The following is a 72,089-nucleotide window of genomic DNA, read 5'->3' as shown; positions in this document are numbered from 1 at the left end:
GTGAGGTCAATTTATTTCATTAGGGCACACCAACTAATTTCAAATGGAAAGTACTTTTTTTGTGGTCTATGCTGTTGTATAAAAGGACATGATATGAAGCAGTTACACCATTTCCAGTGTATCATACATGACTGAGGACAGCATGTTTCCTGAACTTAAGACCCTTTCTAGACAAATAAAATGCAATCCAGGAACTTTATTGGGATAAACATTTTGTTTCTTGCTTGATCCAGTGTTGGAAAGAAAGATCAGGACAAAGGGACCATTCCCGTGTACTTAATGCACATTAGAGTTTAACAGGCAAAGAGTTAACTCCATGCTCACAAAGCAAACAGACATGCACCTCATGCTACCTACATGCCCAGTAAACATTTACACACTCAGTGCTATAACTGTATACTCATGTCCTCGAGGGAAACATTTTATCTTTGCCCAGCTCCCTTTGACTAGAAAGGCAGTCCCACCGAGCATGCGCAATCAGCATACTGACAAATGGCTCTAGGTTTCCGGAGAGGCAGGTGGAGTTAAATGCATGCAGTAAAATGCATGTAGGGTTTATATATTAATGATCTATTGTATGTAGTTTTGGCAGTATAACCCTCGGGAATGCAGAGTTAATGACAGCGAATCACTCACAACTTGGCTTATTTCAATCCTTTTGCCCCACATTCATTCATCCATTATTTTTGGAAGCCTCACATTTGTACCTAAATTTTCAGCAGCTCCTCTCAAGTGCGGGGGGGGGGGAAACGGCATGGCTACCTACTGATGTGGAAAGAATTGTTACAGATTCGGCACTTTGGAAGAGACAGCACTTTGCCGCCCCAAGCCCCTTTTTTTTTAGCGGAGGAGAGAGAGGGGCACCGAGTGGTTTTTGCTTACCAAGTTGTCAGTACCCGCTCGGCGCCCCTCTCTCTCCTCTGAGCGCCCTCTAGCTCAGTCTCGGTGCCGGCTTGTAATGCTGAGCGGCGGAAGTGACGTCAATTTCCGGCGCTCAGCATTATAAGCCAGCACCGTGGCAAAGCAGGGAGACTCGCCGCAGGACTGTTTAAAAGGTAAGTACAAAGGGGGGGGGGGGGGAAATAGGGTAGATAATGGCCACGGTAAAGTTTAAAATGCCGCCCGCCCCCTGGCGGGGGTCATTTTAAACTTTGCCCCAGGCGGCATTATGTCTTGGGCCGGCCCTGCCTGTTACATGCAGTTTTCAGACATTCTGATAGCACAACTACTCCCCTACCTCTCCGGTGAATGTTTATTTTATGACTTTTTTTAATAGTATAAATTTGTTAAAGTAATAAAATTGTGTGCATAACTTGTGATATGTCACTACATGGGCTGTGTGCATCTCAGTGCAAATAAAGTATGCATTTACTAAGGCTGTAATATACTTTGTTTACATTTCTTTTATTATTTGCTTTGGCATACATGGAAAACTATTTGCGTATATAATATATATATACACAAAGTACCATGCTTAAGTTTTAGGTAGGCCTGAAAAAAAAATGCTGTAAAGTAAGAATGCTTTCAAAAATTAGACATGTTTATTTTTATTATTTAACAAAATGCAAAGTGAGAGAACAGAAGAAAAATCTAAATCATTCATTATTTGGTGTGACCACTTTCAAGAACAGGATCAAAGTCAGGGATGTTGTAGGCATATAGTTTAAGAGTATGATTAAACAATTATACCAAAAAGGTGCTAAGGATCATTAATTTAATATACAGGTTAAACACAATCATTAACTGAAACTGAAAAAGTCGTCTGTCTGAAAGACAGTTTAATGTCAAAAGTCATACACCATGGCAAGAGTGAGCATAGCAATCAGACACAAGGTAGCTGCATCAACAAGGTCGATTCCAGACAGAAATTTCAAGGCAGACATGGGTTTCCAGATCTTCTGTCCAACCTCTTTCGTAGCACAAAGAAACAAGCAACATTGAGGGCCATAGATGCAGTGGACGGCCAAAGATACTTGGTGCAGTAAATAAAAGACAGATCATGTTTACTTCCCCTGGAAATCATTAGATGTCCAGCAGCCGCGTCAGCTCGGCACTGCCAGAAAACAGCGGGACCCTGATGCACCAACCTACTGTGCAGAGAAGTCTGGTCATGAAGTCTTCATGGAAGACTTGCGGCCAAAAGGCCATATCTCCCATGCGGAAACAAAGCCAAGCAGCCAAGACAACTATTCCTGAAAACACAGGAACCGGGGTGACAGCCCTGGACGGATGAGTAAAAATTTGAAATATTTGGTTGTAGCAGAATACAGTTCATACACTGAAGGGCTGGAGAGCTGTACAAGAATGAATGTTTGTGGGCAAACAGTGGATGATGCTTTCTAGTTTGGGGCAGCATTTCTGCAAACGGAATTGGGGATTTGGTCAGAATTAATGGCCTCCTCAATGCTGAGTACAGGCAGATACTTGCTCATTATGCAATACCAACAGGGAGGCATCTGATTGGCCCAAATTTATTCTGCAGCATGACAACAACCACAAACATACAGCAAAAGACATTACAAATTCTCTACAGTGTACAGAAGAACAAGGGGTCCTGGAAGCGAAGTTGGGCCCCCACAGAGCCCTGATCTTAACATAGAGTCTGCCTGTGATTACGTAAGGAGAGAGGAGCAACTGAGGCTGCCTAAATAAAGAGCTGTGGTTAGTTCTACAAGATGCTTGGAACAACCTACCTGCCAATCTCCTTGAACAAGAAGAAAAAACCCAAACCTGTGTGCAAGCGTACCTAGAATAACTGATGTGGTTTTGAACGCAAAGGGTGGTCACAGCAAATATTGATTTGATTTAGATTTTTCTTCTGTTCGCTTATCTTGCATTTTGTTAAATGGATTAAAGCAATTTATTTATAGATATATATACACACACATACACACGCAAGATTTGGTGAAGGTGAGTTGCCATGGAGTGATTAACTAGCTATACAAATATTTGCTTTACAGCACTTTATATGGAGAATACATGCAGGGTACATATATGTATAAATACCTTCAATACTGGAAGAAACAGAACATAAAATGAGTAATTCCATAGAAATAATGAACAAGATTCATTTCATCAACCACTTCATTCACATTTTGGAATAGACAAGTAAGCATTCCAAACTCCTTAATATAATAGGATAACAGTAAGTTCTATTGTTTGCAAGCAGAACACTCTTTACCTAATGTATCGATTGGCAATCGTGTGTCAGTTCTAGTTTTGTACCCTTTGAATGTATGTATGTATAAGGAGTGCTGCATAAATTGTTAGTTATCTTTTATTTAAATAGCACAAACTACATAAAGAACCATCTAATAGATGAGCAAATGTTATGACTACGTTTCCTGTTTTAGCCCAATACAATGATCAGCTTTTGATTTGGTGAGTGGGCCATTTGCAGCAAGGTGTATACTAGACCGAGTACGGAGACAAAAGGGCCGCATTTTGGACCCATAAGGATCACACAATCATTCTAACCCATCTGTTGCTTCCACTATCCATCTATCTGACCGATGACCCGGTATCATGCCAGGGGGCATAGCGCAGGTAGAGATGCCAATGCAGCCCCTGGACATGGAAGCCAGGAAGCCCCGGTGGGGTCGTCACCCCCATCCTGCCACCCCGGCCACCTTTAGTGAACGAGCACCTTCCCCAATCTAATGAATGACAACGCCCTGCACAGCTTCTCGTAGCCCAGGGTCCCCCCCATCATGGACTGAGCCCCCTCCCCCCGCTCGCCTTTTGACGCGGATGATCTGGTCCCTCATGGGCTTGATGTCCTGGAAGCTCTGCTGGTTGACCAGGCTGTAGACCAGGATGAAACCCTGACCGTTCTTGATGTACAGGTCCCGCATGGAAGCGAACTGCTCGGTGCCGGCGGTGTCAAGGATCTCCAGCACGGAGGGGGACGAGTCCACCTCTATCTCTTTGCGGTAAAAGTCCTCTATGGTCGGGTCGTACTTTTCAATAAAGGTGCCGGTCACGAACTGCACGGTCAGGGCCGACTTGCCGACCCCGCCGCTGCCAAGAACCACCACCTTATACTCGCGCATCGTCCCCCTCCGCTGCCCGGCGGCATGCAACACCCTGCTCCTCACAGCGCGCTACTTCTGCGCCTCCTCCTCCGTCGCCGCCGCCCCTCTGCAGCGGGCTCCCGAGGCATGGGAGAGAGGCCGGGCTGCGCGGCCCGGTACCCAGATACCACCCTCTTCTCCCTTTGCAGAGCGGCCGACACCTCTTACCAGAACCCAGCGTACCGTGCCGGCCACAAGACAGCCCTCCCCACGGTGCAGTACGCCCCCGGCGCGTCATCTCTCGCCTTCCTTCGCTGTTGGCTCCTTCACTTGTCACCATAGTAACTGCAGGTCCTCCCGCTATCAGGGCGGAGACCAGCTACCGGCTAACCAATCAACACTACCTCTCACTAGCATGATGGGTAAAGAAGGAACGGAATATGCAGCTTCATCCAATCAGATAAAAAGATTATTGTCCAATAACTGCACACCCCTCCTCTAACGGCGCAGCTTTATTCTATATATACTATTCTTATCTATAGATATATAGATATATACACATATATTTTAAGTACATGTATTTATATAACATAGGGAGCGGCTACGCTGTTAACTGCTTTGCAGAGTATGATTATTTGCGTGTTATATAGCATAGTTGTTTTGTTGTTGTTAAGGGAACAGCAGACTTGATGGGAAAATCAGATGCTGGGTCAACTTAGGCCAAATACCTTGGACTTGTCAGTGCTGTGTGTGACAGACTAGAGGTCCTTTTCAGGGGCTTTCTGACTACTACAGGACCTCATGCATGAATGAGATTGCAGAAACTATATATATATATATATAATGTAAAAGGGTGAAGCCGTATTAGTCCAGTAGACACGATGTCAAAAAATAGAGTATTGCAGAGTATGCGGTGATACCTTTTTTATTGGACTAACATAATATTAAAAAGACAAGCTTTCGAGAGTTATCCTCCCTTCATGGAGTGATTGAATGAACCTGCACCGAAGCTCCATCAAAGACCATGAGGAAGAAAAATATTGCACCCCGGTAGGACATCATTTCACACAGAACAATCACTCCATACAAAACCTAAAAATTAAACTACTCAAAGGAAATTTCAGAGACTCTCAGGAAAGAAAAACATTTGAGATGAAAATGATTACACATTTTAACACCATAAAAGAGGGACTTAATGTGGATTCTGGTTTCCTTACACACTACCAGAACTTCATATGAACTTCATCTAGTCATCCAATGTCTAATTGCTGTTATCTTTGATGTTTTACTGTGGTTATTGGTTCCCTAAGTTTATTTGTTCTGTCCCTGGGTTATCTCTCTACCTCTCTGCATTTCTCACCTCCAGACCTATTATTTACGACACCCCACTCAACCCCCCCCCCTTATACCATCACTTGTTTTAAGTTGTAACCTCTATCATGTTGATTAGTATTGCTTCAGACCTGATGAAGGGAGGATAACTCTCGAAAGCTTGTCTTTTTAATATTATGTTAGTCCAATAAAAAAGGTATCACCGCATACTCTGCAATACTCTATTTTTTGACATCGTATATATATATATATATATATATATATATATATATATATATATATAGTAAATACAATCTCAGATGAACAATATATATATTAGGTAGATACAACCTCAGATGACGAGCAACACATGATATATTACATCGTGTCCATATTTATTCAATAAAAATAAAGCCAAAATGGAGAAGCCATGCGTGGAAAAAAGTGCACCTTATGATTCAACAACTTGTAGAGCAACCTTTAACAGCAATAACTTAAAGTAATAATTTTCTGTATGACTTTATCAGTCTCTCGCATTGTTGTGGATTAATTTTAGCTCACTCTTCTTTACAGCGTTGCTTCAGTTTATTGAGGTTTGCGGGTATTTGCTTACTCACAGCTCTCTTAACCCCTTAACGTCCATTGCCGGGTCAGGCACGTCATGCAAAACGGTCACTTAACGACCTATGACGTGCCTGACACGTCATGAGACTTAAACAAGCTTAGAAAGTGATCAACGATCACTTTCTAAGCTTAAACGGTGTTGCTGTAATGCCTCGATGTCGAGGCATTCAGCAACACCGAGATCGGCATGATGGGCCATGTCTGGCCCCTCCCCGGGGCGTCAACATCCGCCATACATTGTATGGCGGCGGACGCCCGTTTTAAAAGCGTTTAGGAGGCGATCAACGATCACCTCCTAAACTTCAATGGTGTCGCTGGAATGCCTCGATCAGGAGGCATCCAATGACACCAAATACTTACCCCAGAAGGCACCCAATCCTCCTCCAGCAAAGTCGAGGCTTCACTGTCTCTTAAAAAGAAAACAGTGTCCAAAACGTGAGTACAAGGTTCCCAGGTCCTGTGGCTACAAAGAAAGCCCAAATCATAAACCCTCCACTGCCATGCTTCACAGTTGGTATGAGTTGTTTATGCTAATATGCTGTGTTTGGTTTTTGCTAAACGTGGTGCTGTGCATTATGTGCCATGTCTGTCCAAAGGTCATTGTTTCAGAAGTCCTGTGGCTTGTTCAGATGCAACTTTACAAACCTAAGTCGTGCTGCCATGTTCTACTTAGAGAGAAGAGGCTTTCTCCTGGCAACCCTTTCAAACAAACCATATTTGTTCAGTCTTTTTTTTTACAGTTTTTACAGTGAGGCCTGTAGAATCTGTGATGTAATGCTTGTTTTTTTTGCAATTTCTTTGAGCATTGCATGGTGAATTTCCACTTTTGAAAAATCTTTCTCACTGTAGAATGATGAATTTTAAATTGTCTGGAAATGGCCTTATAACCCTTCCCAGATTGATGGGCAGCAATAATTGCACGAGCAAGTTTGACTTTTATAGAGATGGTTACATTTGCTGATGATCAATTAATCGAGGGCATTTGATTATCAGCACCTGTCTCCTACTTAGCATATTAATTCTCACAAATGGTTTCATTTTGACTTTATTTTTGTTGATTAACCCTTTCTGTACCGATGACGTACCTGGTGTCACGGTCAGGACTACTTGCCAAGCCGTGACTGTGTGGAGGGCGTGGACATGAAGGGGTTAATAGCACCAGGCCTCTGGATTTACTAACTTGACCCCTTAACAAGGCATAAGTTACACCAAATTAACCCCCAAATCCTGCCTGTATCCCGCCAGGCAGTCTGCCACCACTCACGATTTTGATACCGGATTCGTGAGAAATCCGAATTAGAACATTTATCTCTATATATATATATATCAACCCACCCCGGCCAACCAACATATATATATAACAATATGGTAACGTGTTATCCTCTCTTAGGGTTTGTGGATATCAATACTAGAGCCCAAAGACAGATTAGACAGACTTAGATTATGAATATTTTAATAACAAAAAGACAAAGATTACACAGTGCCACAATTACAAAAAAAACAAGACATACAAAAGAAAAATAAAACAGCAAACAGTTCTTAAAAACAAAGGGACTTAAACACAGGACCCTCACTCACGAGTTTCTCCAATAAGCTGGCCTGTGGGAACTCCTTAAATCCAGATGGTTTCTTATGATGTTGTTCCGATCAGAGTGTATCATGGAGTTCTGCTTTTCGGTCACTGCATTGTCCCTAAATCAGACTCTGTTTCAAGAAAACGCCCCTCTGACCACATGTCCAATTATATGACACCTTTTCCAAGAATTGGTTCCCATCTTTGATCTGCCAATAAGTTATGGTGGGGTAAAGGTGATGGAAACCCCTCCACTTAAGATAGGAATGGAATTCCTATAACTCAGGGTCCTGCTGGGTTACCCTTCCATGCATCCACTACATTATATGAGTTAATCATGACACCTGGTACTTCCTGGTTGGGTGTCACCCACAGACAGGGACATACCAGGTACGCCATCAATGATGCGCAGTCCAGCGCCGCTATGGATGCTGGTATCGCGAGGGACGGCTGTTACTGACCGCTGGGTGTCCCCAGCGATCCGTAGCAGCCATTCCCCCTCAATTCCGTGCACGTGATCGCTTTGAAGCGAATCACAAGCACAGAATTTTAATATTTAAATAAAACTGCGGTCTTCAAGGGAAGACGCATTACAAGGATGCTGGTCCTGAAGGGGATAAAACATGACATGGTGTAATATGTCATGTGTTGTTCTTCTGAGGTTGTATTTACCAAATGTTTAGATGTGCTAAGGAACAGATGATTGTTAATATGTACTGATATGTAAAACCATAGAATTCAAAAAGACTATACTATTCACATGACTGTACGTGTCCAAATGAGTGAAATTTCCTGGCTAGTTTTCTCTCCAAAAATATATACTTTAGTGGGGGGGCACTGGAAGGCTGCTAAACAGTCCCACATTAGAGAGATAGGCATCACAAAATAAACTTGGAAAATTCAAGTTTGGAAAAGGGAACGGGGATGTTCCATTTTGTGCCCAATTTGTTCCAAAAAACACCTATGCATATTGTTTTTTTCCAAATTCAAGACACTTACAAAATATATTTGTTCACTATAATGAAGTAGAATAATTGTATTTACTGAGCAGGTAAATTGTGAACTCCTTGATTTGTTTCAACAGAAGTACAGTAATAGTGTTTAATCCAGCAATTTGGCCACAATAATTTCTAATTAGTGAGCTATTTTTTTTCCGGTTTGCATCCAGCTAGTTTGAAAGACTTTCACCACAACCCTCTGGAAATAAAGGTTATCCGAGAAGACCAGTATCATTCAAAATGTGACTAAATAGCCATTCTCAGCTTGTATGTGGCAATCACAGACTCCAATCAGAAAAGAACATTGATTAGCCTCTGCAGGAGCTTCAAAGCCACAAAAATGCAAAGAAAAGCAAACTAGGTTGTGACATTAAAGAGCCCTTAATATGCTACATTATATTTCTGGTCCATATTATTAGGTATGTATTATACTTCCAGATTCAACTTGTTTTCTGTACATACATCAGTTACAATTACAGTGTATGGAAAATGTATATTGACCCGCTGAATCCAGTGCTGGTGGATTCATCCTAATTGTCCTATTTGTCAGTGGACAGTCATGGTTTTTGGGCCCATTGTCCTGGGAGGCTACCCCCGTCCTCTCTTCCAGACAGTGAGGAGTATGGGCATTTGAGAAGATCCTCTGACCAGCCCAGTGAGATGAAAATTCATTGTAGCTCTGACTTTGCCTTGTTAGCTAGCATCAAAAGGTGGCTAATAGGGGTAACCTGGTCCTGCCTCCTGCCTTTTTCACAATCAACTCTACCCCTTCCATGGTAGGGGTATCTTGATTTAGACACTTCAAATGTTGAGGTATGGTGAAAATGTGTCCCGTTCTTGTGATATCATGTTTGTACAAGGTCAATTCTTTTTTGGCCTGCACTATTATGCAGATTTTAATAACATTTTTGCCTTTGCAGAGGTGTTGCAAGCTGGGTTTTTAGTGCTTTTGAGACAAGAATATGCAATAAAAAGTACTTTTTCCTATTGCTCATGTAAAACCTTTAAATGGTTGCCTACTCAAAAAGCTATTATCTGAAATAGGTTTTTCATTATGTGAACTGTTCAGCTATTGTAGTTTCACAGGCTTACCTGTCTAAATTGATCCTTGAAAAATATTTTAGAAACTCTGAAATGCTTCATGTCTTAGATATACATCTCAGTTAATTTCAGATGTGAAGGTCAACTCTAGATAGAGAAAGCTATCAAATCTGAAGACTTCCTGCAGGATGTATTGAACATTGTTGTATACTATGACCATTTTGAGCCACATAAAAAAGAAACAATGTTATATGAAGGCAATAGGAACAATTTATAACATCTTCCTGTTTACTCAGTGCTACCTTACCTCCTGACAGAGCCTGTAACACTGCACCCCTATGTCTCTACTCGTATTTCCAAAAACTGTACTAACCTATTATGACTATTCCCCGCTCATGTATACAGGATTTTATTAATACTATATATATATATATATATATATATATATATATATATATATATATATATATATACCTTTATTCCCTACCTCTCTGTAGCTTCCTCCTAATATCCACATCCAGCATCATGAAGAGACCATCTGTCCTCCACAATCAACTCATCCTTGCCCAAGCAGTCTCCTTCAGTTTAATTCTCCCTCAACTACCTAGTAGACTGTATGCACACAACTGCAGGGTCCTCTTCTCTTTATTGTGTTCCAGTATGTCCTAACATGTGTTCATTTTATTGTCAAATTCCATCTTGTTGGTTATAATATTATTGTTAATTTCCGTTGCCCCTATAAATAAATGTAATGTTCTTACGATGGTTAAAAAACCCTAACCAAACCAAAATTCTAATATAGGTTTGCATGTGCGCAGTAGCCCTTACTTCTCAATCTCTGCCTCCGGTGTCCCAATTTGCTGTAGGGGCACATATAGGGTTGTGTGCAATATGCATTCTGCACAAAGCAGGACAGTTGGGAGGCATGTGTGTGTGGGCAGTGTACACATGGGTATGGGCAGGCGTGTGTAAGTCCAGTGCATATGTATGTATGTATGTATTTATGTATATGTGTGTATGGGCAGGCATGTGTAAGGGCATTATATGTGTATATGTGTGTGTATGGGCAGGTGAGTATAAGTTCTGTGTATATGGGCAGTGTATATGTGTGTAAATCGGCAGGTCTGTGCATATAGGTGTATGGGCTTTCATTTGTAAGGGCAGTCCATGTGTATATGTGTGTTTATGGGCAGGTGTGTGTAAATAAAATAACCTTTGTGAAAATATAGTGGGGAGGGTCCACTGGCATAACTACAGGGTGACCCCTTGTTCCTGTCTCCTCGTACCAGTTCAAAATAGTTTAGAAAGGGCCCTTTTGACATGGACGGCACCGATCCGTTCCTAAACTATTTTGAACTGGCACAGGAGCATATTGGGGGTCACGTAACCTCATGTGTGTAGGTGTTTGTGCATGAGCATGTATCTGTAAGTGGGGTGAAATGGAGTGTGTGTTACAATGAATGTGTTTGTGTTGTAAGTATGAGTACTTGGCCCCGCTAACTACACAATTTACAGCCTCTCATATCCAGCAGTTGGCTTCACTTGGTTGTCATTGGTGGCAGCTGGACTTAAAGTGCCAGGGCCTACTTATGAACCTCAGCCTGACCCAAAATAACTGGTAATATCTTTGAATGCAACCAAAAAATGAGCTTAATAAATACATTATTATTATCTCTTTTTTATCTTGACAAATGCACTTCGCTATGGTCAGAAAATGCAATGATGCTAATCCAAATACCAAAATAGAATTGGTTAGCCAAGATTTTTCCCTTCCTCAGAATTTGAGAAATCATAATATATTTTGTTATATTTATATTAACGTGCTAACAAACGTAATTAGATGTGTAATATGATTATATTCAGCTGTAATCTCCTTGATATGTTTAAGGTATTGATTGTAGCATGGCTGTTGTGAGAAAAAAATCCAAATCTGATGTGTCTTGTTTGAAAAAGCATGTAATCTCTCAAACGAGGCAGACAAACTATAAGAACATAAATTGTATTGAATTCTGTAGAGGGTGTGAGGAGAAGTTCAGGTAGGTTTAGTGACATATCTTGCTCCACTTTGTGGCGTCCCATGCTTCTTAAAGGCAACGTAAAATGTTTAAGGCTATTAAGGTTACAGGTGCATTAGACTCCCAGAAGGAGTAATCAAGTAAAATTAATTCATTTTCCTGTTCCATATAAATAATTTTTGCTCATTTTTTCTAGCAGTTAATTGGTCGATTTGTATGTCACATACCATAAGGGTTATATAGTGGTAAACGAAGAAACCAAAGGAATTTAATAATAGGGTGTGTATGAAGCAGTGAGGAAAACAGAGTTTTTGGAAGCTATGGTAGTCTATTTTGAGCACATTGTTTTACTCTAAAAACACACAATGGACACCGTAATCTACAGATCCTGAGAACAGCAAGGTAAAATGTCTGATCTCATGTTATATACACATAAAAGTTATACACAATGTAATCAACTTTGTTGATCTCTAAATTGTAGGCAAATTATTAGTCTGGACAGCTGGTATGTCTGTAAACCATGTGGCATGCAGGTAAATAGCCTCCTATTTAATTTATATGACAGACGTGGTTGAGTATGCTGATTAAAGTAGTTTAAGTAGCTTTTAAACTGAATTTGGAATACTTTCAAAGCCTTCTGGAAGGGCTTGTCAGTTGGCCAACATTTTTCCATATGGCTTTAAAATCAGAGTAATCTTTTACATTTTTAAGTATTATGGAAGGCTGTTAGATGACAGAAGGTGTGAAACACAATTAATACGCTAACATGTTCTGTACATGCATCAGCTAATTGGTATGTTCAGTCAAAGCTCTCATAGTAATATGCTATTGGATGCTTTGTTAGTGTAGCATCCTGATAACGGGACCAGGGTCTTGGAAGCTTTTTCTTTTGCTCTGACCCAGTCATCTAGCCATCACAATTTGGCCCTTGTCAAATTTGTTCAGATCCTTACACTTGCCCGTTTTTCCTGCTTCTAAGACATCAACTTTGAGGACGAAATGTTCACTTGTTGCCTAATATATCCCACCCACTGACAGGTGCCATGATAATTATATCAGTGTTATCCACATCACCTGTCAGTGGTCATAATGTTATGGCTAATCGGTATATACTACCAGTAAAAGTCAAAGCCTCCTGGTGAAAAAAGAGGTAAGAACGCAGTCATTTTCCAGATATATCCATGCGCAATTAATCAAATACTATGAAAATTTGGTTCCACATAAAGTGATGTCAGAGAATGCTTATGGAAAAAAAACTCTGATGAAACTGTAAGAATTTTAACATTCTGCAATGTTCTTTTCTATTTTTGGTATTGCAGCAATACAGGAAACCACAGGTTTGGTATTTGATTTGACAGAGAGACATTTAGTATGGCTTTTAAACTAATATGATCTAAATGAAGCGTCCACCATAAAACATGACTATAATAAAATGCCGTAAAAATAAAAATAATAAAATTCAGACATAAGAAATAAATCCTTAGTTTAGATATTTTAATATGAGTTTTATTAAACGTATCTAGGAAATGAACAGTGTTGGCAGAAGCTGTCTGTAGACAGTGAAACATTACATGAATAACATGGTTTGTCTTCAGCTTTGTTCCTTAGACTCTGTTAGTGTTGCCTGTGACCCCCACTTCTTGCTAGTGTTTGGACTTCACATCTAGGATTGCCCCATTTGTGTCTTTGCCTCTTGGACTCTACCTGGCTACATGCTGCCTGTGGGACACACACCAGATCCTTACATTTTGATGGTACTGTATCTTTAAACACCCCAAGTAAATGGTTTCAAATACAGTTTTACACACACAAATTCATATATATATATATATATATATATATATATATACACACTCACTGGCCACTTTATTACGTACACCTTGCTAGTACTGGGTTGGACCCCCTTTTACCTTCAGAACTGCCTTCATTCTTTGTGGCATACTTTCTACAGGGTGCTGGAAACATCTATCAGAGATTTTGGTCCATATGGACATGATGGCCTCTCGCAGTTGCTGCAGATTTATCGGCTGCACATCCATGATGCAAATCTCTCGTTTTCACCACATCCCAAAGGTGCTCTATTGGATTGAGCTCTGGTGACTGTGGAGGCCATTGGAGTACAGTGAGCTCATTGTCATATTCAAGAAACCAGTTTGAGATGATGTTAGCTTTGTGACATGGTGCATTATTCTGTTGGAAGTAGCCATCAGAAGATGGGTACACTGTGTTCATAAAGGGATGGACATGGTCATCAACAATACTCAGATTGGCTGTCGCATTTAAACGATGCTCAATTGGTACTTAGGGGCCCAAAGTGTGCCAAGAAAATGTCCCCTACACCATTACACCACAACCACCAGCAGGGGAGGGCTGGCAGCCTAAGGCCTGGGGGGCAAGTCTAGTCAAGTGGCCCATTGCGCCACCAAAGCGGCTGCGAGGGACATTGATAGCAGTCACTCCACTGGTGCCTAATGAAATTAAAGCGGCCGGCGTGCACGCACCGCGCCGCCCAATAGCTGTGCATCAGCTCTTTATCCCACCCCTTTTAAGTCGTGGGACGAAGAGCTGAAGAATGGCCATTGGGTCTGACTGATGCATGATGCGGGGGCGTACCTAGAGTATCTGGCACCTGTGGCAGATCCTGTATGTGGCACCCCCCCACACACACACACTTTAAAACTGCATAGTTTCTATGGTTAGGCAAACATTGACAGGGGTACAGCAAAATTGTTATCATTATATACTGAGGCACACATTGACGGTGGTACAGCATAACTGTTATCATTATATACTTAGGGATTACGCTGTACCACCGTCAATGTGTGCCTATACTTTGAGCCAGACACTGACAATACTGCAGTACAACCCCTATCACTATATACTAAGCCAAACATTGATGTGGTGTAGGCCTAACACTTCAGTGACTGGCTTAGTATATAGTAGGGATGCACCGAAATGAAAATTCTGGACCGAAACTGAAAATTCAGCATTCATTTGGCCAAAACCGAAAAAAAAAAAAACGTTTAAAATACTTTATTAAAAGTAACACACCAAAATTAGACAAAAAAAAAATCAACAATATTAATATATATATATATATATACATATAATTAACAGCAATCACAATCCTATCATGCCCAGGTTCTAGCTGTGACATTCTGCCCTGGTTTCCTGGCTCCTGTATTGTGCATTTAGGTTTTTAGACTGTTCCTTGTTCAGCCTCTAGTGGCCGCTCTGCCTATGTTTCTGCTCTCCTCCTTTTGTTGTCACCTGGCCTCCTTACCTGCTGCCCTGCAGTATAAAGGGCTGTAGCTTCCTGCAAACTGGGCCTTGGCATTGTAGTAATAGGACTGTTTTGCCCTGGTCCTGTTCCTGAATTATTCCTGGCTTCCTTTTGTACCTGATTCTGTATTGCTCCTGCCTTCAGACCTGCGAGTGGGCTTCTTGTCGTGTGCCCTACAAGTGGGCTTCTTGTCGTGTGCCCTGCGAGTGGGCTTCCAGCAGCATGTCCAGTCCTGTGCTCTGCCAGTGAGCTTCCAGTCGTGTGCCCTGCCGGTGGGCTTCTATTTCAGCATCAGCCTTGCCAGTTCCAGTCCCGCACTTCTGTCTGCCGTGTGCCTGTCTACCTTGCACCATGAATCGCAGTGTACAAACAGACAACGCTATCCCTGCACCGAGGCCCCTCGCTAACCTGCTTACCCAGTGTGTGACACTAGCATGTACTGGCTGACTTAGCATGATAGGCGTGTGATTGCTGTTTGCAACCATATATATCTATTAATACTGTTATTGAATTATTGGACGAAAAAAAATTGATAACATCAATCACACTCCTATCATGCCTAGACAGCCTCCCTATGCCATGCTATCCCCCCACACTTCCATGCAATCTGAAACCCTCATTCACAAACATTCATCATAAACTACAGCATAACACCCATCACTCTCACACACTTACTAATATTTTCCTACCTTTCCTCTGGCAGTGTCACTTTTCCTCCTCCTCTTCATTCTTCCTCTTCTTCTCCCTCTTCTGTGTCCTGTCCTTCCGGTGCGTGGAAGACGGTGGGCGTGGCTTCAGTGTTGTGCGCCGGGATTTGACATCAAGTCCCGACGCACAGCCACAGTTGCGGCGCACATCGTTGTTTGGAGGCGTGCCGGCACCCCTCAGTGAGCGGCACTCCAGGCGGACCGCCCCCCACCAGGTACGCTACGGACACGGCGGCTGCCATGAATGTTCGTCTGCCGGCCGCCCGGCCAGCCCGCCAGCCCGGATTCAGGGCGGCCTGGAGGGCAATTGCCCCCCTGCCCAGCCCGCCCCTGACCACCAGCCTGAACAAGGCAGGATGGATACATGTCAGGCTACCTGGAGCCCTTCCTCTTCAGAGGGAGTGGCTTATTGATGGGGCAGGACTATACATGTGTGGGCGGAGCTAGATGCCAAAAAGCCCCATATAGCTTTAAACGGTATGGGAGTGGGATGGGAATCGCCTAAATCCTGCTTCTGCACCCGAAGACCAGGGGGGAGCAGTGCTTTAACTGGACACTTTGGGTGAACCCCAGAGAGTTCCCAGGTATGGTGGTAAGTGCTTTTCATTTTCTTCTTGAAACCATTTGCATGCAGTAAAATGCATTGGAGTCCATGCAAAATAAACTACAATATGCATTCAACACTAAAATAGGCAGGAGTGGACCTTTAAGGAGAACTGTTACTTTACAGCTTTTAATATCACAAAATTATTTTTTTATGCTACCAATAGATATTTGTTTTAAAACCACAATGTTTTTTATATTTTGAAAACTAAGATCAAAAGATGGCAACATTAGCATATCAATGAATAAATGAATGCCTAAAAAATCCACAGTTTGATACTGTAGCCATTTATGTTCCATTTTAAAATATATTATTTCAGCTTTTCTGTAGTTTGCAGTTATTGAATATTACAGTAGTTGGTATCTATAATAAAACCAAAGAAAATACCACCCAATCAAGATCTTTTACATTTTAATTCATTCCTATTAACATATTGCTAAAATACACTAATCCCTTTGGCAGTCCCACAAGCAAAGCTATCCCCATGTGTAGAGTGTATTTAAACTTTCCTAATCCCCTTCAATCATTCACCTAAAAGCGAGACTGCTACTTTGACTACAACGACAAAGTATTTTGCTCAATTTATATGATCAAAGACATAACAACAATGTAATCCTGTCTGCCCTAACACACCTCTGCAAGTGAGTCACGATATTGTGCTTAGGTTCTGGCTCCACAATCTTTTAACTTTTCCATATCTGGGTTGTATAGAAACTATTAGTAAATATTGCCTTTGAGGATAATTTACTTTGTAAACTCTCAAAACCAAACTGTTAGTGACGCATTTACATGATACTGCAAACATCTAGGGAAATGGTGCTAATATATTAATTATATTATACTATATTAATAGACTGTAAGCTTTTCGGCGCTTGGGACGTTTCTCCTTATGTATTAGTAAGTCTTGTATGTGTTCATTTCATTCTTAATGTTATTGTTGGTTTTGTGTTCTCCTTTACTCTAATGCCGCTCTGTAATCTGCTGCCGCTCTATAAATAAAATGAAATAACTGTAATAATTAGTGTACAGCTATGCACTGTTGGAGTGCAATCTGTATTCTTTTAGTGCAGGGAAACTGAATTGATATTTATGACACAGATATTTACGTATGTTTCAATCATGCGCAGTTTACCTTTGCTTATTTCCATATTTTTACAACACTCAGATAATTAGGATACCATTTTGAATTATTTATTATTTACACATTTTGATTCTATAATCCAGAGTGCAAGGGGTGGTCATGTCTGGCAACGGGTGACATCCAGGCTGGGCTAGCAGCAAGTAACATTCAAAGCAGGCTAGCAGAGAGGACACAGAAAACACTCTCTCAGCCTTGAGGAAGAATAGCAGTCTTTATAATGCAAAATAAGGAAAACAAACCAAACATTGATTCTGTTGTTGATTCTTGTATTAAGAAAATATGTCATGGGTTCTTTTTTATAACTGCAGCCTTATCTATTTGGAGATGTAAAGAAGATGCTGGATGTTTAACAAAGAGAGACAAATAGAGGACAGCTTAGATGAAGACAGCAGTGCCCAGTGACATGTGACGCATTTGCTGTTCTGGTCATTCATTCTGAAAACTACTTCACCATTTTACTGGTAATTGGAAGCTGAGGCAGCTGCCATCTGACATTGACTCCTATGAAATGTAAATTCAAATTTCCATATAAAAAAGCGCTGCCAAAGGGCTATTGCTGAAAACTCATCTACTACATGCTTACACGGGAAAGTATGATGCATACTGGACCACAACATAGCAGGCAACTGCAGACATACACTGAGCAGTGATAAGATGAAGCTGTGATGAGACTCCTGTCTGAAGTAGTAGATTTTCAGTATTCTTTGACATACTCTTTCCACTGCCAAATGCCAGCAAGTCCATGAATGATTTAGGACTGGTGGAATATAAAGAACTGCTTGCCAAGACACATTAAGTACAGATGTGGATTATCAACAGCCAGTTTTACAAATATCAGCAGACTTCTGGTCATCATTATCCATCAGCATTGTTCTGATTGGTATCATTGTCACGGTCAGGACTACTTGCCAAGCCGTGACTGTGTGGAGGGTGTGGGCATGAAGGGGTTAATAGCACCAGGCCTCTGGATTTACTAATTTCACCCTTTAACAAGGCATAAGTTACACCAAATTAACCCCCAAATCCTGCCTGTATCCCCCCAGGTAGTCTGCCACCACTCACGATTTTGATACCGGATTCGTGAGAAATCCGAATTAGAACCTTTATCTCTATATATATATCAACCCACCCCGGGCAACTAACATATATATATATATATATCCTGTAAACGTAGTAACAACAATATGGTAACGTGTTATCCTCTCTTAGGGTTTGTGGATATCGATACTAGAGCCCAAAGACAGACTTAGATTATGAATATTTTAATAACAAAAAGACAAAGATTACACAGTGCCAGAATTACAAAAAACAAGACATACAAAATAAAAGTAAAACAGCAAACAGTTCTTAAAAACAATAGGACTTAAACACAGGACCCTCACTCACGAGTTTCTCCAATAAGTAGGCCTGTGGGAACTCCTTAAGTCCAGATGGTTTCTTATGATGTTGTTCTGATCACAGAATATCGTGGAGTTCTGCCTTGAGGTCGCTGCTTTGTCCCTAAATCAGACTTTTGCAAACAAACGCCCCTCTGACCACATGACTGATTATATGACACCATCCCCAAGAATCGGGTCCCATCTTTGATGTGCCAATAAGTTATGGTGGGGTAAAGGTGATGGAAACCCCCCACTTAAGATAGGAATGGAATTCCTATAACTCAGGTCCTTATCTGTTAGGCCATGAATCACCACAGGGGTCCTTTGGGAAGATGACACCTCTAGCCAGAACAGATACAGAGGGCATGCACAAAGAAACACATTTAAATCAACCTCAGATTAACTCATTGAATGCTTAAACAAAGAAGCTAACCACCTCTGCTGGGTTACCCTTCCATGCATCCACTACGTTATATGAGTTAATCATGACACCTCCCCCTTTAAGATGGTGGACAGAGGAGGTCAGCACACGCTGATCTACTATGTCTGCCTAAATCCTAGTCTCCCCCTGACAAGACAAACTGTCAGCACGGGACTCCATCTGAGCAACTTGCTAAACTTCCCATCTACTCTATCTGCCTGAAGAGAAGGGTTGTGATAGATTATAACAATGAAGTCACAACCATACAAGCATGGCCGTAACTCCTGCAAAGCACACACCATAGCTAAGCACTCTCTGCCAACCCTTGAATAAGCCTCTTCCTTTGGCGATAACTTACTCGGATGTTTTAAGGCCTCATCCATTTGTTTCTCTGCCCTGCTTAGGATAGCTAAACGCTGCCCATTCCCAAGCAAGACAGCAAACGGGTGTCCATTGTCCTGGGCTTCCTGTGTGGATCCCAGGCTCTGCGCTTCACCTACACTCACAGGGCTAAGGGTTTCTTGCTGACTGGTCAATGTAGCTGTCTTTTCATCAACCTTTACTATATTATCCTCTGTAGCTGTTGCCCCAGCATCTTGCTGGTATGCCACTACAGCTACAGGGGAAATATTCTGCCCCTCACACTGCCCACTCAGTGAACACACAAAAGGGATATCAAGATGTGAATTTTCCTCCCCCTCCTCCTTATCTCCAGACTGTACAGCTTTAGGGGTCTTAGGCACCGTGGAGAAACTACCCCCTTCCTGCTTCTTAACCTCCAGCACTTTAAGAGTTAAATGAAGCATTTCCTCTGGAGCATGAAAGCAGGGTTTTGGCTGTTGACACACAGATACATCACATTCCATATATCTCTTGTTTTCCCTTTGAGGAAAGTCAGTAACATGAATATCCGCAGACACCCCTATATCATGTATACTTTCTCCTGCACCCAAACCTAAATACTCAGGTGCTGTAGGCATGGTTGGCCACACATCCCCAGTCCCCTTTAGTTTTTCAGGGATAATACCTTCTGGGCATACAACTTCTGAAGACACTTTGGCCGAAGTATCCCCAGCATGCCCGAATCCCTTGGCTACCTGATCACCCATAGTAACACTATGCTTTTCCGTATCAGGGGGCATTGAACCAGAAGAGCCACTACAGACTCCCTGTTCCTGAAACTCTGCCCCTCCAAAGGTCAAACCACACTTTTCCCCTAGAGCTTGCTCGCTAGGTGTGGTCCCTTGGTGCACATCCCCCTTCATCCCTTCAGGAGACAGGATCCTGGGTGCTGGTTCAGACAGGCATACCTCTACCTTCTGGGCTCCCTCCCAGCTACCCACTACTCCCAAAGTTTCAGACAGTACCTTAGGTTGGACAGGGCTCTCTACCAGCCCTCCAGGTTTGCAGGTTTCCTCAACTGGTGCATACTGGCAAACAAGTCGACCCAGATCCTTGCCCAGCAAAACATTAACAGGAATATCCTCGGATATCCCCACCTCCCGCAAACCCTTGCCCACACCCCAATCAAGGTACACACGTGCCACTGGCACTGCAGGGCGCACCCCGCCAATTCCATGGATGGACATGGTCTTCCCAGGGATAAGATCCTCCAACCTTACCATCTCAGGCCGCACCAGAGTGCAAGCAGCCCCCGTATCCCTGAGTCCCATAGTCACACGGCCACCTACAGTTACTCTTTGTAGGTTCTCTTCTTCATTCCCCTGAAACCTGGAAACAAACAAGACAGCTGGGTGTTCCCCAACTGTTACACACTGCAAATTGTCTCCTTGTGCCTCCTTTGGTCTAGCCACAAATAAAACAGGTACAGCTCCCCCAGCTGTACCTCCATTTCCACTTGTCCATGGAGATGGTCTCTTAGAGGGGCAGGTGGCACTCAAGTGCCCAATCTGGTTACACCGATAACACCGGCGGGTATCCCCCTGGCCCGATGTGGCCCCTGCTCTGTTGGCTAGAAAAGGTGTGGGTGATGGTCTCCCTGCTGGCTTAGGAGTTGGTGGCTGGTAGGCTGCTCCTTTCCAGGTAGATGGTCCTTGTGATGCTTGTACCCGCTTGGTTGTTGGAGTACGGTTGTTGGCATAATCGTTAGCCAGATCTGCCGCCTCTGCCGTGGTTTTAGGTTTTCTGTCCAGAATCCACTCTCGGGCCTCCGGACTTCGTGTCCTCAGGAACTGCTCCAAAATCATCAGATCCTCCAGAGCCTCATATGTAGTAACTTGTAGGCCTCCAGTCCACTGCCGGAAAATAGTCCGAAGCTGTCCCGCATATTCGGTGCAACTGTCCGATGTAGCTTGCTGCATCTCTCGAAACTTTTTTCTGTAGAATTCAGGGGTGAGGTTAAAACTTTTTAACAAGGCAGATTTTATGGCCTCATAGTCCTGATCAACTTCCATTGGTAAGGAAGCAAACACATCCAGGGCTTTCCCCTTCAGACGTGGGGTTAAATACTTTCCCCACTCTTCCTTGGGCAGCTGGTACTGCCGGCACACTTTCTCAAATCCTCTCAAAAACACATCCAAGTCAGTGTCCTTTTCCAGCATTGGAAAGTGTTCCAGGCGAGGTCGGTTAGCATATCCATCTCCGTTAACTATGCTTTGGGGAGACGGACTATATTGCTTTAACCGTAGAAGTTCCAGCTGGTACCTCCGCTCAGCTTCTCGTTCAGCAGCTGCCCGCTCCGCAGCTCTCTCAGCAGCCTCCCTCTCTCTCTCTCTTTCCGCAGCCTCCCTCTCTCTCTCTCTTTCCGCAGCCTCCCTCTCTCTCTCTCTTTCCGCAGCCTCCCTCTCTCTCTCTTTTTCCGCAGCCTCCCTCTCTCTCTCCTTGTACTGCAGAATCAGGTTGAACTTTAGCTGAGGATCCACGCTCCCCAGATCTTTTAGTGCCACTTGTAACTCAGAGTCCATTACACTCAAGGCGTTAACTTTATCAGGAAAACATCCTTGATCCACAGGCTCTTCCAAAATCACATCTGCTCCAATGGCCTGCTCTGCACAGAGTTTATCAAATTCCAGGAGATCCAAAATCAGCTGCTCTTTGCTTTTGCCAAAAATTTGTATATTCCTTTCTTGACAAACCAGCTCCAGAGATTCTTTTGGCTGTCGTCGATATGCCTCCATAATGCAGTATGGTAGAGAAAAATAAAAGGGAGAAGAACGAACTGTTTTGCACTGTATGTCTGTAATTAGGCACTGAGTAATGTCTTTGGGAAATTACACAAAACCCATGTAATTTCTTCTAGTACTAAAATCACCAAACCGGCAATATAAATAGCACTAAAAAACTCTAGATATCCCACCTAGCTGCCGCCAAGTTTGTCACGGTCAGGACTACTTGCCAAGCCGTGACTGTGTGGAGGGTGTGGGCATGAAGGGGTTAATAGCACCAGGCCTCTGGATTTACTAATTTCACCCTTTAACAAGGCATAAGTTACACCAAATTAACCCCCAAATCCTGCCTGTATCCCCCCAGGTAGTCTGCCACCACTCACGATTTTGATACCGGATTCGTGAGAAATCCGAATTAGAACCTTTATCTCTATATATATATCAACCCACCCCGGGCAACTAACATATATATATATATATATCCTGTAAACGTAGTAACAACAATATGGTAACGTGTTATCCTCTCTTAGGGTTTGTGGATATCGATACTAGAGCCCAAAGACAGACTTAGATTATGAATATTTTAATAACAAAAAGACAAAGATTACACAGTGCCAGAATTACAAAAAACAAGACATACAAAATAAAAGTAAAACAGCAAACAGTTCTTAAAAACAATAGGACTTAAACACAGGACCCTCACTCACGAGTTTCTCCAATAAGTAGGCCTGTGGGAACTCCTTAAGTCCAGATGGTTTCTTATGATGTTGTTCTGATCACAGAATATCGTGGAGTTCTGCCTTGAGGTCGCTGCTTTGTCCCTAAATCAGACTTTTGCAAACAAACGCCCCTCTGACCACATGACTGATTATATGACACCATCCCCAAGAATCGGGTCCCATCTTTGATGTGCCAATAAGTTATGGTGGGGTAAAGGTGATGGAAACCCCCCACTTAAGATAGGAATGGAATTCCTATAACTCAGGTCCTTATCTGTTAGGCCATGAATCACCACAGGGGTCCTTTGGGAAGATGACACCTCTAGCCAGAACAGATACAGAGGGCATGCACAAAGAAACACATTTAAATCAACCTCAGATTAACTCATTGAATGCTTAAACAAAGAAGCTAACCACCTCTGCTGGGTTACCCTTCCATGCATCCACTACGTTATATGAGTTAATCATGACAATCATCAATGCATTCCTTTTAAGTATATCATTACTTTCAAAGAGCTGGATTATGCAGAGACTATATCAAATGATCTTGATCTGTAATTTATTAAGATTAGTCCATGGGTTTGATTACAAGTAATGTGTTATCAGCTGTCAAGGTAAATGTTAACATACTATAAATGCTACCATGGAGTATTAAAACATGTCCAGCAGAGAAATTGCTATAATACTTGTACTGAAGAAAATGGTTCCATGGGTGCTGTGTGCATCAGGTACTACTGGTGCAGAGCTGATGTCCAGTATAATATAATAAAGATTTAAGGTACACTAGCATCATCTATTAAGAGATAGACCCAGGCAGGTTCACTGATAAAGGGGTTTTGCCTGGAAACAAGTGCAACTGGATGACAAATACCCACAACAGCCTTTTAGTATTAGGAAGAAATGTCTGGACTGGTGAATTATGAATGAGAACAATAATCCTTCCTTCTTCATTTGCAATAGAAGTAAAGAAAATAAAAATGCATTTTAGAAGAAGACATGATAAGATAGGAAGCACAATGGCATGCAGAAGCAGAAAAGAGAAATCACTTTAATAGAAATAGTACTACATACAAGGAATTGCATTCCATCTCTTTATTTGGATATATTTAGATTTGCTTTTAAGGGTAATGTTGTTGTAATGTCTGATAATAGCTTGCAAATGCTCTCAGCTTTCATCACTAATTAACCACCATTTGCACAGTGTTTTTTCATTTATCATTAGATGAATTTCAGAAAAGCTGTGCGCTGTAAATTCAAACTGAGAATCACGGGACATACGGGGTTAACACGAAAAAGTTTTTGCAAAATTAGTCTATACACAAAGGGGAGGTCCACCTAGGTTATAACCTACTTCATTAACCTCTGTACAGGTATGTCTGTGGCTTTCCATTAGGTAGCTGTGCATTGTAAGACAGAAAAGAGAAATTAAAAACCACCAGTAAGCAATATTTTGGATAAAACACCACATTTATTAAAATCAAATACAAATAGGGCTAATAAATAATAATAGTAAGAATTTCTGGGACCAAACAAAATCATAGGGATTCATGGAATGCCATACATCAGACCAACATGGAGTAAATAAAACTATGTGGAGGGGCCAAGTTAGATGAGATGAGTGACATGGAGAAACGAATGCAACTAATCTAGGGGAAATTGCCCATCCTTTTGGCCATTACAGGTAGGCTTACAAACACAGGTTAGTAATAAAATCCATGCAGAAGCTTGAAATTAAGAAAACTATATGGACATAAAATGGAGTAAATAAGGTTTTAAATATATATGTAAGCTAAAAAAGAATATATATGTTGAAAGATCTAAAAGTAAGACAAATAAGGGTCAATATCTACAGCTTTATTTTTTTTAAGTGAATAAAATATATGTACACACATACAGGAATCTATGTATAAACAATCACAAGAAAGCAGAGTAACACAAAGTGCGCCGGGATAAACATAGGGGTTCTTTATAGCTTGCTCTGTTTTATTATGTTTATTTATTTTTTATGTTATAAAGGACATTCTCATTATATATTAAGCTAACCATGAGACTATCCATTAATTATTTAGTCTTATTGCTATAAAGAATGATGCAAATAATTGCTTTTGCAATACATTCCACATTCCCGGGGACATAAAAGGGTTTACGTGGCCACGTAGTACCAAAAAAGAACTTCCAGAGGGTATATTGATTACACCATATTAGGTAAGGGGAACTGCCACAGACAGCTGCAAACTGGCAGGACACACACTGATTGTTCAAAAATACTTACTTTGAAAATATAGGTACTGACAAACTTCATCTAGAGAGAGAGACATGCAAATAAAGAGATGCTGAGAAAGGCAAAAGGCTTGGATACACAGAAAGAGAGTAGGTGTAGGCATGGTGACAGGATTTTGTAATGCTATGCCTCCTAAAACCACTTTGCTTTCAAGCTTCAAAAGCGACACTGGAGTACATGACGAATAATCCAAATGATAAAAAGAATTTGAACAACAACAAAGATCCTGCACCAAAATAATTTATTAAACTTTTTGCAATATTTTACATCCCCATACAAAGAGTTGACCTTGAAGGACACTGCAGATCCAAAGTATTGTCATGTTCTTCTTTTGCTTGAGCATGTAGTAAATCAACTAAATGCACATCAATACCAAAGTCCATTCAGAGATTTTGGTGCCGGTCCGGTTTTTATGTTATACAGTTTACAAACACCTAGTATTTGTCATGTGTAACCCTCTTAGTTTTTAAAAGGTTCTAGGGCGCAATACCTTTTTTTGTAACCCAAAATGGGGTTAATAAATGTACAGTATGGTGTTTGAATATTATAGGTTTGTGGTGGACTGTCTGTGTAAGGCTATGACAAGATGGTATCCACCACTCATGTTCTGAGCTGTAGGGTTTAGTTTTCCGATGCAAAACATGGCAGGACATGATAGTTTTATTCCTTTATACATCAATGTTTAAGACTGTGTTTTGTCCTGCCGTTTAGCAGTATAACAGTTTACTGTAAAACCTGTTCTACTACCTGCCTGATGCTTTATAATGAGGCTACTTAAGAGGATATTATAAAAAAACAAAAATACAAAAAAATAGTTATGCCAAATGGTGAAAATTTTAAAATATGAAAATGGGAGTCAAAGTAAAACTGTCCATCCATTTGAGATCTGAGCACTCTAGGTCATACCTCATAATACTAAATAATAAAAGAAGAGGGACATCATAACAATTGTTTGTGATGGCGCATGCAATTCAGGCGTTGGTAAAAACTCCATACTATCACCTTTTAAATAATCTCTAACATAAACAATCAAAATATTTTTTTTTCTATGTATATGATTACATTTTCTATAACAAGCATTCACTTCTATAACTATGTCAACCTGACATACCTTACAGCTTATTGACTACCAGTCAACAGAGCTACGTGCACATGAAGGAAACATAGCCAAAATATATAAAACAAAAAGAAAAACATTCTTATTTGGCTATTACATTATATATTTTAGATTTAAAAAAGTGAGAGCTTTGTATTAAATATATCCTGGTAGAGATATAAGTAGTAAAATACAACTTTTCAGGTGAGCTTTGATTAAACTGTGTTGAGTAATCAGTTGTGTCAATATATGAGTATACATATAACATATCACATATATTACAAAATAAACAAAAATAAAGGCAGAATATCTTTTTTTCCTGATTACCGATTATATAGATTTACATAGCCTTCCTTTGGAGCAGGCTGCTCACGTTAAAAATAGTTTACATTCAACTCTCATAATTTTCTGAAAATACTGCAATCACTAATATTGTTTTACAAGAAAAAAAATAACAGATTTCTAACATTTAATATACTATTCATGTATAACAGCTGTTCTCATATCATAACCATTATTCAGCAACAACTTACTTTATGTGACAAATGTGCAACATAGAAACATGAAATATTTGGTACAATAGTGCTTGAAATAAAGATCTTTAACTAAATTACATATTAAAATGTACAAACATAAACATGTAAATTAACGGCCTACTGTAAAAGTAAACATCAAAATCTGTTCTATCCATAAAGTAGTTTTTTTTTCTATATTTAATCTTAAGCAAACTCCTCTTTTGAGACATAAAATGATTTTTTTCCTTGTGCTGTAATCCTGTTACAACCCTCTAAAATCCAATTATAAAAAAAATATTACACTATGAACCCATTTTAAAACTCTTTGCCTCCAAAGTATCTAGCACAACCACGTGCAGCTCTCCATTTGGCAAAAGAGGGGTTAAGTGCGGAGGGACCCACAATCCATTGCTCTGCAAAGTGCTACAGGTCTCTCGATCACCGAAAGGGGTTCAACATAAACTCTCACTACGCTTAAAACTCTTTAATAATATAGATTAAAGTCACCGTTGAGTTATGAGTGACTGATAGACTCTTTTGTACATTCGATAATCTAAGTAAACTCCTCCTCTGATGCTATTTTCTTATCCTGGGTTCACAGGCCTGACAAAGTGATGCAACTTTGGTGGCCGACGGAGTTGACATTAGTCTCATTGTTTTTGCGTCTGATGTACTGTGGCAAAATTTAGGCACTTTTGCAAAGTCTTGGTTAGAAAATAAAATAAGTACAGAATGAAAATGAAAGTTTTCAAGACTTCCTTTTTGTATGACGGTCATACTGTGCAAATGTTTCCTTGTTTAATATATATATATTTGCTATTTTTAAAATCCCACCTAATCCAACATAGCGTTTCTTTATATGAGACTTAGCTCTCAGCTTTTGTGCTTTGTCATAAGCTTATTTATTGTTAGATTTCAGAATTCTTCAACTTCTTGGTCTTCTTTGCAGAGGGGGAATGGTGTAGTCCTATTTTAATGGCTTAAAAGGAATACTAAAGTATTAATATTCACTACCTAACTTCTATTTCTATAAGTCATTGGAAAATCATTTATTTCCAGTACATATTACATGTTTTCCAATATTTAAACTGTATACTCTTAGTGGGATGTGAAACCATTATATCTGCCATAGCTATAACAGGTGATAAGACAATATTGTAGAGTGGAAGTCAGGTATACAAAATATTAAAAAGTAAACATTATCCACTAACATCACAGCTGGTATCAGGTAGTTAACTATTTTATGTTGGAATATATTACGCATATCATATATATTACCAATTTATAATATAGCAGCACTAGCTTCTTAAGAGTTTTGTAGTTTGACCATAAAGAGAATATCCTTTCTTTTTTTTAGCATGCAGTTTGTGGCAACTCTATAGAGGAGGAGGTTGGATAGTATGTACAGTATGGATGCTTTGATAGCTTCTGTGAATCTTCTTGATGGTCTGTTATAGTCTTGATTATTTCAGTATGATCTGGTAAAATAAAACACAAAAGTTAAAGTTAAGTTGTATATTAGCTATTTCAGCCCCCCACCCCATACAAGTAAATGTAGGCTATAAGAATCAGCAGAGATAGTTTTACCGGTTTTGTTATTAACTCCAACATACTAAAACACCACAATGTGTTCCTTCATAGTTCTGTTCTGCTTTTGCCCTAAATGGGTGATTCTGATAGCATCCCAGTCATTGGGGGTATACAATTTTTTCACTATTTGCATGAAAATATACTAAACTACGATTATATTAGACAAAGTAAATGGGAAGTGGGAGAACAGCCTCATCCCGCATAGTTAGAAAGTGAAGGTAAGAGCCATGGTAATGTTACACTCTAATCTACCCATTTAAAGATGAAGTGGTAGATTCTTAAACCCGAGGAAAAAAAATCACACTTTTCTATTGCAGTCTATGGAGTCACTGTCTCTTTAACTAGACACAAATGTATCTTTGGCAATTGAATCCGATCCCAAATGTTTTCAGACATGATACAGATCACTGTTTATATATCTCATTGTTCAAGAATATTTACGGATTTCCACTAGGCATTTGCCTACTGTGCCATATTTGTGGAGGCGTTGTTGGAGACAAAAGGAGAAGGGTTAACTGTAGCCCCGCCTACGCTCATTTTCTGTATAATGACCCATTTACATTGAGGTACCAGCTATATGCCCCTAGGGACTTCTGGAAGACATATCTGTCTGTGGTCAAAAATCTAGCCAGACTCAACTCTTTTTAAAGGTGTACAAAGTACCCCATTACATGCACATTGTTTTAGGATGCACTCTTAGGGATATCTGTGAGTCTAGGTGAGAACTGGAAGCACAGACATTAGATAACAAAATTCCTAGGAGAAGACAGAGGGTTTAAAGCATACAAAAGCATAGGCAAATTAGCAAGTATTGACAAAATACCTTCTGTTTTTCATATGTTTCTATGACATGCAGATTACTCAATGATCACGCAAATAGCTATACAACCTAGCAATTGACAAAGCTAATGGGCATACATTACATGCAGTGCCCAATTAACTGAAGGCAACACTGAGATCACATAAGACTTGATTTTTTTAATATTTCTGATATTTTTTAATGTGCATGGTCAGGTAACATTTAAATACTGCTAAATTCCCCACTAATTTGTGTTCATCCAGCTTTTGGCTAACAGAGCAACTGTCACCTAAAAAAAGTTAACATTGATCATTAGAACATAAAAAAAATCCGTCATGTTAATGTTGTTTTTTTTTTTTTTTAAAAATTTCAGAGATTTAAATATGATCTCTGGATTCAGAGAAGCTAAAAAGAAGTCGATCCAGCATTCTAATTGACATATCTGCAGTGAGTTTCCTTCAAGATTTTCCATTGGCTGGGAATAGTTATTTGTTTTACATCTTGCATTATTAAGTTATTTAACAAAAGATTATATACAGCAGGCTATATATATATATATTTATTTTTTTTCTTCAATTACTCTATATGACATCATCATTAAAGCAAGACAGAAACATTGGCTTAGTAAATCTTCACAGCTTCACAGTTGTAGAAGATATTTCACTTTTATGTCTTGCGTCACATATACAGTGCATTTCTGTTTACACAGTTAGCAGCGATAATTCATACGTCTCTGCTCAGACAACCTAACATGGTTGCTTAGAGACAAACCATCGCAGCAATCATCAGGTTCTTTTGCCCTTAAAAGGAAATGGTGCAGTTTAGTATTCTTTAATGCCAAAGAAATAGCTTCAGCAATCCTTCAATTATTGTGTTTAATCTGATCTGCTGGAAAGTCAGCATGATGACACACAGCTAAGGCAAAATGTATATTCTAACAATAAACTCCATCTATTCAATATGGACATTAATATACCGTATTTGCTCGATTATAAGACGACCCTGATTATAAGACGACCCCCCAAAATCTGAATATTAACTTAGGAAAAAAAGAAAAAGCCTGAATATAAGACGACCCTAAAGGAAAAAAGTTTTACCAGTAAATGTTAATTCATGTAAACTATTTTTTTAAATAAAAGCTATGATTGAGAAAAATATTTTTTTTGTTTTTATTTCCTTGTATTTTCCAACCTGTCCCCCAGTTACGCACATCTGCCCCCAGGCTTGCCACACCAATATGGCACTGTGGCCCATGATATGCCTTTTAACCCTCTATATGCCACTGTGCCCCATGGTATGCCTTTTGACCCCCTATGTGCCACTCTGCCTCCAGAAATGCCTTATACCCCTATATCCCATTCTGGCATTTAGGGGGTTAAAATGCATATTATGGGGCAGAGTGGCATATAGGGAGGTATAAGGCATTCCAGGAGGCAGTGGCATTAAGGGAGTTAAAAGGCATTGTATAGAGCACTCTATAAGGCATTTCAGGAGGCAGAGTGCTCTATTAAATGCCCCCTTAACGCCACTCTGCTTCCTGAAATGCCTTATAACTCCCTATATGCCACTCTGCCCCATAATATGCCTTTTAACCCCCTAAGTGCCAGAGTGGCATATAGGGGTATAAGGCATTCCAGAAATGCCCTATGTCCCCCATTTAACGCACACACACTTACCGGTGCTTCCAAATTCCTGCTGTATTGCCGGGGCAGCGGGTTGACGCCTCCTTCCGCTGCAGCCGGAAGGAGGTGGAGTTGGCAGCGGGGGGTTGTCTGCGTCCGTCGCGGATACCTTTCCCGGCTGTCAGAGATCAGAGTTCCGGCACCTGTGCGGGGAACTCTGATTTCTGACAGTCGGGGAAGGTATCCGCGACGGACGCAGACAACCCCCGCTGCTAGCCACACCTCCTTCCGGCTGCAGCGGACGTTGTCTACGCGGATCGCGTAGACGTCAACCCGCTGCCCCGGCAATACAGCAGGAAGCACCGGTAAGTAAGTGTGGGGGGGGGGAGACAGGAGGATCCAGGTCCCCTGCAGCGGTGCGGGGGATCTGGATCTTAGTCTCATAATCAGACCTCTATTTGAGGTCTGATTAGAAGACGACCCCGATTAGAAGACGAGGGGTATTTTTCAGAGCATTTGCTCTGAAAAAAACCTCGTCTTATAATCGAGCAAATACGGTACATTGTTAGTGCTCACCTACTGTATATTCTATCCAATCCATAGAGTTCTCATTTCACAGTTTGTTTATTACTGTAGAAATACTATGTGTTCTTACAGAGGAAAGCATGTAGATCATGTTTTTTTTTGTTTTTATAATCTGTGTTATGCACCAAATGTACATGCATGTGTGGAATATATTTGGCCTCTCTGGAAATCTTGCGCGAGTGATCACTTGAGCAGGCTGGAGGTCCGCGTACCTTGCGCTTCCGCTTTCCATTAACAGGAGGGTCTGAATCTATGCGCAAGCTGGGAAAATTTGCTAAATGTTAGGGAGAGAATTCTGAAAAATTATTCTATGCCTCTGTATGAGAAGAAAAAATGCAAATGTGCCTATAAGGACTGGAGTTTACCATTGAAAAAATGGTGTATTTAAAAGCAGATCCTAAAACATCTGATGGCCGCATTCAAACACCCCACCTGTGGCATGCTGATATAAATAGGGAGGTATTGCAGGTGGCTTATGTATATATATATGTGATTAATCCCACATGGACTCTTTATACAACTACTAAAGTAAATTAACTTATTGTATAAACTCCGGCTTACCCTGCTTATCTATTTAAAATGAATCTGTTTTTTCAAGAGGAGAAAGGTAGCCCAGATGTTGAAGAATGTGTTTTCAATGCCATACCTCCCAACTTTTAGCCAAACATTAAATGGCCAGAGAGCGATACTTTTGCTTTAGGGGATATGGTTGGGGATGAGACTAGTGGAGAGGGCTTTACCAAATCTTTTTTTATATATATATATATATATATATATTTATATATATACAAACCCAACTTTTGCTGTTTCTAGCCACATTATTGTGACTTTTAGGGCCATAGAACACTGTGATACACCAATTTGATTTGGGTACCAAATAGGCCCTGTCCCAAGAGTGACACTTGGGAGATATACAATTCAGAGATTAGCAATACTAAACAAATATCCATAAACATTGTGGGGTAAAGTGTCTTTAAATCACAATATGTAATATTCATATCATACACAGTCGCAGTGATTTATTCATTGTTAAATATTGCATATCACTACTGTGTCTGTGAAGCACAGCAGGTTATGGAATTAAGTGACCCTACAGTAAGGAAGCCACCTGTTTTGGGATATCACTAACTCAAGGAAGTTTAAGTTACTGAAATGTATCACCTCTTGAGTCATGCATCCAGTATACTAAACTGCAAAGCTTTCGGTGCTCCGACATCTATTTTTAGAGAAAGCTTAGCAACACCCCAGAAATAAACAGCCGGATAACATAAGGGGGTTCCAATCTTTGTGTGTAAAAAAGGCAAACAGGTATAATAAACATATTGTTCTGCCATAGGTAATGGGCTTATTTGATTTTTTTTTTTAAATTAGAATTTAACTTGAAATACTACAATATGGTTTTTGCAGCTTGATATAAAAGAACATTGATCTCAGGGTTATAGTTATACAGTATTTTACCAATAAGTTTTGGGAATTAGTAAACTGTGTTTAAACCTACCACTTAAAGTAGTAGCTTATTTTTTTACTCTTTTTGTAAATGTTTTCATTTATAAACCTTTGACTTCCAAACCCATACAGACTGTTCTGCACATTCTGGACAATCAGCACTACAGGTTGCCAACGGGGACCCTATTTGAAATTATAACCTAGCTTTATATGCAGTTATTTATTTTTGAAAAGCACATGATCAATCGGTACTGATATAAAAAAAGAAAAAAAATATGTCTACATTACCATACTATTGAAATTGTCCAGGTACTAAAAGAGTTAAGCCTATGTGAGCAGCTGAAGAGGTACTGAATGAAAACTCTATAGAGAAATAGCCATAGGACTGGGAGAAAGTAACCTAATACATATGATGACAGCCTCATAAAATAAAGGGACAGTAACCATTTGCCACACTTATCTCTGCCCCTCGCTGCTTTGTTTCTTAAGGGCTAATGTATGGAGAAGAAATTAACTTTTTCTTTTCCAAATCTGTCACTATTTAAAACACATCTTACAATCCAGTACACGGAATCTGCAATAGTGTGAAGACTAAAACAACCTACATTTTTTATTAGAAATCTGCCTTATGGGAGCAGCCACATTCACTTGACCTGGTTTTGACATGAAAGATTTCCTCTCCACTTTCGTTAAGTTACTTCTTGTCATTTTGTGGATGCTGTCTGGTTTTGGCACCCTTTGTAATGGTTCAGTGGGGAGAAGGGAGATGATTTCAAAACAAGGAAACTAATTATATGTTAACATAACATATGCCAATATTGGGGCTAACTATTGTGCTTGTTACAGATCTCAACTGAGGCAACGCTTAAACCAATTATCTTCAAAACGGTTAAAATGACTTTAAAATGCAGAAGCTACATAACTTTAGATACGCTGAAAAGCTACAAAAGATGACAGCGTCCCCTTAAATAGAAACTTGTGTATTTATTATAAAGCTGATAGAAATGACCGTAATCATTTATCTTCTAGAATGTGTTTGTATCAATCTATGTTGTCAGTTGTCATATGGTTATGGATAGCAAGATTTTATTTTCCTAAAAAGTTATTATTATGAGCCTGTGGAAGTGAAACTGCTATTTTTACAAGGGGAAGCTAAGTTATTCAATGTCAGCACTATGTTTATCATCATTCTTGTATTGTCATCTGCATTGCTTCTGTCCCCAGCTGCTCTACATTATGCACATTCCAGGAACCAGTGCCTGGTGCTGATCACTACTGACAGATGACAAGAATAGTGTAATGGATGACATCATAGTTCATTGGATCAAGGATTCCTTGTATAACTTAACACTATGATGCTCAGACAGATAATAGTTTTCAGTAATGCACTGCACACCTTTTCTTGCACTGAGAATGGGAATGTAATTTACGATTGTTGTCTGATGGATTATAATAACAATACATACTAAATGGCCTCTTCACAATGCTGTGACGCTGAGCTCTGCAAGGTAATACTCCCTAAAACAAATGCATTTTTTCTTTGAAATGTTGGGTATCATGCCATATGTTTTTATGTAATGCCTAAATATGTATATACGCATAGGCACCTTCTGAAAATGTGTTGGTGTTCTATGATGTGTTGGCCTGTTATTGTTAGTCCCTTAGAATGGATATTTCAGCACACAACCAGCATAGTTTCTACTGGATCCATTCACTAAGAAGTGAATATGAAAACACTGAAATATGCAACATGTGATACAAACATACCCCCTTATCAATGAATTAATTTACAAATAAGTAATTAAAACTAAAAAAGGGAATATATGAAATACATAAATTATATATATGAGACACATAAAATAATAAATGTATTAAAGGAAAAGCATGTTGACTTCCTTTTCTCAGCCTCTGCATGGTTCTTCCTTGCCATCAACTTATCTCTGCCCTGAACCTTTTTAAGAGTGGGCAAGGAAAAGGGAGAGCATTTAAGAACTTGATATTGATTAGATAATACTGTTTCTGCCACTCTGTGAAACAGGGCCAATTAACTTTTTATATACATTTTTTATGGAATTCAGTAATATGCAGAGGAGGAGGCAGCAACAGAACATGTTTAATGCAGTGGTTACTCTAATTCAATCTCTATGTTATATAATTGTTGTACAGTTGGGAAGGAAAGTATGATCACTTGAATTATATCCATGATTTAGTTGATGAGGCTGGATTCTTTTGTCTGGCAAATATGGTAACAAACCTCTTCTATTTTATTCATTTAGCATTTATCCTCTCTGTCTTTCCTAGTAACAAGAATGCCACTAATTTGAAAACACACACGAAGAAACATAAAACAGAAAGATCAATACTTGCAAAATGTTAACTCTGAATAAGTGCAGCCATGTTCATGAACACATTTTCTGTTAAATACTTGACAAAAAAAAAATTCGATGGGTAGACACATTTAGAATAAAAAAAATTCTCTTGAGAATTTTTTTTAACTTATTAGCACTCATTTAGAGTTTGGGATTTGTGAAAGAAAGCTTTAAAAGGAGCAAACCTGATTGGCTGTGGTTGTTGCGGCGAAGGGGACACTTGTTGCAGGAGTTGTTGCTGCAGAGACAGTGGCGGACGTAGCGCTGTGCATCATGGGAACTTTCAGGAGGGGAACCATGGAAGCAATGAACAGGAGGGTGTAGCATTATGGTAATAGAAGTGGTTTTGGCATGGTGAATATCACATAGCAGCAAGCCATCATGGGTTAAACCAGCAGATGGCATGCAATCACAATGCAAAGCAAGAAAGCGTGGGAGAGAAATAAAAAGGGAAAAAAAGCTTATTACAGGTACAATTAAAGGAAGTTTGTAAAATAAAAAAAATATTATCAGTGATTCCCAGAAAAAGCAAGTTAAGACAGAAAGCAGAAACTCTCTATATTACAATATGTCGGTTAATCATGGAACATAAATGCTAGTGAATACTACAAAACACAGTCCAAATGCTGTTTCTTTAATTATGATGACTGATTTTTAACAATTTACTCAACAAACTTTAACATTAATAACACAGTAATCACAATGCAAAATGAACCTATGCAGATATTTAGTATGTAATTATTTTTATAATTTGGTTTATTCTTGATATTTTAACATATTAACCTTTTGAGAGACAAATTAGTAAGCAAAGTACAATTATCTTATTCTATAACTAGAAATAAAAAAAGAAAAAAAAATTCCCATACTATCAATTATAAACGTTATATATTTTACATTGGTTTTAGAAACCATGTTTTTACCCCTCAATACTTACAAGTATTATTACAAAATATCTATCAAACATTAGCCTTGGGTAATAACCAAATCCTGTCCATATAAAAAACATTAAGTATGATTCTCTTCCAAAGAAATACTGTATGCATCTACTGTGTTTTGAAATAAATAGACAACTTGCTAACTAGAGGTCCAACACACCCTTTGGAACTTTAGATTTCTGGGAAACTCTGATAAAATATTCTACACATAGCAAAAAGAGGAAAAAAGCACAACACTATGACGTTTACACAAAGGTGATCACTACTTACACTGCATTTTTCATAAACTCAATAGACATCACAAAAATGTATAGAACTATTGGTATACTTATAAGGCCACAGAACAATTGAAGACACATTCTAGGTGAAAGTTCTAGAGGATTTACATTCTACAATCTTGACAACTAACACAGCTGAATGTGTTCTAAAGCATATTATAAAACATTTAGAACCATAAAAGGTGGCTTGTGCATCAAAAGAAGATTAAAAAGTAGATAGGAACCTACCAATACTGGTAGCTGGTGTCATGCACAAAACTGACCCTGTGTGTCATGCAATGAGAAGAGGAGAAAATAAATAAAGGGAAGAAACAGGTTAGCTACACAGAGTTAACATTCAGGGAGAAATTCAAGCACAGCTCTACATAAGTAGGGGTTAATGCAGACAAAAGTTATCGAAGGCCATTCATGGTTTTGAAACAATTCCATTAAAAAGAGCTTCCTATACCAATACCAACTCTCTTCCCATATGAATTTGTACATTAGAGTAAATTCTCGTCTAAGTGTGGATGATCATCTAAATTGAAAGTAAAATAAACTTTGGAGCACAGTGAGGGGGCAGTATTTGTCTCCCTGATTTATGAGAATTATATATATTATTTGTTTGTCATGTTGTATATAAGAACTGACCACATTTTTGCAGATCAGTATTTGGTGTGCCCACCCTTTGCCTTCCACACAGCATCCTTACTTCTAGCTACACTTGCACATAGTTTTTTAGGAACTCAGCAGGTACGTTGTTCATAACATCTTGGAGTTTTCAATGGAGATTCAGGCAGCCTCAGTTGCTTCTTTCTCTTCATGTAATCCCAGACAGGCTCGATGATCAGGGCTCTGTACGGGCCATACTATCACTTCCAGGACTCCTTGTTCTTCTTTACACTGAAGATAGTTAATGGGGCCAATTCCCTGATGGTATTGCATGATGGATAAGTAGCTGCCTGTACTTCTCAGCATTGAGGCGATCATTCATTCTGACCATGTCCCCTATTCCATTTGCAGAAATGCAGCCCCAAGGTCGCATAGGTCTTCCATGAAGAGCACTTCTGACAGAAATGCAGACCCAATCCTGCACCATGTTTCACTGTTGCCTAATAATACTCTCCTGTACTGCTCTCTGGGCCATCTGCAGATAAAGTGTCCAGTGTACCTGCTGCCATTTTTCAGTGTTTTTATGCATAGTTGAGTTGTTCAGTCTTGTTTCCATGTCATAGGTATGGCTTTTTGGCCACAAATTTTCCATGAAGACCACTTCTGACCAGACTTCTCTAGACAGTGGATGGGTGTACTCGGCTCGCACTGTTTTCTGCCAATGCTGAGCTGATCAAAATAAAAAAAGGCTCCAGGCACTCAAGGGTTCCACTCAGGCAGGTTTATTTGAAGGAGAAGAACAACGTTTCGATCTCACATGAGGTCTTTATCTAACTTGAAACGTTGTTGTTCTTCTCTTTCAAATAAACCTGCCTGAGTGATACCCTTGAGTGCCTGGAGCCTTTTTCTATTTTGATTTACTGGGGAGCTGGCCCTTCCTGGCACAGCTAAGCACCTGAGTTCCTGTGGTGTGTGCAGATTCCTGATTCTGGTGAAATGCTGAGCTGATGGCATTGCTGGGCATCTTCCGATTGCAAAGGGATGAAAGCATGATATGTCATCTGCTGCACTAAACTTCCTTTGGCTGACCAAAGCTCATACACAGCTGTTTCTGTTTTAGTAAATAATTGTGTTTCAACCTAGCATTAGCACCACATCAATTAGTATAATTGTTTAATCATACACCTAACTACACTACATGGACAAAAGTTTTGGGACACCTGACCATCACATCAACAGGGACTTTTATGACATCGCATTCTAAATACATATAAATTGGCAACAATTCTCACAGAAATGCTCCAAATGTATCTATTTATTTAGAATGCAATGTCTTAAAAGTCCCTGTTGATGTAATGTCCCAATACTTTTGTCCTTATAGTGTATATACCTAAAAAAAATCCCTGACTTTGTGGAAGTCTACCTAGAATAACGGATGCTGTTTTGAGAGCAAAAAGTGGTCACACCAAATATTGATTTAGATTCTATTCTATTTTGTTTACTGACTTTACATCTTAAAAAACTGAACATGAACTAAAATTAACATGACTATTTTTTGAAAGCATTCTTACTTTAAAGCATTGATTTCATGCATGTCTAAAAATTTTGCACAGTACTATGTTTGTGTTTTTATATATATATATATATATATATATATATATATTAGTGGTACTAAGGACGGAAATGTGGTTTTACATGATCTACAAGCATTATTAACATAATTAATGCTCAGTTTCCATGGCAAGGATTTACTAACTATAAGTAGAGAAGTAACTATAACTGTTTACTTAACTCATTAGTGTAGCTTGTAATAATCAGAGTTAAATAAATAATTTGCACTGCAACTACATTTGGGTGTCCTTAAGGATCACATCTCTAAAAAAAGGAAAATAGTGTTGTATGGTTACACATTTATGTAGCTTGGTCTGAACTTCTAAAGAGAAAAAACTGTGAATGACCTTAGAATAACGGGTAATACATGGAGAATGAGGTGTTTAAAGCAATCCTAACAAACAGTTGCAAAGGAAACAAATTCCAGATTGCTAGAATACATGACCCAGAACATTTTTTGCAGAGAAAGAAATTAGTGCTTTAAGTAAGTATCATCTGGATATGTTGCCAGCTTTCATTGGTTGGAAAAGGGAAAAAAAAATAAAAATATATATATATATATATGTTTTATTTAAATAAAACATAGTGAGTTACAAAATTAGTTAGAACTGAAGTGTTGTACTAATTTTTCCTATATACAGTGTGTTGTGTTAACACATAGTTTTTTAGGAGAGATTTCAAGAAAGCTTTGGTAATTTAAAGCACATTTAGCTTCAAATTTTAACTTATTTTAACATGACATTGTTTCAATTAACCGGAATGGTCATTAATACAGTAGAAACATATTTTCCCCTATCTATTAAATTCATATTAATTCAAATCTAGGTTTTGTTATGTGATGCTATGTTATAAGTGTCTTTTCCAACCAACATTAGATTTCAAATAGAATCTGGTAAAGATGCAGAAGGTTTTAGCGATAAAATCGGAACATTTATCAAAAATCATTCTCTGTAGAAGCATTTTAACAAAATTTCAACACCCAGACATTAAATATAATACCATGCAATTAAGACCTGCCATTATTGTATATAAAATTAAATGTTGCTTGAACTAAGAAAATATGCATTCTAAAAAAGCCATTTTTTGTCAATATTAAATTAAGAATTTATCTGAAAAGTGTAGACTGAGGTGTAAAGAATAAAAAACATTCCCCGATATACAAGCTTAGTTGCTAAAAATAGTTTTTAAAGGAAATATCAGGAACAAACCTTATATATAACTTGTCATGGTTGACTCCTTCTATAAACAGTAATTATTGTCCTGTTTAGCAGTTCATTTAGCAGTGTTACTGGGACAAAGTCCAAAAACGATTCATGATTTTTCATTCAGGACATTGTTTTACTATTATAGTAAATTAATTTCTACAAATGCATTTTTTTGCCTTTTGAAATCTATGTCACAATAAATTCTGTGGTTCCTAGCCAGGCAAGCTGCTATTTCAATTTGCCCCTTTAATTGATTTAGTGAAAAGACAGGTCTTGATGGGAATGATGATTCATGCAATTGCAGTATAAACCATGCCATTTTACATCAAAATGTAAAACAACTCTGTTATATACAAGGATCTAAATGTGATTTATATTAATTGATAGTATACAGATATGGAAACAGAACATACAGAAAAAGAGGCACACCAGGATTTCTAAGAGCAATCTTAAGTTATATAAACAAGCCAACATAAAAAAAAAAAAAACCTGCACTGGACTTTACTGAATAGATACTGTGTTGTAAACCTCAGATATTCAGAGGCAAGTTTTATTAATGTGCAAAATGCAGTTTCTTCCATTGTATTGGCATGAGCATAAATAATTTGTGTCATTCCCAGGGAACATTACCCGTGTCAGAAATCTTTGCTTGTGTTTACGGTTGCAAAATCTCAGACTTGTTTATCACTTTGCATGCAATATGTTTGAACGTATCACAAGGTTATCATCAGAGAGGATGTGAAAGTCTACAAGGACTTGTGCGCTATAGGGAGTGACACATACCTGCTGGAAAAAAGGCTGCAGGTTGCTGCAACTGTGCACTGGCCAGTGCCTGTTGATAGTGCAAGACACTAGGGTTAAAAAGTGAACTTGCACCATTGCTTTTTTCAAGAGCTTGTCTCTTTGGTAATGAGTGGAGGACGCCAGGTGGAAACGCCTGTCAACAAAGAATTAGATGACACTTGTAGAGTTCATTATGTATGTACTTGAAATGCACACATACATAGATATATTTACATATTGTGAAAACATTGGTAAAAAAAAAAAAGACAAAAATAATAATAAAACAATTAAATTAAAAAGATGCTTTGCCATGCACCTTAACCCAAACTGAGGCAATGCAGAATGAGTGAGTTTTGGTTATTGGTAGCAAAAGCATGGTTTCATTACATTAACCCCGTAGTAACAAAACTACAGGCAAAACCTTTGCATCACTCAGCAAGGTAACATCCGTCAGGATAAGATTATATTAGAATTTAATTTCTAGCATTTTTTTTTACAAGATGCAGAATAATGAATTCAATATTCATATAAAAAAAAATCAATCATATAGCAAAAATCACCATTAATTTACTAAATCATTTGGAATAAAGTCAAATGTCATAACTTGCATCTTGAATTACTTGAAAATGAAAGTATGTTAGAAATATAACTGAAAAAAATCTATTTCACTTGTATTTTTTCACACATGGAAAAATGAGATGCCTAAATATAAGTTTCCGTATATTAATTATATGCATTGGTTGTCTCAGATGATGTTAAAAAAAGCAATAAAAAAAAATTAGTTGCTTCATTGAAAAAGCTACATGCAAAGCAAAAGGTGAAAGGTCAAAGTACCAGATCTACAGTTGCTTCGAGAGGTCGCTTCATTGCTTTGGCAGTCGACTGCGTCTTTTAATAACAGGCAGCGAGCACATGATGGCAGTGGGCCAATGGGATTCAAGCGAATTAACATACAGGTAAACAGCAAGCAGAGGTGCATCATGGGAACGGCATTGCATTGTGGATAGGTGAGAAGGAAAAAAATATTCTGAATGCAGTATACAACATATAAAACACTAGGCATGCACAACAACAAAAATGTTTATTTAAAGAAAGAAATATTACACTTTGAATTAGTACTAAAGCAAAAATGCATCTACTGTACCTTAGTTAAAAGCATATAAGAGAGTAAAATACAGAAGTTCAGATAAAAAAAAAAGAAATAACGTAGCATCTAGCAGACTCCACAAAGCATTTGCACATTAAATATATATATATTTAAAAGCAAAGAATTAGGCTTCAACCAGTAGACAGGAGAAGTTAGTTGTTTTTTTTAAGCAGGCCTTTGTTGCCATACGAACAAGCAATTTCATTGTATTTTACTACTCTTACAGGTATCTATTGTTTATTGCTTAGTAATGTTAGAACAAATTAAACAGTAACCTACATCTTGTCCTTTCAAGTCCTTGCACAGGTCAAGCTAACAATATACGATTTACAGCACCCCAGTATAGCTTACATATGTCAAATGTATAATGTATGCACACATGAACAGTAAATGTTCCACATCCAGCAAGTTGTATCTACCAAAATCTTAAAGTGTATTAAATGTATATATAATACAAATATTTAACATTTGCACCAAAATACCTTAATAATTTATATTTAATCCAAAAAATGCTTTAAGGGGCACTATTGTGGTTTACTTGCTTTTATACTGATGTCTTGTCTTTTGTATAGTCTCTTTGCCTTTTACCCCAGCTTTGAAACACACCCCAAAATGTTTAATATTTTATTCTGCAAATCCTCTCTTTTTGTTAATTGTTTTGGTTCAACCCCTGGTCTTACAAATAGCACTCTTGGTTTTGAGTTGGTATACCTTTAAGAGCATCCCTATGGTATACTAAAACATGAAAGGTGGCGAACCCATCCATATCAACAAAGAGGAGAGGTTATGGAAAATCTGAAATATTTCCAGACTGATGTTAGTGTCAAGAGGTGGGTTAATTTCAGGAAAGCAAGCTATATCAGCCAATTCACTGTAATTTATGGAGCCAGGAGAAAATAGCTGCACTGAAGCAAACTGCATCACGTATGCTATTTGGAAGCTGTTAGACGCCAGAGAGCTGCATTGGCAGATAAAATACGCTATAACATTCTTTATTAAAAAGGGATAAGCAAACATAGCCATTCTGACCCCAGTTCTTTTTGATTGTCCACTTTAATATTTATATGCATGATTATTACAATCCTGCTTTTGTCTATACATATAGCACCGTGCAAACATTTTAGGCAGGTGTGAAAAAATACTGTAACGTAACAATACTTAAAAAAAAACATTAATTTATTTTTATCATTTAATAAAATGTAGAATTGAGTGATTAGAAGAAAAATCTAAATCAAATCAAGATTTGGTGGGACCACCCTTTGCCTTCAAAACTGCATCAATTATTCTAGGTACGCTTGCACACAGTGTTTTAAGGAACTCGGCAGGTAGGTTGTTCCAGACATCTTGGAGAACTAATCACAGTTGTTCTGTGGATTTAAACAGCCTCAGTATCACTTCATGTGACCCCAGAAAGACTCGGTGATGTTGAGATCATGGCTCTGTGGGGCCATACCATCACTTCCAGTACTCCTTGTTCTTCGTTGCCCTGAAGATTATTCTTAATGTCATTGGCTGTATGTTTGTGGCTGCAGAATACATTTTAGGCCAATCAGATGCCTCCCTGTTGGTATTGGAAGGAACCTCCACCATGCTACACGGTTGCTGCCATTCACCTCAGTTCCTGTGTTCTCATTAGTAGTTTAAATGTTTTCACATCGGAGGTATGGCTTTTTGGCCGCATATTTTCCATGAAGAGCACTTCTGACCAGACTGCTCTGGACAGCAGATGGCTGTACCAAGGTCGCACTGTTTTCTGCCAATGTTGAGCTGATGGCACTGCTGGACATCTTCTGATGTGCAGGGGAGTAAACATTATGTATATTTCTTCTACTGCACTAAGTTTCCTTGCCCAACCACTACGTCTATGGTCCTCAACACTGCCCGTTTCTTTGTGCTTCTTCAAAACATTTGTTAACCCCCTCCTACACAGCTGTTTCTGTTTCAATGACTGATTGAGTTTCAACCTACACATTAAATTGATGACCATTAGTAGCTATGTTGTTTAACTATACACCTATATTCAACTATACACTATATGCCTACAAAATCCCTCACTTTGTGCAAGTGTACCTAGAAGAACTAATACGGTTTTGAAGGCAAATGGTGTTTTTACAACAAATAATGATTAGATTTAGCCTTTTTTTGTTCACCCACTTTGCATTTTCTTAAATGATAAATATAAACTATTAACATGCTGTAAAACATTATTACTTTATATTATATAAAATATATACTATATATATATATATATATATATATATATATATATATATATATACACACCTAGAGTTATATTAAAAAGTCATCCAGCATCTGAGTAATGCAGTCAGGAAATGGCACAATTATTGAAGAGTAAATGAGGGTGGGCTTTTTTTTATGCTACACATAAGTTGTTGATGGAATATGAATGGTGATCAACATAATTAAGATGAGGTCGGGAGGTTTATATAGGAATTTTTTCTAATTTGATGCAGTTTTCCTAAGTTTTCCTTGAAGTGTACCTGTCAATGGTAAAAGTAGGAGTTTGTGTATTGTGCAAATCACGTTTCCAAGACACGCATAGGTTAATAATAGTTTACTTGCTGACATACTTAGGCTATTAATGTTTAAGTGTTTGAAATGCATGGGAATAGCCAGGTAACTGCATAAGGACCCATAATGAATAGTAAATAAACTTGGTAAATTCTACATAAATTGGTGAAGTGTACATGGCAGGGGTTGTCACTGATATCTACTAGGCATTGGATTATATATATATATATATATATATATATATATATATATATATATATATATATATATATATATATATATATATATATATATATATATATATATATGGAAGACAGTTACCCTTAGGTGCCAAAATGTCACCTGCACCATGTCTAAACCTGTGAATACATTTAGATCTATTTAATGCAGAATAATTAGAATTATTAAAGTAGTTCTTGGATGAAGAAGTTTAGGTAAGATAATTCTTAGAACTTAAATCATATTACCTGCATACTGAATGCATGGTCTATATTTTTTGTAAATCAGGCTGATGTTTGTTCTAGGTGCTGCTGTTCTGTATAGGGTATTTGTGCCATCCCTGCTGCTTGCTGTGTGCTGGGACCCATTAATATACCTAGAGTTCTACATTGGTTATTTATTTATTGTTTAGTAACAAATCAAATAATTGTTCAGCAGAACAGGTAAGCAACAAATTCGATTATGGAGACAGCGCTGTAATTATGTCATGTTCCCTTATTTTCAAATAAAAAACAGCTAGGTGTCACAGACATAGTGTGCCAAAGCTCAAACACCTAAGGTTTAACATGTGTAATCTAGTGTTTAAAAAGATAGAGAACATAAAGCTCAGATTTTTACCAGTAGTAAAAATAGTAAAAAAAAGTAGACAGGCCCAGTGCTGAAGAGACACAGAGCTCACACTTCACTGATGAGGACAGACTATACTACCTTGAAAGGTAGAAAGGTCTTCATTTTAAATAATGTGTCCTTCAAAACTATACAGGGTAACCTGCCTTTGGCTCAATTAAGTTTGAATTCAATGAAACATTCTAGAGAGAAAGAAAAAGGGGGGTACTACTTAGGATGTCCATGTAGAAAGAAATCTCACCTCTATAAATGTAATTATAAAAGAAATATTTTCAGCTCACTTGCTATCAATCTACAATGTCACAGTAGTGCTAACTACCCAAGGATATTTGAACAAATCTTTTATTCACATACGTGACAAAACAAGTGACGCTTATATAATATATTCTAACTCATTGTTCAGTGATATTAACTTTGACAATTGCTTTCTTGTATAACAGCTGGGCAACAGAATACAGGGTCGAACGGGATCATTCAGTTGTGCAAAGACTGATGCAGGCACAGAGCTGGGGCTATCTGTACCAAGCACTCTGCAATTTAACAAGGTAGACGTCATATATATTTCAATTTTAAACGTTTTTAAACGTGAGGCACCACTATTAAATCATATGCACATATATATATATATACACACACACACACAGTCGGGTGAGAAAGGAAGTACACTCTCTTTGAATTATTTGCAAACCAAATCCATGCTGCCATGTTCTTTTTTTTTCAGAGAGAAGAGGATTTCTCCTGGCAACCCTTCCAAACAAGCCATACTTGTACTGTCATGAACTTTAACATTTAACATGCTAACTAAGGCCTGTAGAGTGTGAGATGTAACTCTTTGTTTTTTTTGCAATTTCTCTGACCTTGGAGTGAATTTTCTGAGATGTCCACTCCTGGGAAGAATGGCAACTGTCTTTAATGTTTCCCACTATAATCTTTCTCACTGTAGAATGGTGGACTTTAAATTGTAGAGAAATGACCTTATAACCCTTCCCAGATTGATGGGCAGCAACAATTACTTTTCGAAGATCAATGCTGATGTCTTTTCTCCTTGGCATTGTGTTAACATACATCTGAAAGCTCCAGACCAGCAAAGAGCTAAAACTGGCTTTTATAGAGGTGGTCACACTTACTAATGATCAATTAATCAAGGGCATTTGATTAACAGCACCTGTCTGCTACTTAGTATCTTAATTCTCATGGAAGCACTAAGGGTGAACGTAGTTTTTCACACAAGGCTTCTCCATTTCGACTTTAGTTTTTTTGAATAAACCATGACACGGTGTAATATGTCATGTGTTGTTGTTTATCTGAGGTTGTATTTATCTAAATTTTAGACCTGCTAAGTAACAAATGATTGTTATTTTGTCCTGAAATGTAAAAACATAGAATTGAAAGAGGGTATACTTTCTTTTTCACTAAGGGCAGGCATATAAGATAAATAAAAGCAAATAAGGCAGGGAATAAAAAAAATACTTTACTTAATAGTAAAAGCTGCCAGGAAATAGAAAATGAAAGCCTCATAAATTTATTTTCATAAGCTTTCCAAACCAACTGGGTACCAATACATGTCACAATGTGACATTTGCTAAAATAAACTATTGTCATCCCTGCGACATTGTCTGCTTATTATGGGACATTCTAATTAACATGAAAAAAAAACTTTACGTTGTAAGTGACAGGAATGCCAGAAAGGTCATTCATGAAAAATTACATGACCCACTAGAGTCTGATAGCAATTTGGTTATTCATGTCTTTTTTTAGCATATTTCCAACTGAATTATCAAAATGGAATTTAATTAAGTGTGATATTTGAAGAGACATGCAATTCTGAGAGGTTTTCTTCCAAGTTTAGGATAGGAAAATAGCAATTTATCGGGGGCATGAGTGACTATATTACTACAACAAAACTGACAGGCCTGAGAGGCAACAGAACCCTATTGTACCAGAAATAGAGGTTAACTACATAAGTTTCTTTAATTGTTTTTTTTGTTGCACTTGCATTCTGTACAAGTTTATATATATTTTAAATTTCTCTCATTAAATTTTAAATCAAAAACGTGTCTCTTTAAATTAGAAATACTCTATGTGCAGGTATGGACAATGTCTACAATAGTGAAGTCAACTTGTGTTGTGGTAACTTCATTTAGTTAACCTAAAATCCAAGCCACTTGGATCACTTGGATGCAAACGCTAGCATTATGATATACGTGCAGAGTTTTATTATTACTATTATCATTATTATTATTATTTTATCATAACAAATTTACAAATTTTTTTACAATTTACCCCTAACCATATGTGAAGTATTAGCAGCCACAATATTAATCAGCTATCATCTGAATAATTTCCATTCAGAGTATATTTTAATACATTGAATATACATTGAATGTTATAATAACTTAACAACTAATCAACAGAATAGTTGTTGAGAAGACCTCTTGAGGTCCAGAAAGGAAATATGCGACTCCAGACCTCTTTCTATGTTGGCCCAATAGGTGTTACCTTCTATGGCTAAAGACTCCATATCTTCTCTGGGACCAATACCTTTATATCCATTTACCTTTTAGAAAACTAATTTCTATGAAATACATTCATACAAAGAACTTATTTGCAAAGACTGATAAAGGCAGAAAGATGGGGCTATCTGTATCAACCACTCTACAAACACAACAATGCTGTCCATGTAACATCTACAAGGTACCGTGTGTGCTTAATACAAAAAAAGGGCACACAAAGGATGGCAACCAGTGTATTAATTACAATTACGTGTTCTGCTGAGCAATTTACTTTTAACTATTGTGAGAAGCTAGATAAGCAACACATCAAGGTTTCATTTACTGTCCAATGCTATCATACATTATACCACATTAAGTAAGAAATAATACACATAACTACTGATTGTTAATGCTGTGCCCTGCCAATATATATATAATTAAAGGTGGGTTACAACTTCCACTTACCATTACTGTTGCAGCTGCAGCAGCTGCTTGTGCTGCTACCGCAGCCTGGTTGGCTTGATGCTGTGCGGCTTTGATTTTGGCCTGCAAATGTGCAGGAGGGTGAAAATATTTGCATTTCTCCCTCATGCAGCGACCCTTAATGTAATCCATACAAACGGTTACAGTATTATCATTTGTATCAATCATCGTGCTGTCTGCTGGATGAGCAAAGCGGCAGTCAGTTTCTCCCCTTGCACAGTTTCCTCTCTGAAACTCCCTGCATACCTACATAGGAAAGACCAGGGCAAATCACTGTGTATCTGACCATTTACGCGTTTCGGTGTTATTACAGCAGAAATATTACAAAAACCTGCACACATGCACGAAAAACCAACCCAGGGTTGTCCAACTGGACCACCATTTGCCAGTCCAGCCTTTGTACCCCTTGCTCTTGGTAAATGGTACATTTTCCTAACATAATCTATGGTGTCAACAAGAACCTTAGTATCTCAGTATCACATTGCCCTATCTCTCACCTGGAAATTCAGTAGTAGCTTATCCAAAAGAAATGGTAGCAGAATATATTTTCTGTGAGAAGATCAGTCTCTACCAGTGCTGTCAAGTGTTCCCTTCAAATACTGGTTTGAAAATAATTGTTTGCACAATAAATATGTAAGTTCATAGTACTGATCAAGCATAGTCATCCAGACCATCGGGAGCCAAGGAGGTTATAACACTCTCCCAGCAGCTTACTGTTCTGGACCTTGTTTGTTAGGAATATAATGTAAAGAGTACCTCCAATTTATCTGTCCTGAGAAGTTTCTGAGTAGCAGTTGAGCCAGAGACTGATACAGGCGGACTTCCAGGGACAATCATTGGTGTAGAGGGGAGTATTTCTGTAGGAACTAATCCAACTCCAGGTGTCATCTGTGTAAGGTACGGGGCAAAACTAATAGCTGTGTTTGTTCCTAATGCAGGGCCTACAGGAAATGTGGGCTGAAATTAAGAAAGAAAACAAGGCACAACAAACGAGAACACAGATTAAAAAGAGCGTAAATGTAATAGACTGGACAGTTTTACGGAGTGGTATTTTTTTTATGCAAACCAAATCTTTTCAAATTAATTTCAGTAATGATTGTTATACATATAACATGAAGAGGTTATGTATAGTGAATGCTTCTAGAGCAATATAGTAGAAGTTGAGCAATCTTAATAATAAACAATGAAAGATACCTGTGACTGCTCTACCTTTCACACTGCTCACAACTAGTTATAATATCCTCTAAATGTAACGTGCTACTATAATCATGTCTTTTATCCACCTTATCTTTTCTGTAAATTACTATTCCAACATGTCTCTCCTTATATAAGATATATAGCTGCCAGTGGCCTGTCAATGACCATGTATAGATCTTTCAATAAGGCTCGTTCTGGTTACCCTTTATATGACACACATGGGGGGGGCCATGAAAAGGAAAGCTGTTGCTTGCCAAAAACATACAAGACAATCTGGGTAAGCAGCTGTAAAATAACCGCAAACCCATAAACAGGAGGAGGTACAAGTGAAATTACATACAGTAATACACATAGCTAGCATTTTTAGCTAAGTCTTCCTGTTTTTAAGGATGATGCCACGGGATCAAGATGCCTGAAATCCCTATATTGTTGATTACCGCACACAGGCTTATCTATAATGTATGCTGCTAGATATTTTGTTATGTTCTGCAATCTATTTTGGCTTCTCTAGATGCTGCAAAAAAGCCAAGTGCTATCACACAAAATATCTACTTTTCTCTAACATTCTCCAGAATCTGCTTTTGTATTATTTGGGAAACCATGTGTGACAGAAATCAGTATTAAGATACAAATATAACATCATTTGCTGATGCTCTTTACCGAGAGCGTGCTGGACTGCTGACCAAATGTTAATCTGAGTAATTGGGAAATAGATGGGCTGAAAGACTTGTTTGCATATTAAGCGACAAACTTCTGGAGATGTTAATTAATGTCTGCCCCTGCAGAATAGAATTATGCCAGTAATACATGTTAATAGTTTATAGCACAATTTCCCATGACAAACCTAATCCTGGATTAATGTATTTCTAGGTCTAGTGTCGCAACCTGAAAAACAAGACTACATTTCAACTGTGTGTGTCATTTTATTAGCATTATTGTGGAATTAAAGACGTTTATACCATGAGTGAATGTGATTTATAGAAAGAGTAGAGTTTTTAAAGTAAAAATATGATATGTCAACTGTCAACAAAAAATATACTAACTGTGAATTCAGATATTAGAGTTAAATACGAAGAAGTCAGACTACACAGTAATGTAAATCTGCCCACTGCAGCTGAAGACTTACTTGGGGTCACATTCTGAGAGTTCCCAAGTATGACCACTGGTAACAGTCCAGTAAGCTGATTATTAATAGGGTTCTGATTTGTGAAACCTTATTTGAGCAATGCTGTTCCAAATTCTTATGTGATGTGCTACTACCTCTGTCATGTTTGCCCACTGTACAGAGCTATGGAATATGGTGGTGCGTTATAAATAAGAAAATAATAATTTAATAATGCTTAGTCCAAGGGACGATCCTAAACAATACATTGCGACTCTTATCTGGATGACCACCATGATCTTCTTACTCTCAGTACTGGTTTGCAAACTATTCTGTTTTTGACAGCAAAACTAAATTCCGAGGACCACAAACACTTGTCTGTGTGTTTCCACATGTGTGTTCTTACCATTGGCTGGAGCTGGGTTCCTGGGAACATAAACTGCATCTGTTGGGCAAGCATTGCAGCTGCCGTTTTCTGCTGGATAAGATTGTTCCTGCCATTTATTTCTAGCTGGGTTTTTAAATGTGTTGGCGGATGAAGATATTTGCAGTTCTCCCTTGAACATCGTCCCTGCAAAATATTGCACAGTTAGTTAAAGCTGGAACCCCTATAAACACATTCTGATCCAGCATCATCTTATTACCAAGGAAGGATCAAGTCTTAATAGACAGTTTTACAAATACACTTAAAAGGGGGACAGACTTTGCTGTATACATAAGGATATGCTTGTAACAAGGGCAGTTACAAGATTCAGTACAAGTTACTAAAGAAATGTTTTTAAAGCAAGCATTCACATTGAAAAGTCTAAAGACTAGCAGCCACCAGCCACAAGCCATTGGTAAAATGGACAACACTCAATGGCCTCAAGTTAGAGTTGCCAAGTGGCTGGTATTTGACTGTTTCTTAAAAAGTTTAAGTGGTTGATGTTTGGATACCCTGACGGACTCTATAAAGAGCCAGTTTTTGCAGGGAGAAGGCTGTTTTCTGACAGCCTGCTTTCCCCTCTGACAGTAGAAGTCACACTGCTTGCTCCTTATCGTCAGACACAATGTAACAGTGCTCCAATATAGCAAGCAGTCTCCCCTCTCAGCAGACGCAATACAATAAAGCTCATGCATTATAACTAATGCTCCCAGCACAGTACTAACCTCTGCCTTTCCAGCCTGTCCCTGAGTGTAGTCATTCCAGCCACCATATGAACTTTAACACATATGACAGCTGAGTACCAGAGAGCTAGTTTGTTGTAGAAACTACAAAGCAACCGTAAAACAGCAATTACAAAAGCTGTGACTGTTCATAACACAGTGTCAAGTACATGACATTTTTTTTAAATTGTTAAAAAAAAAGGACATAAAAGTGACCTAAATTTTATACTTGTTCTATTAGGCGACCCTACAGTCTAGAGGCCTCTGACTGACCCAGAACGGAAACATCACAACAGCAGTGATGAAGTGTTATATAATCATAACTGGGAACTCTCCGGTGTGAAGCTGCACTTCTCCAGGTCACCGGGTCACCACAGAGAAACTTTCCCTCCATATACATCCCCTTTTGCAGGCTGAAACCACTTAGCCCTAATTACTGCTACAAGACAGCTACTACTCACTCTTTTCACCCTTTTCTTTTGTTTCAATTAACCATACTACTCCTTTAGATTGTAAGCTTATGAGCATGACCCTCAAAATCCCACCATTCCTGTCTTGAACTTTGTATAAAGTACCATAACACTAGATGGCAAGCTCACAGGCAGGGTTCTCAACTCCTGATGTGTCTGTATGTATTAAAGTATATTTGTTATGTCTGTGTTTACTGCTTCAATTAAATTGTACAGTGCTGTATAACTTGTTGGTGCTGCATAAATAAAAGATAACATACTAATAACCATGATTTTTTTCTGGGTGTGGGGCTAACCCTGCACGTAACATCAGTAGGACTAACCTCTGATGTCAGCAGGACAACCTACCTGCATCCTGGAAAAGGTGTATATATATATATATATATATATATATATATATATATATATATATATATAATGTATACACATACATAGTATCACCAAATATAGTATTTGGTCAGGTGTTAGGAGGTGGTGGTACCATATAAGCAGACTAAACAGCTGGATAGAGCTTCCAATGGTCCAAGGTCGCCTTTCAGGGGATGTGGGAGTGGTGAGGATTACTCTGAACTTTATATGAGTGCAATGTAACTTGTTCATTCAAAACTTGTGATCATAAGTATTATGTTCCTTTGCTTAGGCATAACTATGCATTTTCAGTTGCACTTGAATTGAAAAAAATACTAATAATACTCTCTATTAGGGCATCTAAAAACTTAGAGGTGTCCCTGAACTCAAGTACAGTAATAGTGTTTAGACACATTTTGAGCAAGCTGAGAAGTACAACCCACCCACACAAACACACATGCATAAATCAAAAATTATACATTTTATTACACAGTTTTAACATATTTCTGCACTTCTCAATGTCTATTTACAAGGCTGTTTCCCTCCTACACTTTGCTGTATCACTTGATGAAAGACCCTGCCTCAATGCCAAATTGTGGTGCTGAACAACACAGCCTCCTGGCAGATGGCAGCCTCGGATTTATTTCAGAATATTAACAGATCTTCAGGTATCAGATGACTAAGCTGCTCACAGGAAGACTGGACTACTTTATCCCGCTCAGAAAATATCTTCTGAGTCAGCTTTATATCCGATCTGACCATAAGGAAAGGGTAAAGCAAGAATAAGTTTAATAATCTATGCTTAAAATGGTCTGATTTCATATTTAATAACATTAGGACAGCAAAGTGGCAGATATTGAGACATTATAACAATACTTTTGCTCTCATTTTATATGATATTAACACCACAGGACACTACAAATTATAAAGAGCCTCATGCTATAACGGCCTATGTTCGGCCTATGGTTTAACCAATACACTCCCAAAAAACTCCTAAAAAATACTGAGGAATTATATATATATATATATATATATATATACATACATACATATATATTGTACACATAGTGTAATCTTTTTTTGTTTGGCTTTAGAAACTTCGATATATATATATATATACCGTATTGGCTCGGATATAGGCCGCACCCTAAAAGTTTGGTGCTTTTTTAAAGAAAAAGTTATTTTCTTTAAAAAAGCAGCAAAAAACCATGCTGCCACTCTGTCTCCCCCCCCCGAGATATGCTGCCACTCTCCCCCCCAAGATATGCTGCGACTGTCCTCCTCCCTGCCCGAGATATGCTGCCACTGTCCTCCCCCCCACGAGATACGCTGCCACTGTCCTCCCTCCCCGAGATATGCTACCACTGTCCTCCCCCCCGAGATACGCTGCCACTGTCCTCCCTCCCCGAGATATGCTACCACTGTCCTCCCCCCCCTAGATACGCTGCCACTGTCCCCCCCCCCGAGATATGCTACCACTGTCCTCCTCGCTGCCCGAAATATGCTACCACTGTCCTCCTCACTTACCGGAGCAGACTCCCGGGTGTCTTGCGGGGCCGGCGGGGGACATCTACGCAATACGTATGGACGTGCCGGCACCGGAAGTTGTATACGCGTATTGCGTAGATGTCCCCCGCCGGCCCCGCAAGACACCCGGGAGTCTGCTCCGGGAAGTCGGGGGGGGGGGGGGGGCAGAGGTAAAACGCATCGTGCACTTAACAACCTCCCGTGCCGGCACCCCCCCCCCGTGGGAAGTGCTGGCAGGGGAGGCTGTCTGAGCGTATCGGGGATTAGGATGCAGGTCCCCAGCACCGCTGCGGGGGATCTGTATCCAAACCCCGCTGCCTGCCCGGCATGCAGTCCCGGGCGTCGGGCGTTAGACCCCGAATATAGGCCGCACCCCCACTTTAAAAACTTAAAGTGGGGGGAAAAAGTGCGGCCTATATTCGAGCCAATACGGTATATATAATTATTATATAAAGCTCCCTTAGAATGCTCAGGATAGTCAGGTATATGTGGGCGCATGACAACAGCACTCCACAGATTGAGACATCATTAGCGTTTATAACTGGCACGTTATAAAGGATGATGTGCTATAGAATAAAACAGAGACCGTACCGCATAATGAACGACTCTGTTTCTCTATTGACACTCTTGATATTTATTACTTTTGATGCTGTTGCACAAATATGCCAAATAAAATACATTCAGGTAAAAATACATATGATTTAATGTTGATATGTTTTTCCTTCGTTTTCATATCCAATACACTCTGATACATTGTTATTAGGAACAGAGATGATGAAAACATGTTTTTGTAGGAAGTCATTGAAGCAAATATAATCCTATTTTCTCTTACATCTTTTGTATTTCAGAGTGGATTAGGATTGTTTGTAGATTTAACCCATTGTGGTATTTTGATCTCTCTTTTTTTTTCAGCACAATAAAAATAATCAATACCTTATATTAGGAATTAGGGGAGTAGAGTAAATATATATATATATATATATTCACATTTTGGGGTAAAATGGGTCTTAGAAGTTTAGAGAATGAACAGGGATGTTTAAAGGCTAACCTGACCAGTCTTCGAAGAGAAAGGTATTGTTCCACTTAGCTCTCAAGCTTGCTAAACAAATAAATATCAGCAGAACAGTCATTTGATTCTGAAAGAAGCTCAAGAGTCTTTGGCGCAACCCTATAAAAAATACAAAGGTTTTAACTATATGGCACTAGGAAAGAAGTTTCTGATATTGTGTTTAGCAAGTGGGACAGAACAGCTAATTAAAATCTCACTGAATTAAAGGCCTCCCTTGTTGACACACAACTCTTATTGTACAAGATGGCTATCACGGGTACAATAAAAAAGTAAAAGGCAATATAACATAAACGATTTAAAATCCATAATCACAATAGACACTTTTCAAAAATAATGCAAAAAGTGTAGTGTGGTATAGCTCAATCAATCAATAGCCCCTTAGAAATCTCATGTTAGGATCTCTCTAAACAAAGCCATGCCAAGCCAATCTGATATTTCTGTTCCCTAGCAGTAATCAAAGAAATCTTCCATACCCCTGATGGACTCAACCCACCCATTCATTAAATGCAGAAGTATGTTCAGTCTTCCAGAGAATAGGGACTTACCAGCACTCTGATGAACAATCGGGTATTTTTTATGACATAACTTGGATGTTGGGGTAAGATGGGAGACCTAACTTCTGAAGTAGGTTAATAACCTAAGGTTATATTTTGACTAATGGGCTAGTATTACAACCCAAAAGGAGTTACTGGCCATAGATACTATTCATGTTGGCGCCACGTGCTGGAGTTAGCGGAATCTAAAAGGTTTATTGGTAAAATAGCCTGCTAATTTGGTTAACTCCAGGGTCGCATACTGGCATTGTAAACCAATGGGATAGACTGACGACTCGCACAGACTAATGGTGATAACAGTAGCTTTCCCACTTAGTCTGAAAACATAAAAAAAAAATAAACTAAAACAGTTTGGGAGAATGTCAATCAAGCTGCAAAAAACAAGCATGTAGTATCAGCACCTCATTACCTGCAGAGACATACATTATGATAACATTACAGTTGGGCATTTAATAAATGTCTATCTAGCTTACACATCCCAATGCTTAATTCATGAATTTGCCATTTTCACGATGTCTTTTTTCATTGTTACATTCTCTGGGTAAGTATGCCAGTACTCGGAGAGCATCTATGCATGATGGGCTACCTGATCTTTGAGGAAATCATCATTCTTTTGTGAGGCGGGTGAGCATGAGGCCTAAGTCACATGTCTCTCACTGAGAACTATGTTGATATTTCATGGTTTCTACTTTGGCTTAAGTTCTGTGGATCTTAGATATATTTACCATGTTAAGGTTACAAAACCTTGCCTCTAAGCAACCATTCCACTCGGCAAACAGACATGTATCTATATTAATCATGAGATTTTACCTGAAGTCTTAACCATATACATTGATTGTTAAAGAATAATAAAGTCAACTCATACAGAAGTATTTTGATAACTGTATACTGATATCGACAGCACTCTGCAATATTGAAGCATAAAGGGTATAGGTCACATTAACATTACAATAAATTATGTCAGCTCTCAATAGTAAAGTGGGTATAACATTAAACCTCACAAAGAAGCAGAATAAACCCTAAATAAAGCTTAAAAACTAATGTAGTAGAAGAAACACTCATAAAATGTTTAAATATATATATATATATATATATGACAATAACAAAATCTGATTTTATTGAAAAATGTGTGCTGTAAGAAGTAAAATCACAATACCCAGTGGCTCTAATGACATGGATTTCCTGGGGCTGACGGGATTTAAAGGTTAATAGCTAATTAGAAAAAAATAGTCTCATTCTTAAAAACCTATTAATAAAACCCTCAGCTTATTAAACACATTCTGTATGTACTCTCAGCTGGCTTACTTAAAAATAGGATAAGCTGGGAAACTACTTTAGAAAACGGGCCCGCTGACGGAGAAAAAAAAAATTAGATAGGATACTGGTTCAAACTGCTAAAGTTGCTACAATCATCATAGCAACCAATGAAATATCCCTACTCATTCCAATTTGGCCACTTTGCACCAGTAATGTTCTTTTTTTTTTTTAAATAACCCAACCAAATAAATTTTGGTTAGGTTTTCCCTGACCTGTAAGCCAAGCAAACATAGTAACTTGCATATAGGGTTGTCAAGTGGCTGCAGTTTGACCCGCTTGGCTGGTGCTCCCTGCGAACCTTTTTACGTTTGTCTATTAGTTAGGCGCCGGGTATGCAGGTTGTGGTTACACTAAAAGTTAATGCAGGGAACAGACGGCAGACTGGATAGATGAAGCTAAATAGTAACTGAGGCTTCGGGCACAGCTATTTAAGAATTAACCGCTGCCTTTCCAGTCCCTTCTTCTAATGCTGAAGTCTATCACGGAGGTATGAGTGCAGTGGGGTCATGTAATGTAATGTTACATGACCGTGCAGTAATATTGCAATGTAAGGGTGCGATATCTGTTGTGAGGTGTGATTGAAGGAGCGAGGTGTGTTTTAAATGGAGTGTGCATGTGTGATAGCATGTGTTAGTGTGAGTGTGTATGTCTAAGCGTGTGTGTGTATTATAGTGAGTATAGTGTGTATGTTATGGGTGGGGGAGCTCACCTCCCCAATGCTAAAGTGCAACTTTCATATGTGTACTGTTAATCTCTCCAGGGCCAGAGTGCAAAACATCTGTGTGTCTATTTAATCAAATAAAAAAGGCACTACCACCGAGATTTTATTTACAGTGCATACACAGTACATATGGTCATAATTTTCCCAATGGGCTTTCCATTTATAATTAAATGCAGACCTCAAGTAGTCTTTGGGCATAGGACTGTTTCCCCTAAAAGTGGTTGGATTACAAACCGCCTGTGGAAATATCAATTACCATCTATACAAGTTAATAAAATGTTTAAGGTTCCACAAAAGCAACGTTTTCCCTTCAATGAAACAAAGCATGTACTTTATAATTATAGTAGGAAATAAGAAATTCGCCCTTTACGTCCACACATTAGGTGTTTGTGAAATCATTTTGGAAATCAGGATTTTGAAAAAATTTAATAATTTAAAATTTAAATGTAATTCTCATATTGGTGTCCAGAGGGATTTTTTTCCATGTCTGAATCAAAATTGCAAAGCTCTTCTATGGGGTTTTGTTACAGTCAATATCAACAGCAATAAAAAGGGATTTATGAGTTATGAAATAAGATGAATTTATTACTTTTTTTAACCTGCATGTTTATACTAGTATAATATTGCAATGATACTGTCATATACAGCAAAGTATTTATGTTAACAGGAGCTGTAACGTGCAGCATGGCACGATATACTAATTTCCGCTACAACAGATGGGAAGGTCACAGGATTACCTCCTTTGGTATGTCTATGTCGTTAAAACAAAGCATTTTGGATTGGGTAACTGAAATATCAAATTATCAGTCTCTGGCTTCAGTATTCTTTCTATGCATCACATACATATTTAGTTTACATATTAAAACAGAGATTTCTGTGGTATGTAGATTTTAATGCATATAATGCCCATATTTTTTATCTATTTTCTTACAAAATTTGCATGTGACAATAGATGATTATTATTATTATTATTTCAGATCATTATGTGATTTCCTTATCTACTTTCTCAGGCCTGAGATGGATAATTTGTTAATTCAGTTGAATTATCCAAAAATATCAAACTTCCTTCTGAAAGACATAAGCACACCAAAGGAGATAATCCTGTTATAATCCTGTATATATTTGCTTTCGCTACCACCTTTTCAAGCACTAAATATCATTGAAATATATATGCCCCCCAAAGTGTGCAGAAATAAAATCATTTAAATCACTTTATTACATTTTAACATTGTGAAATATTTTGTAAAACCTTTTAATATATACAAAATATGTAATATATATATTGTCACGCACAGCGTATGGTAGAACCTGTAATCAGGTAGAGCAGCGTGTGCAAGTCCAATAGACAGAGAACCAGAGTCCAGTATAGAATAGCCAATGAGCAAGCCGAGGTCAGGAAGCCAGAAGTCAGGATCGTAGCAGGGTAAGCCGAGGTCAGGAAGCCAGAAGTCAGGATAAACGTGAGGAAAGCCAGAGTCAAACGCCAGGAATCAGTATCAGGAACAAGCCGGGTCGGTAACGGGAAATCAACAGGAACGCGTACTGAGCAGACACTATACGAGATAGGTACAACCATCAGAAGGCAAGGCTGGAGTGTTTCTGAGGCTCTTAAATAAGCAGAGGAAGTCCAGGCATCAATTACTGAATTCCCGCCAAAAATTCAAAGTGCCGTTACGTCACTTCCGGTTCGCGGCCATCTTGGGATTGGCAGAACGTAAAACTCTAAAAGAAGCCATAGTACCGGCTGGCGCCACCAGGTGGCGTGCAGCGGACCGCGTGCACGCAGCAGGACCGGACCTGACTCCAACACAGGACGACCGACGCGTGGAGCCGCGAGGTCTTCCCCTCCCTCGCGGCGGCTGAGGCTGTCTCGGAGAGGCGGGAGGTCTCCCTCCTCCTTGCGGCGGTTGCGGCTCCCGCGGCAAGGCGGGAGGTCTCCCCCTCTTCCGCGGCGGCTGCCGTGTAGAGGCGGGAGGTCTCCCTCTTCTCCGCGGCGGTTGCAGCCGCTGCGGTACGGTGGGGGGTCTCCCTCTTCTCCGTGGCGGCTGCGGTTGCCGCGGCACGGTGGGAGGTCTTCCCCTTCTTCTCGGCGGCTGCCGGGCCAGGTATGTGACAGTACCCCCCCTCGAAGGGGCGGCCACCGGACGACCCTTGGCAAGGCCAACCCGTCTCCTGGCGAGGAAGACCCGTACCAGACGAGGAGCGTTGAGACGAGCCGCGGGTACCCAGGAACGACTCTCTGGACCAAGACCTCTCCAGTGGATCAAATACTGCACGCTCCCCTGTTGTCTGCGAGTGGCCAGAATCGTCTGAGGACAACGCCGAGGTGGATCTGTACCAGAAGTCCCCGCAACGGTAGGTCTTGTAGCAGTAAATCGATTGCACACCAGAGGCTTCAGGAGCGAAACATGGAAGACTCGAGGAATCCGAAGGGTACGAGGTAAGAGAAGTTCGTAGGCTACTGGATTGATCCGACGAACAATAGGAAAAGGACCAATAAAACGTGGAGCCAACTTCATGGAAGGAACCCTGAGTTTGAGATACCGGGTAGACAACCAGACCCTCTCTCCAGGTAAATACGCAGGAGCACTGGAGCGTCTCTTGTTCGCCTGATGTTCCTGACGCCTGCCCGCCTGTTGCAGCGCCTCTAATACTGAAGACCACGTGGACCGTATGGTAGCCAATCTCTCCTGTAATTCTGGAACCGCCGAGGCGGGGAACGTTCCGGGAAAGGACTGTGGATGCAGGCCATACAAACAGAAAAATGACGATACTCCTGTGGACTCCTGTACGGAGTTGTTGCGGGCAAATTCAGCGAAGGGTAGCAGATTAACCCAATTGTCCTGGTGGTTATTGACAAACAGGCGCAAATATTGCTCCAAGTGTTGATTAGCCCTCTCCGCTGCTCCGTTGGACTGTGGATGATACGCGGATGAGAATGCCAGAGTAATACCCAAGGCCTTAGTGAATTCACGCCAGAAGCGTGCTATGAATTGAGAACCTCGGTCGGAGACAATCTCGGTGGGTAATCCGTGGAGACGGACGATCTCGCGTATAAAAACTTCGGCCAACATGGCAGCAGAGGGCAATTTCTTCAACGGGATCATATGAGCCATCTTGGAAAAGCGATCAACCACCATAAGGATAACAGTGTGACCTCTGGAGTTCGGTAAGTCCACAATGAAGTCCATGGCTATGTGCGTCCACGGAGTCGAAGGAAGAGGCAGAGGATGCAACAGGCCAGCAGGTAGTCTCTTGGAAGACTTATTAGCTGCACACTTGGTACAGGACTGGACGAATAGGACAGTGTCCTTAGCCCAATTCGGCCACCAAAAAGTTCTGGACACGAGCTCCTTAGTACGTGTAATTCCCGGATGTCCCGCCGTCCTGGAACCATGAGAAAGACGGAGGACTCGAGACCGGAAACGAACAGGAACGAACAACCTCCCCGCTGGCAGAGATACCGGAGCTTGAGTCTGCATACTAGCAATACGATCCACCAGAGGAGTATGACAGGTAAGTCGGGTAGCAGCCACAACCTTGGTCGCAGGAACGATCGCCTCGGGTTCGTGACACTCCTCTTCAGGAAACGTGTGCATGCGTGAGAGGGCGTCCGCTTTGACATTCTTGGATCCTGGACGGTAGGTCAGTACAAAGGGAAAACGTGACAGGAACAAGGACCATCTTGCTTGCCGAGGATTGAGACATTTTGTGGTCTCGATGTACTGTAAGTTCTTATGATCCGTTAAGATTAATGTAGGAACTTGTACCCCCTCCAGTAGATGTCGCCATTCCTCCAGAGCAAGTATAACCGCCAACAGTTCCTTGTTGCCGATGTCATAATTTCTCTCCGCAGAAGAAAATCTCCTGGAGAAAAATCCACACGGGTGTAGTGGACCGCTATATGAGGCCCTCTGGGATAGGACAGCCCCCACGCCTGTCTCAGAGGCATCCACTTCCAGGACAAACGGTAAGAGGGGATCCGGATGTCGCAGTACCGGAGCAGTAGTAAACCTCTCCCTTAACTGGTCAAAAGCGGAGACGGCATCGGGTGGCCATTCAATGGTATTGGCCCCTTTCTTGGTCAGGGCTGTCAGAGGAGCAGCAATCTTAGAATAGTCTCTAATAAAACGTCTGTAATAGTTGGCAAACCCCAGAAAGCGTTGTAACGGTTTCAGACCCACGGGCTGTGGCCAGTCCTTGATAGCCCGTACTTTGGAAGGGTCCATCTCAAATCCCTCCGGGGAAATGACATACCCCAAAAACAAGACCTTGCGGACCTCGAACTCGCATTTCTCCAGTTTGGCGTAGAGCCCATGTTGCCGTAGTCGAAGTAGTACTTTAGCTACCTGCGTGCGATGAGTCGGAAGATCCGAAGAGTAAATCAAAATGTCGTCTAGATACACCACGACAAACTGTTGCAGGAAGTCTCTGAGACAGTCATTGATGAACTCCTGGAAAACAGCTGGCGCATTGCATAACCCGAAAGGCATCACTGTATACTCGTAATGTCCCGACCGTGTATTAAAAGCCGTCTTCCACTCATCGTCAGCACGAATTCTAACAAGGTTGTAAGCCCCCCGAAGATCCAGCTTGGTATAGATGGTAGCACCGCGCAAGCGGTCAAACAGTTCGGAGATCAATGGAATGGGGTATGTGTTACGTCTCGTGATGCGGTTAAGACCTCTGTAATCGATGCATGGGCGAAGCTCTCCATTCTTTTTCTTAACAAAAAAAAATCCTGCTCCTGCGGGCGAAGTAGATCGGCGAATAAAACCCCGACGAAGATTCTCCTCAATGTATGACTCCATAGCTTTGGTTTCGGGAACAGAGAGCGGATAAACCCGACCTCTGGGTGGCATGGTACCAGGAAGCAGATCGATGGGACAGTCATAAGGTCGGTGCGGGGGTAGTTTCTCCGCCTCCTTCTTGTCGAAGACGTCCGCGAAACACCGATACGCCTCAGGCAGACGTGAAGTCCCGATGGAGTTCAATGTCACCGACGTAGTCCTCAGAGGTAAGAGGCAATGATCCTTACAGGAACTGCTCCAAGCCGTAATCTGGTTGGTACACCAGTCAATGGAAGGGTTGTGACTACGCAGCCAAGGATACCCCAATATAATCGGAACAGAAGGGGAACGGATGAGCAACAACTGCAACGGTTCGCTGTGAACCACTCCCACAGAGAGAGTAAGTGGAGTCGTATGAAGAGTTATGTGCTCTTGGAGAAGAGGCCTCCCGTCGATAGCTTCCACAGACAACGGATTGGGCAGGGGAAGGGTGGGAACCAAAAACCGGGTACAAAACTCAAAGTCAATGAAGTTGCCGGCGGCGCCGGAATCCAGAAAGGCCATGGTGTTCACGGAACCCCTAGACCAGACGAGTCGAACTGGGACCGTCATGCGGGTAATCTTGGTTTCAGGGGATGGTCTAATCACACCTATAGTAGGTCCCCTCAGCCTACCTAGGTGCGGGCGTTTCCCGGCCTCTTAGAACAGTTCTTGAGAAAATGTCCCGACAGACCACAATACAAGCATAAACCCTCCTTCCTCCTCCTGCTCCTCTCATGCTCCGAGAGTCTAGCTGCCCCCAGCTGCATAGGTTCCTCCGCAGAATCAGACACCATGGGTGAGGACGGAACTTGGGAAAAATGACGTACAGTGTCCCTCACTCCCCTCTCCTGTCGTCTCAGGCTCTCGCGTTGAGCTTGTCTTTCACGAAGACGTAAGTCCACCTGGGCGACGTACTGTATTACCGCATCCAGGTCCGTAGGAAGGTCTCTAGCCGCGATCTCATCCTTGAGGGATTCAGATAGTCCATTCAGGAATGCGGCGACTAGAGCCTCGTTGGTCCAGTTGACCTCTGCCATCAAGGTGCGGCATTCGATGGAATACTCCTGAAGAGAACGGGAACCTTGGCGGATAGAGAACAGGGATGCTGATGCCGTACTTCTCCTTCCCGGAACGTCAAATACAGAACGCAGACTTGAGACGAATTCCGAATAGGACCGAACAGGAGGAGCATTTCTCTCCCATAGTGGAGAGGCCCAAGCCAGTGCCTTGCCCGTGAGTAACGAAATCACATAGCCCACCTTAGCCCGTTCAGTAGGAAAGGCATAAGGTGAAAGTTCAAAATGAATCTCGCACTGGTTCAGGAACCCTCTGCATGCTGCTGGCTCACCATCATAACGTTGAGGAGGGGGTAGATGAGCGGGCACAGAATGGACAGGTGCAGGTGGTGGTGGATGAACCGCAATTGCCGGAGGAGCTTGTAGCGCTGGGTCGGTGCGTTGCAACAACGTCTGGAGAGCTTGGGCAAACTGATCCAGACGATGATCCATGCCATCCAAACGATCCTCCGTAGAACTCTGCTGTCCTACCGATGCAGGTCTCATGTTGGCCTTCTGATTCTGTCACGCACAGCGTATGGTAGAACCTGTAATCAGGTAGAGCAGCGTGTGCAAGTCCAATAGACAGAGAACCAGAGTCCAGTATAGAATAGCCAATGAGCAAGCCGAGGTCAGGAAGCCAGAAGTCAGGATCGTAGCAGGGTAAGCCGAGGTCAGGAAGCCAGAAGTCAGGATAAACGTGAGGAAAGCCAGAGTCAAACGCCAGGAATCAGTATCAGGAACAAGCCGGGTCGGTAACGGGAAATCAACAGGAACGCGTACTGAGCAGACACTATACGAGATAGGTACAACCATCAGAAGGCAAGGCTGGAGTGTTTCTGAGGCTCTTAAATAAGCAGAGGAAGTCCAGGCATCAATTACTGAATTCCCGCCAAAAATTCAAAGTGCCGTTACGTCACTTCCGGTTCGCGGCCATCTTGGGATTGGCAGAACGTAAAACTCTAAAAGAAGCCATAGTACCGGCTGGCGCCACCAGGTGGCGTGCAGCGGACCGCGTGCACGCAGCAGGACCGGACCTGACTCCAACACAGGACGACCGACGCGTGGAGCCGCGAGGTCTTCCCCTCCCTCGCGGCGGCTGAGGCTGTCTCGGAGAGGCGGGAGGTCTCCCTCCTCCTTGCGGCGGTTGCGGCTCCCGCGGCAAGGCGGGAGGTCTCCCCCTCTTCCGCGGCGGCTGCCGTGTAGAGGCGGGAGGTCTCCCTCTTCTCCGCGGCGGTTGCAGCCGCTGCGGTACGGTGGGGGGTCTCCCTCTTCTCCGTGGCGGCTGCGGTTGCCGCGGCACGGTGGGAGGTCTTCCCCTTCTTCTCGGCGGCTGCCGGGCCAGGTATGTGACATATATATACCGTATTTGCTCGATTATAAGACGACCCCCCAAAATCTAAATATTAATTTAGGGGAAAAAAACAAAAAGCCTGAATATAAGATGACCCTATAGGAAAAAAAGTTTTACTAGTAAATATTAATGCATGTAAACAATTTTTTCATATCTAATAAAAGCTATGATTGAGAAAAATATATATATTTTTTATTTCCTTTTATTTGCCAACCTGCCCCCCAGTTATGCACATCTGCCCCCAGGCTTGCCACTCTGCCCCCAGAAATGCCTTATACCCCCTATTTTCCACTCTGCCCCATGATGTGCCTTTTAACCCTCTATATGCCAGAGTGGCATATAGGGGGTTAAAAGGCATATCATGGGGCAGAGTGGCATATAGGGGGTTAAAAGGCATTTCTGGAGGTATATATATATATATATATATAACTGCTAACAGCAATCACACTCCTATCAAGCCAAGGCAGCCAGTACATGCTGTAACCTGGGGATGATAGTAGTGGGATTACAGCCTCCCTATGCCATGCTACCACCACCACCCCCCTTACACATCCATGCTATCACACACACACTCATTCACAAACATTTAAATACTCAGTCATTCCATTAATCACACATACTTGCTCAAAAACCCTCCCCCACCCCCTTACCTGAACTGCAGATCTCCCACTCGCAGACTTCTGCAGGGCCCCGGCTGTGCGAGCAACTTCTCTGGCCCCGCCCCCAGAGGAAGGAGGGGGGAGGCAGAGTTATGTGACACTCCTCTAGCTTCCTGTTCTCCTGCTGCTATAAGAAGAGACGCTGCCGGCGACCAAACCACCGGTAGGCAGCATTTGCTCTGAAAAAAACCTCGTCTTATAATCGAGCAAATACGGTATATATTTACCAACCCAGGCCTCAAGCAGTAAGCCAGTAACCAAAGTCATGCTGGGCTGTACATCTGTCCTGGGCTTTTTTAAAAGCTGTCTAGCACAGGATAGTGAGAGATGTGATGTGACAGTATGTCACCAGTATGTGCTGTTCTCGCATTACAACTTCATTGCTGAAGACCGAACAAGCATGCAGTGAACGTTCTTATCCGCTTTCCTAACGGAAAGCCCATTCGGTTGGGAGTCTCTTTACAAGTTATGGATATTAGATTAATAGGGACAGAACGTTGATCCAGGGATTTATTCTGATTGCCATATTTGGAGTCGGGAAGGAATTTTCCCCCTGGTATGGGGCAATTGGCATCTGCTTCATAAGGGTTTTTTTGCCTTCCTCTGGATCAACACAGTAGGGACACAATATGTATATAGGTTGAACTTGATGGACTTTGGTCTTTTTTCAACCTTATGAACTATGTTACTATGTTACTATGCCTACTGCCAATGACAGACTGTTAACATATCTTTCTATAGAACAATTTAACTTCAGGTGATTATTCTCCATTTTTCTAGGCTTCTGCATGTTTCAGTTATTATTATTAACCCTTTTCCTTACCTCTTGAAAATGCTGGACATGAGTACAGTTGATGGTTGCAGATGGATTAACACAAACTTGTCAGTCTACATTAAGCAAGTTATTAGAAACCTCCACTTATGTTTTTACAAATAGACTTATTTATTGATATTATCCACTATAGGTCCAAAAACATTCAGGTACAAACCCTGAAGAGAACCCTATCAAATCAGTAAATTAAGATGTTAGACCAGGAATGGCCATAATCTTACCAGAGTTTTAGTACTGATATGCAATTTAAACACTACCGGTCTTCCACTGGGCAACGTGTGTAATAATAACTTTGATCACAAACTAGAGTCTGGCACATGTATAACAGCACCTACAAGATTTTGAATGCATATTGGAAAAGACGTTTTGTAGCCTAGATTACCCCTTAATCTCGACTAGGATAGCCCTGCTGTACAAATTTAAAGCAATCATTGATTTGCAATTAATCTAAAGTAAATTTTCTTGAAATAGGATAACCACATGCAACTATTCATGTGTATCCAGCGAAAATGATGCAAAAAAATATCTGGATGAAAGAGGTAGGTGACCATATCTGTATTATGAAATTTATATTCACAAATACATACGCTTTCTTGTGTTACATGTAATTGTCTCAGCACTTAAGTATCTGTAACAGCTGTTTTCATCCTCCCAGGAACAGAAGATAATGAGACAAGAGTCAGTTAGTTCAAGTGTTCCTGAGGAATTGTCTCACAGTAAATACATTGAAATTACCGCTGTGAAAAATAACCATGTTTTTCTAATATTGAAAATGCATTAAAAGTAAAATAACTGACAGTTAAAAGTGGGATTTTATCCAAAAATAGCAATTGTCATCATCACTTTTATGTCATTTTAAAAAAAATCTCTTTGCCCTAGAACATGTTTGATGAGTGAATTGTGAGCCATGGAAGACATGAGCAAAGATGGTGCTAGAACTTTCTTCAATTATAGAGTGACCTTCTGCTGATTAATGGAGTCCAAAGACTTCAGCGTGGGTTGATAGCAAAACTTCCCTGCATTAGAACTTGTGTAGAGCGCAAAGTAGATGTACAAATTCAAAGAATTAGAAACCTCAAACAGTTACCCGAGAATGACAAGTCCTAAATGTCTCCAGGGTTCAGGGGTTTATCAATTGTTTTTTTACTCCCTGAGGTACCTTTGACTTTCTTTTGATAAAACATTGTTTTAAACGGCATATGCCAATGTACAAAATTATACGTTAAACGACTGGAGACATCTGCTTAGGGGTGCAACTAATGATTATTTTCATAATCGATTAGTTGGCCTTTTATGTTTAATCAATTAATCAGATAAAAAAAAACATTTTCTTTAAAATAACTTAATGAACAAACTGGGTGTTAAAAACAAACAGAATAAAAGCAGAATAAAAAACCTAAAATTTACAATAACGGGTCATTGTACTCTGTGTGCACAGCACTTTTATCTCTTTATCACAATGGCATTTCTATAATCGCCTTCTTATTTTACTGACATAATAATAAAAGCTACAGAAAAAAAGAAAACGCCTGAATATAAGACTACCCTATAGGAAAAAAAAAGTTTTACTAGTAAATATGAATTCACATGTAAACAATTTTTTCATATTTAATAAAAACTATGAGTGAGAAAAATGCATTTCTTGTTTTTATTTCCTTTTATTTGCCAACCTGCCACCTAGTTATGCACATCTGCTCCCAGGCTTGCCACTCTGCCCTCCAGATATGCCATATACCCCCCTATATGCCACTTTGTCGCCGATATGCCACTCTGCCCCCCCAGATTTACCAATGTATCCCCAGACTTGCCCCCCGTGCTCCAGACTCCCTGGTGTCTGATGGGGGCAGTCGGTGGACATCTGCGCGATGCAGTAGCACCGGAAGTTACGCCGGCGCTCAGTCATAAAAACCCCAGCGGAAGTGCCGGCAGCAGCAGAGGTTGTCTACGCGCATCGTGGAATATAAGACTTCCTCGAATATAAGACATGGGGTATTTTTCAGACAACGATTTTCATTACAGATTATTATCGATTAGTTGTTGCAGCCCTACATCTGCTCTAGACATCTAAGTTTTGAGGTTTCTGCCTCAACAGATCCTTAATCAGAACACGTGCAATAACAAGTAATACATGTTTTTTTAAATTTATCTAAAGAAGACATTGCCAAAAAAAGCTAACTTTTCTGTCTTGCATTTCAAATGGGATATTTTGCGTACTGAAGCTAATGAAAGTGTACAATGTGATTGTATTTGATAATAAAAACAATGCTTGTTACATTAGAAATACTACAGATACAGAGCATGAACTAACATGTAATATAAACATAGAGACTAGATTCATTAAATGATGCTCAGGATTAGCACTTAATCCTAATTTGCATGAAAAGTTGATATCTTTAGCGCCAATTGAGTTATCTGTGGATTTGTCTCTTCACCTATAAACCAATTTTAAAAGCACACCTACTGCAATTCGCACCCTATGAGTTCCAGAACGTAAGCTTTCTAAACTAAAGCATGTTCTTTTCTTCTGTTTATCCATCTATGAGAAGTGCTTAGTCCAATCCTTCAGAAAGTGTTGTGTTTTTTTGGCCTTATATATAACCGCCATATAGAAATGCAACAAAATGAGAAGAAGCACTTTCCATATATCACGTTAGTGCGATATTTCCTGTAACACAGAGGAAAAAATATATGCACTGTACTGCAAAAGCTACAATCATTTTCATTATTTTACACATTAATGGGTTGGTTTTTTTTCCCACATAATACGGGAATCATAGGTTTATTAATACAGACCTACCTAACTAACACTTCAATCTCTTAATGTTTATTGGATCCACCTTACCTTTAGGGAATCAAAGCAGGCAATAACACGTCCGTTTTCCACCTGACAACTTTTGGGTGGATGTGCAAATTTGCATTCCTCATCAGATCTTGAACATGTCCCCCTCTGGAACTGCCTGCACACTTCCAGTGTCAACCACTTTGTATCTCTTACTGGAGCTACATTCAAAGCCATGGTGAAAAAAAGAAAAAATATCGACCCAACGCCTTTTTGGTAGCACTAAAAGTCAGTAGAAACAATAATAATAAAAAAATCCTTACAAAGTTCTTGTACGACCAAAAGGAAAATATAGCTTGTTGTGTTGGAATAAACTATTGGATGAAGTCCAAAGACACATCAGAAGAGCGAAATAATCAAGTCACTCATTGATCTGGTCACCCCACTCATAAAAGTTTGGCTGAGATAACATCATGTTCCCTGATCCCAATAGTGGAAAATATTAGGCTAGCTCAATTGTTTTCCATAAAGTAAGTGCAGTTCAACGGCGTTCCTCAATGGAATACTATTTCTTACTTGGCCACTTTTTGCTATTGATTAAGCAATGATCAAAACCAAATGGTGTCAGTCTTCCAGGGAATCCATAAAACCCTTTACTCCGAAATGCGTATATCCTTTTCTTTCTGCTGACGGTCAGTCCATTTCATGTCGGGCTATTGGCAAGTGAAGACATACAAGTTTATGGCAGCGACGCTTTGGAACAGAATCCTGTTTGGCAAGAATGTGTTAAAAACACAGACGGTATGCTGTAGCTCTGACTGGCAAAAGTGACTTTTGAGAAAAAGGCACTTTTCAAGTAAACAGCAAACCTAGGAGACAAACAAAGAGAAGAGAAAGTGTTAGTTTAATGAAAATGTACATGAAGAAAAAAAAAGCATAATAAAATTCAGCCCCACCCTTTGAAGCAAGTGGTGTTATAAAAATGAACAGTATAATGCAGTTCTCTGTTCACATTATGAAATGGAGAAAAAAAAGTTGCTGTTGCCTTCCCGAGAAAAGTTCTGCATAACAAGAGAATAACCAATTGAAACACATATTGCTGCAATATTCTAGGCAGGTATCCAGCAGTTGGGAGTGACTCAGAAAATGTGGCAGACGCAATAATTAGACAAGCCTCTTCAAAAACAATTCCGTCTAATGTGCATTAGCGTCCAAACCAATTTATTATGACCCCAATTTTCAATTAATTGCACATTTAGTTCCACACACTTTATTCATCTGTGTATTAAAACAGTCTTCTGTGAGATACGAGCACTGAATTCAACCAACAACATATGAGCTTCTAATCGTACAAAACGACATCTAATCCAACAATATGATTAACTATATATTCACTATGTGGCAGCTCATTGTAGGATTCTGATAAAGATCCAAACAAAAAGCTCCAATATAGGATGGCATTGAAAGATGGTTACTAGCCATAACATTTTAGAAGCCACAGTTACCTGATTTTTGAGACTAGTGTAAGTCTGGTAAAAAAATGGTTAAATGCCCCCCAAGGTTCTGGACCTTTGTCAGCATATGGAATAACTATTTTATACCGTGTCTCCTACACAGATACATATTATAATTTCAATGGGCTTCAAGCTCATAAATCTGCCTAAAAGGTACACGTGTCATACTAGGTACTGAATTTTCCAACGTTAACAGATGACCTTGTTGGTTTATATTTTGACCTCAAGTCCAGAGTATATGCCAACACAGCCAGATTAAATGGACCATATGACCATATGTTCAGTCTGATCACTATGTTTTATCAAAACTAAATTCCTCATTATTTCCAATACCTAGTCCATGCAATACACATTTTTTATACATTCTCCCAAAGCAATAAAAAAATGGAGGGTCTTAGGCACAAATTAAATATCCATGTTTTAAATAGAAATATTATAATCTGCTACGATTACAGGAGTTTTAATTTTTGAAAATAATACAAAACTGTTTTTTTAAAGGCGAACTCTTGCCATTTTTTTAAATTAAAGGTATATTTAAAATTAGTTTTTACAAATACTGTATCTTTTTGTGTGTTAAAATGTCTCTAGCTTTGAAATAATACAATATTCCCAGACAGCTGCATACTTGTCATATATATTTGCTCTAGCTATGTTACTTTAGCCCAATCTATCATTCGAAAACACCATACATTCATCTTGTGGCGAACAATTAAATGGCTTAATTACCCAGCCAAACACTTTCATGAATGCCTATAGAGGAAATAATTAAGCAGGACTTCATTAACATTGCCATAAAGAATCAGCATAGTGGGGTGTGTGTGGGGATAGTCACCAAAAGAATCACGTGACTGACAACAATGGCAGCCTCCAGCTCTGCAGGTAAAAGAAGTTGGTACAAAATAAGACAAAACCATACATTTATGTATACAGTACTATCTTTAATACTAAAAGAAACATCTTTATTTTTCTTTCCCTTTAAATACCCAAGCAAACACAATCATTTAGGTACATAACAAATCTTTATTGAGAAGCCGATATACAGCACTGTGCAAACATTTTAGGAAGGTGTGGAAAAAATGCTGTAAAGTAAGAATGCTTAAAAAAAAAGACATGTTAATACTTTATTTTTAGCATTTACTAAAATGCAAAGTGAGACAACAGAAGAACAATCTAAATCAAATCGATATTTGGTGTGACTACCCTTTGCATTCCAAGGGGTGGTTAAAAGGGAGATCACTGATCTCTCCAATCGGCCCCTTAACATTATAGAGGGCTGTGCCGAGTTGGCACAGTTCTTTAGTTTCTTTCCATGCCGCACTCCTTTAAAAGTGGGGTGGCGAGATCTCTCCACATTTTGGAGAGAGTTCTGAGGAGGGCTACTAAATTGGTAAAAAGTTTGCAAGCTAAAGAGTCATAAGAAAAGACCAATGGATCTCAAAATATATAGCTAGGA

General features: G+C 39.7%; 2 protein-coding genes across 11 annotated transcripts in view; both read right to left on the bottom strand.

Annotated features, from left to right (window-relative positions):
* Nucleotides 1–4,052, bottom strand: part of LOC149299906 (ras-related protein Rap-2a) — a 6,912-nt gene extending 2,860 nt beyond the window's left edge. The window contains exon 1 of the mRNA XM_089485805.1: nucleotides 3,739–4,052. Within this exon, the coding sequence (XP_089341931.1) occupies nucleotides 3,739–4,052 (314 nt within the window). The remainder of the gene's footprint in view (nucleotides 1–3,738) is intronic.
* A 24,147-nt stretch (nucleotides 4,053–28,199) lies between these two features.
* On the bottom strand, nucleotides 28,200–69,359 carry LOC149299905 (muscleblind-like protein 2). Of its 10 annotated transcripts, none has more exons than XM_089485936.1 (8): nucleotides 69,186–69,359; nucleotides 50,866–51,030; nucleotides 48,917–49,117; nucleotides 48,143–48,406; nucleotides 41,495–41,548; nucleotides 40,661–40,814; nucleotides 36,699–36,734; nucleotides 28,200–28,324 (listed from the first exon to the last, which is right to left on the bottom strand). In XM_089485936.1, exons 1-8 carry the CDS (start codon nucleotides 69,357–69,359, stop codon nucleotides 28,200–28,202), a joined length of 1,173 nt encoding a protein of 390 aa, XP_089342062.1. The 10 variants fall into 10 exon arrangements, with proteins under 10 accessions (XP_089342062.1, XP_089342063.1, XP_089342064.1 ...); XM_089485937.1 differs by lacking the exon at nucleotides 36,699–36,734 and adding an exon at nucleotides 35,443–35,537 and having other exon boundaries at nucleotides 40,723–40,814; XM_089485938.1 differs by lacking the exon at nucleotides 36,699–36,734.
* Nucleotides 69,360–72,089: the final 2,730 nt, after the last annotated feature.

Source organism: Sceloporus occidentalis, unplaced genomic scaffold (assembly GCF_023333645.1).
Source record: "Sceloporus occidentalis isolate IW3139 unplaced genomic scaffold, rSceOcc1.0.p SCAF_27, whole genome shotgun sequence".
NCBI classification, from domain to species: Eukaryota; Metazoa; Chordata; class Lepidosauria; order Squamata; family Phrynosomatidae; genus Sceloporus; species Sceloporus occidentalis.
This window is presented reverse-complemented; position numbering and strand designations above follow the sequence as displayed.

Coding starts and splice junctions, on each gene's coding strand:
- LOC149299905 (XM_089485936.1), bottom strand. CDS start 69,359: ATGGCTTTGAATGTAGCTCCAGTAAGAGATACAAAGTGGTTGACACTG. Junction 51,031..69,185: donor CCTGCTTTGATTCCCTAAAG/GTAAGGTGGATC, acceptor AATATTTTGCAG/GGACGATGTTCAAGGGAGAA. Junction 48,407..48,916: donor TCAGGACAGATAAATTGGAG/GTACTCTTTACA, acceptor TTTCCTATGTAG/GTATGCAGGGAGTTTCAGAG.